This window comes from Tenrec ecaudatus, chromosome 1, assembly GCF_050624435.1.
Source record: "Tenrec ecaudatus isolate mTenEca1 chromosome 1, mTenEca1.hap1, whole genome shotgun sequence".
Classification (NCBI taxonomy): Eukaryota; Metazoa; Chordata; class Mammalia; order Afrosoricida; family Tenrecidae; genus Tenrec; species Tenrec ecaudatus.
Window position 1 is genome coordinate 158,225,344 of NC_134530.1, and position 71,508 is coordinate 158,296,851.

At 47.3% G+C, this 71,508-nt stretch overlaps 1 protein-coding gene and 7 non-coding genes across 8 annotated transcripts; 4 read left to right on the forward strand and 4 right to left on the reverse strand.

The window, feature by feature from the left end:
* Nucleotides 1–11,583: 11,583 nt before the first annotated feature.
* On the reverse strand, nt 11,584–11,747 carry LOC142438044 (U1 spliceosomal RNA). The gene has a single exon (XR_012782511.1). It is a non-coding gene; the product is annotated as a U1 spliceosomal RNA (small nuclear RNA).
* Nucleotides 11,748–15,052: 3,305 nt separating this feature from the next.
* Nucleotides 15,053–15,216, forward strand: LOC142438056 (U1 spliceosomal RNA). Its single transcript, XR_012782522.1, has one exon. It is a non-coding gene; the product is annotated as a U1 spliceosomal RNA (small nuclear RNA).
* Nucleotides 15,217–25,753: 10,537 nt separating this feature from the next.
* Nucleotides 25,754–25,825, forward strand: TRNAQ-CUG (transfer RNA glutamine (anticodon CUG)). Its single transcript has one exon. It is a non-coding gene; the product is annotated as a tRNA-Gln (tRNA).
* An 18,152-nt stretch (nt 25,826–43,977) lies between these two features.
* Nucleotides 43,978–44,141, reverse strand: LOC142438068 (U1 spliceosomal RNA). Its single transcript, XR_012782533.1, has one exon. It is a non-coding gene; the product is annotated as a U1 spliceosomal RNA (small nuclear RNA).
* Nucleotides 44,142–55,909: 11,768 nt separating this feature from the next.
* On the forward strand, nt 55,910–55,983 carry TRNAN-GUU (transfer RNA asparagine (anticodon GUU)). The gene has a single exon. It is a non-coding gene; the product is annotated as a tRNA-Asn (tRNA).
* A 6,048-nt stretch (nt 55,984–62,031) lies between these two features.
* TRNAN-GUU (transfer RNA asparagine (anticodon GUU)) lies at nt 62,032–62,105 on the forward strand. The gene has a single exon. It is a non-coding gene; the product is annotated as a tRNA-Asn (tRNA).
* A 405-nt stretch (nt 62,106–62,510) lies between these two features.
* Nucleotides 62,511–62,861, reverse strand: LOC142437381 (biogenesis of lysosome-related organelles complex 1 subunit 1-like). Its single transcript, XM_075540575.1, has one exon. It carries the CDS (start codon nt 62,859–62,861, stop codon nt 62,511–62,513), a length of 351 nt encoding a protein of 116 aa, XP_075396690.1.
* Nucleotides 62,862–67,750: 4,889 nt separating this feature from the next.
* TRNAW-CCA (transfer RNA tryptophan (anticodon CCA)) lies at nt 67,751–67,821 on the reverse strand. The gene has a single exon. It is a non-coding gene; the product is annotated as a tRNA-Trp (tRNA).
* Between the last annotated feature and the right edge of the window lie 3,687 nt (nt 67,822–71,508).

A 71,508-nucleotide genomic window follows, 5' to 3' on the forward strand; every position in this document is an offset into this window, starting at 1 on the left:
ATTCCTATCTGTACCAGTGTACATCCTCTGGTCTAGCCAGATTTATAAGGTAGAATTGGGATTATAATAAATGGTGGATGTGGGGAAAGCATTTAGGAACTAGAGGATAGTTGTATGTTTCATCGTTGGTACACTGCACCCTGACTGGCTTGTCTCCTCCCCGAGACCCTTCTGTAAGGGGATGTCCAGAGTTGCCTATAGATGGACTTTGGGTCCCCAATCTGCACTCCCCCTCATTTCCAATGATGATTTTTTTGTTCTTTGATGTCTGATACCTGATCCCTTCAACACCTTGTGATCATACAGGCTGGTGTGTTTCTTCCATGTGGACTTTGTTGCTTCTGAGCTAATGGCCGCTGTTTACCTTCAAGCCTTTAAGACCCCAGACGCTATATCTTTTGATAGCCAGGCACCATCAGCTTTCTTCACCACATTTGCTTATGCACCCATTTGTCTTCAGCTATTGTGTCGGGAAGGTGAGCGTCATGGAATGCCAGTTTAACAGAACAAAGTGTTCTTGCATTGAGGGAGTAATTGAGTGGAGGCCCAATGTCCATCTGCTTACTTTAATACTAAACCTTTAAATATATGCACATAGATCTATTTCCCAATCCTCATACATAAATATATTTACATATGTACACGCCTGTATTTATACCTCTATAAATATATGCACATAGTCTATTTCCCCATCCTCTAGGAGGAATTCTTAAACTCATTATAGTTTTATCAGAAATTTGATGAAGTTCAAGAAGACGTAGCTGATCCCACCAGATCATAAAAGTTCTTTCCCAACTTAGGTTTTGGGGTGAATATTATATCTCCATATTATAATTCACTTTTTGGATCATAGAAGTATTTTAGAACTCATACTTAATTTGCTCATTACACATTAATGCATTGCCAAGGACAAGAAGCCTAGTAAGGGATCTGTTGATCTCAGGAATAATTGTCCAAAGCTTGGATCTCGCCCAAAGAGATTCCAGGACCGTCCTTTCCAAGGAGGCTGGGCCTGTCGGTGTTGGGTCAGCAGTGTTTCCTGCAATGGGCCCGAGGGTAGATACTTTCTGAAGGCCTGCCGCTGGGGCCAAACAAGGGTGCTCCGTAGGTGCTCAGCCCTGCAGGAAAGCGACTTCCATGACGTTTTGGTGAGAGAACTAGAACTGACGGCTAATGAGTGAGCCCTTTGGGTGGCGATGTCATCTACGGGAGCCTGGCAGCAGCTCTACTTGCCTGTGCTGCTGGAGACCATCCCCAGAGACCACCAGCCCCTGGTTTCAGAAGTCAAGGAGCTGCTCTGGGAAAGGCCCGCAGCTCCTCCTGACAGTGGGAGCCTGCCAGGCCTGGCAGCCCCACAGGTCTCCCAGTGAATCTCAGATCTCACCTGCAGATAGACCTGATCCTGCTGAGCTGGCCAGGGCAGCGGAAGGGTCACCTTTGATGAGAAGAGGAGGCAGCGTGTGGAGCACCCTCTAACTTCAACCTCAAAAAGGACTCGCAGGGACCCTGAATAGAACACCGGGTCTTCTACCTAAAGCTGGTTGCCCCTGCAGCTTACCCATCTGTGGCAGTTACATGATCTCACGTCCACTGGAGGACGGCAAGAGTGAAGGGCTGGAGTCTAGCCTGTCAATCACGTCACGGCCTGCTCGATCCCTCCTTGTGAGCGTGGGCTTCTCATGAGGATTCTGGGAACATCTCTCCTGTTTCTGCCAGTAGAATAGTGGGCTCCTCTCTCTGCTTCACCCTCCTGTGAGGACCCACATGGAGACTGCGCCAGAGCCCTGAGATGCTTCCACTGCCACTGGATCCACAAGACTTCTCAACCACCAGCCCACTGTGATCTTCCTGCATTTGCGATCATTGTATGTGCAGCATGAGTCTGAAGAGGGACTTACAGGCTAGCATCGGACATAGGGGCTATATCGGGCATATGGACTCGATCCAGGCTGGGATGCTTTCTTGATATAAAATTACTCTTTGATCTAAAGGTCTTATCTATCTATCATCTAACTATCTATCATCTATCTTCAATGAATTTGTTTCTCTAGTCAACCCAGTCTCACACACCATCTAGTTCTGTCAACTTCATCCTCCTATACTCCAAAATAAGCCACACCTGTGGCCTTGGAGTCAATTCCAAACTCATGGCTACTAGTCACCCCAGCACAGGTCTTTCCCTCTCATCCCTCAGCCTGTCAGTCAAAACCCACGTGTCCCCTGAAAGCCAGGCAGGCATTTTCCTCTGCACACCCTCCATGATGATCTCAGCACTTGAGTAACGGACACTTCTGATCAAAGTACAGGGACTACTCGGTGCACGATCGGAGATTCGTTCAGACATTCAATGCTGAGATCCTTTATGGCAAGATCACAGGGGCGGGTCACAGCCGCACATTTGTTTTTCCTTAAAAAACAAAACAAAACCCTCTGTTCCTACAACCAGTCCTTCTAGGCCTGTCCTCCAGGGCCGAGGCCAGGGCTGGAGCCGCCAGCAAGGCTACTCCTGCTCCTTAGGTTTTCGGCAGAGTTTCTAAAGTAGCAGGGCTCCAATTTCCCTTTTCTGCAGAAACGGATCAATAAGTGTCTCCCAGCATTTGTCCGTGTCAGATCTCAGAGTATCAATCCCTGGCTCAGAGATGGTCTGGTTACAGCCTCCCTGCAGTCAGGTCCCACGTCCAGCACCTCCTGCGACCTGTCATCGTCCTGTTTCCATCGCTTACCAGCTGCGACACAATTCTCTTTCTGTAGGGACATGTTTTCCAGTGTCATTTCCAGGAGTTTTGGTGAAAGTATCCACAGCACGTTTGCTTCCCTGTGGACACTCCCCACACGTTTTCAGGGGCATGAGTTCCCACATCACAAGGTGCCAACCTTCCCTTCAGCTGTGCTCCGGCTGTTCCCCTCCCACGACTCCAGCTTTCCCGCCACCCGTCTTCTCATCTGCCAGATCGTTGTGCGTGGCTTCTTGCAGATCGTCCCTGTGCAGTGCAGCGATTTGGTGGGCAGGAGCCTGTCCTTAGTGTGACAGTGCTCCCTCGCTAAAGGGAGGCAATCTTGGGGGCTAGACCTGGTCTGTATTTGAAACCTGTCCCCGGGAAATCCTCGCTGAGAATCTTGTTCCCTCCTGTGGCAGTTTGGCTGGCTTTTTCTTTAAGCTAGAATTTAGTTCTGCTCCATATTTTCTCCCATTCCATCCAAGGCCAACCACTGTGACCCCAATCAGAGCCACCGGTTCTTGTGGGGGATGAGGATGTGGTCCAGGCAGACTGCTTTCTTCTCGGAGGTAGGAGCGTTAAGTCAAAGAATATGGCTTCAAAATCACAGAAACTCCTTCAAAATGCGAAACTACTGTTTCGCAACATATCCTCTACCTCAGTGGTTCTCAATCTTCCTGATGGCGTGACCCTTTCAGACAGTTCCTCATGTGGTGGGGACCCCCAACCATAAAATTATTTTTGTTGCTACTCCATCACTGTCATTTTGCTACTGTGATGAATCAGCAACCCCTGGGAAAGGGTCGTTCAACCTCCAATGGGTCTTTTGGAGAACCGCTGCTCTGGCTAGATCTGTGTACTTTCTTGCCTTCCTCCCCACTGGGGTCCATGTGCTGTGTCCACTGGGTCTGGGAAGGGACCACTCACTTCACGCTGTTTCCACAGCTGAGCGTTGGGACAAGTGTAGCCATGCACCCAGGCACACGGATTGCTCTGTCGCTCTGATTTCTGGGCTCTCAACCATCAATCTCTGTGCCACTTACCTAGTCTACTGTCAACTGAAGAAGGGGTGGGGTCTAGCCTGTCAATCATGTCTTAGACAAAGAGACCTCTGTGTGGGCATGGCTTTCTCCTGAGGATTCTGGGAACTCCTGTCTTCCTCCCTGGAGGCGGGACACACTCTCTCCCTGTAAGACCGGCTAGCCCTGCCCAGTTCCCACAGGGGTTGGCTTGGGGTTTCCCCACGGATGCCCCCAACTGTTTACAAACAAGCAGCTTGGTCCTGTGTGGTGTCTGCTTCAGCTCCCTGCTCTTGTGCTGTCTTGGTTCTCCTCCTGGCTGGTTTTCCTTGGCCCACGCCTTGGCAAAAGGCATTTGAAAGCCAGGCCACGGAGCAACTGCTAACCCTGCTGGTGTGAAGGCTTTTCAGCACAGCTGCCTCTGGCCCCTGTTCCTGGGACAGACCCCCCTCCCCCGCCACTGCTGTGACAGTATGCGTCCAGCCAAAGAGCTGAATTTCCCTAGAATGGCTGAATGTACCCTGAGCCCATTGACAGGTCTCTAGTCCCCTTCAAAGGTTGCGGAACAGGCCACTCACAAGCCAGCGGTTGCCATTGAAGGCTATTGTAAGGCCACTCCAAGCAGGGGTCCCACCTTCGGAAGCTCACATGAATTCCCTCTGTCCACCCTGTAAGGTCCCTGAGCTGGTGGCCCACTGCTCCCTGGCTTGCTGTCTAGAAAACAGCCAGGGCCCAGTTTGCTGGCAGAGACGGGTCCCCGACTCCTCTCTGGAGCAGGGGCACCTGCTCAAGGCTCGAGGCTCACAGAGCCCAGATGTGGCTCAGGGTTTACCCCAGCACCAGGCTCTCTAGCGTCTCTGTCATTCTGTTTTCTAGAGGGTAATGTTGCCCCCAGGGATCGTGCCACACTGCACCCTGTCTAATTGGCAAGGATCTGACCCGCAGATGCTAGAGAAATGTAAACTACTCTCCTTCTGCACCACGTCCGGCCTCAGTACATTCTAGGTGATGGGGAATCCTGGCACTTTCCCTTCCCACCCTATTCCGCCGGAACGTGTCTGTAAAGAGATGGGGAAGTGGGAGAAGTTCCCTTCTATCAAAGCAGTTTCCTCTTGACAAGCAGTAAAGATGTGTTCCGAGTGTACCAAGGACCCTCTAAGGCAGCGGTTCTCAACCTGTGGGTCACGACCCCTTTGAGGTCAAACAACCCTTTCACAGGGGTCGCCCAGTTCATAACAGTAGCAAAATTATAGTTATGAAGTAACCATGAAAATAATGTTATGATTGGGGGTCTCCACACACGAGGAACTGTATCAAAGGGTCACGGCATGAGGAAGGTGGAGATCCACTGCTCTAAGGGGCCCTGAAGCTGAAGGCCACTGTACCCAGTCACACCACCCTCGGTCCCTGAACCTGTAGGACAGGCGTCCTCAAACTACTGCCCACAGGCCACATGCGGCCCGCCTAGGACATTGATCCGGCCCGCCGGGTGTTTTTGCCCCGTTTGGTTTTTTATTTCAAATTAAGATATGTGCAGTGTGCATAGGAATTTGTTCATAGTTTTTTTAAAATTATAGTCAGGCCCTCCAACGGGTCTGAGGGACAGTGAACTGGCCCCTGTTTAAAAGTTTGAGGACCCTGCTGTAGAAGCTGGGGGGATAGTTGGCCCCGGTAAAGTCCTGCCCTTAACGGGCAGCTGGGCGTTTGGTCCCCAGGACATTCACAAGCCTTTCACGCTAATGGAACTCGGGCAGATGAAGACGAGGCAGGCCCTTACTCGACAGTCCCGCACAGAACATGGAGGCCTTCCAGCTCCTCCGCCTGGCCTATGACTGGGCTTGGAGGTTGTGAAGATCATACTGGAGAGACCATGGCAGGCTTGGAGAACGAGCAAGTGCTGGAGGGGCTGGGAGGCTTTCAGAAGCTTTACACAGGGTGAATGGTACGGATCCAACTGACCCCGCCTGGGGCTATAAGGACCCCAGTGCCGGGGGCTGGGGACGTTTTCTGGTGCGCATCACAAATGGACTAAGTCAGGGCGGCAAAGGCCACCAACTCTACCAGAGTGACAGCCATTAACCAAGAGCCTGAAGAAAGCCCGTGGGTTTCTTGGAGCGGCGGAGAAGCCCCGAGGAAGTGCAGCGCAGTAGACGCGTGCTCTCATGAAGGGCAAGTCTGGCTCGGAGAAATGTCTCACACAGGCTGCACCGGACATTCAGAAAATGCTCCAGAAGTGAGCGCAGAGGCCTGCAGGAGTTGCCCTAGAAGAGATGGTCACTAGTGCCAATGTGGCCTTTTACAATAGGGACAAGGATTGGGAAATCCAGGAGAAGGAGGAGGAGAGGAGGACGGCCAATAGGCATGCACAGGTACCCACTGCCCTTGCTATCCAACACCCACTGACTGCCGCCCGGTTTCCCAGACCCCTGAGCAAGCCACCAGGTGTCATGTGTGCCGTCTTCTGGAACAGTGGGCAAGGAATTGCTCTAACCGGAATAGCCTCTCCCAGGGTCATGCTACCACTGTAACAAACTGGCCATTGGGCAGCACTCTGTCCTCTGGGAGACACCCAGGAGAGGGGCTGCCCTCGGGCTAGTGTGCAGCTGCTAACTGAAGATTGAAACAGCCCAGCCTGGACGACCCAGCCGCAGGGGATAGCTGTTACTGGTCTGGAGCCTCGGGTGAGAACAGATGTGGCAAGTAGGTCAGTAAATTTACTCCTAGATACTGGAGCCACCTGCTCTGCTCCTATCTGCTTCCCCAGACCCCTGGCACCATACACAATCTTCAGCCTGGCCGGAAAGAGGATATCTAACCACCCAGGGAAGCCCCATAAAGTACAGAGGCCAAATCAGGGAACTCTTTACAAGCTGTCCGAAAACCTGCTGAAGCGGCTGTAGTGCACTGCCGAGGGCACCAGAAGGGACACGCAGAAGTCACGGTGGGCAACCAAGCAACTGACTGGGCAGCCAACCAGGAGCCCTGGGCAAGACCCCTGCCCAGCCTCCATAAATGCCGTATTCCCCCAAACCAGCTTCCTCTTCCAGATTACTCTATAGAGAAAGTGGAACAGGCTAAACCCCAGGAATTCTGCCTTCGACCTGATGGATGGTGGGAGAAAAACAACAAGCTCCTCTTGCCACAAAGGCTACAGTGGAAAGTTGTAAAGGCCTTCCACGACGCCACTCATCTTACCATGAACCCTCCTTGACCTGCTCACTCAGCAGTGCTGTGAGGCCAGCTTAACCTCGCGCATCAGCTCAGTCACCTCTCACTGCCCCACTTGCCGGACCAGCAGTGCCCAAGGGGCGCTCAGACGCCACCTTGCTGAACCTGTCCAGTGCAAGGGATCCCACCCTGGGGAAGACTGGCAGATAGATTTTACCCAGGTTCCAGCCTTCGAAGGATTTAAGCATCTTCTAGTGTTCACGGACGCCTTTAGCAGGTGGAGTGGAGCATATCCCACCTGAACCGAGAAGGCTCACTTCAGGAAGTCATTCCACAACTTGGGCTTCTAAAATCACTGCAGAGTGATAACGGGCTGCTCTCATCCCCCAAATCACTCAGGTACTCTCTCAACACTTAGGAATAACCTATCCTTTCCAATGTGCCTGAAGGCCACAGACCGGGGCAGGTACAGAGAATTAACCAACATCTAAAACAAACCCTCAGGAAACGAGCCCAAGAAACTCAGATGAACTGGAAAGATGCACTGCCAATAGCTCTGTTGCGTCTCAGAATTGCCCCATGACAACCTACCTGTTTAAAGCCCCTATGAAGTGTTTTATACGGGCGACCTTTCCTTGTAGCAGACTAGCTCTAGACTCTACGTGGCCTGAATACAGCAGTATGCCAGGAGCCATGCCGCCAGCATGGGCTCATCCAGGCCCAAGATGCGGAAAAACACCACCCTCGTGTCTGCCAAAAGACCTAGTTCTTAAAATACCTGGACGGACAGGTCCCCTGATTCCTTGTTGAAGTTCCAGGGCAAAGTGCTTGGATCCTGTGAGCCATTGGACGGTCTTCAGATGGTGTTTCACCATCACCCTGAGACAGATAAATGCTCCACCGAACACCCTACCTCAGACCCGCAACAGTCTTTAAGCTAGTCAATGATTTCACACATTTCTTGTGTTTAAAGTAAACTGGCCCCCATGCCTGTCAGTCTTAAGATTTCTTTTCAAACCTTCCAGTGTGACCCACAGTTCCTTCCAAGGTCACTGCTGCCTCACAGCTTTGCCCCTGCTGTACCTCAACTGTTCACATTATTGCTTCCAGAAGTCCTCAGGCCACTAATGACACACAGCCAAGTGTTCCAACCCCAGGACCCCCAGCTCCTGGGTCACCCCAACCTTATCTACCTTGGGCCCCTACGTGGACAACCCCTCCCAACAGAGTAGGAGAGTGTGGACCCAAAAGTCCTATGTCATGTCCCTTTTGTCAGCAGGAAGCAGCAGTGATGCTGTCGCCCAGTACCCCAATAGTTTGTGTTCATACTCCTTCAGCGGGGAATGTTAGGCAGCTAGATATAGGGGCAGGGGGCTGTCCCTTCCATACCTGCACAGGCTCCCTAGAGGAGGTTGGACAGAACTCAGGTGACCATTAGATACCTATGAAGATGCCCCTTCACTGAGCATACTCAAATACAAGCCCTCAGCCAGGTGGAAGGTTCACCTGGGTGGCCCAAACTAGGCCCAGGCTCATGACCCCACTCAGGTCAGCTTAACACAGCCAATGGGGTCAGCCAGTACCTTTAACCACGCCTCCTCCACCAGGTGGAGTGGAGGGGTGCAGGATAAAGGCAAGAAGCAAACTCTGGGACTTGCTCTTTTTTATGCTGTTCTGGTCAGCAACAGGTAGGTACCAGGACAGGGTCTCCCTCCCCACTAGCTGGTGCACAGGTGTCTGTTCTGGTCAGCAACAGGTACCAGGACAGGGTCTCCCTCCCCACTAGCTGGTGCACAGGTGTCTGTTCTGGACCTGCTTGGGATCCACAACCTCTCTAGTGCTCTGGCCCCAGTCCTCTTGCCCTTTCTCCCTAGACCCCTTGGTCCCTGGGATCCCTCCCCCAGTTCTGCATGTGTGGGTGCACTGTCAATGAGGTTGCCCATGAAAAGTCATGAGCTTCAGTAAGGCTTCCCAGGGGCTTGGCCGCCTCCCTGAAATAGCATGTACTCTCCGCACTTGATCTGCACTTGACCTTAGCCCAAAGGCCAAGAAGTGATACTGTGCATTCTTTCCAGACTGTAAAACCTGAAACTGCTCCTGTCTTTCATAAAAACCTACTTGGATTACAAAACAGGCTTCAGCATGAATTCTTTCTCACGTGAAGCCAAGAACTGAGGTATTATCTGTCAGGGTAGACCAGCCCCTAACACATCATCACAGGTCCGGTAGGTGCAATTGTACGGCGATAATAAGTAAAGATTATAGTAAAGTCATAGAGAGTCTGAGAGAGAGAAGAGAGATTGAAGTAATGGAGTCAGACACATCTCATGGTAGCATGCTCACCTCAGCCCCTATTGGTGGTCCACGTGGAGAGAGAGAGATCTTTATTTCTAGCCAAGGTTTTTATATTCTCTGGGGACGTGCAAGCCCCCTAATTACAGGTGAAGACATACGTCATTGGAAAGGGTTGTGGTATAGGTAATACAGTAATGGGAGGGGGGTGATCTAGGGGTATCCATGTAATAGGAAGGGGAGGTAATAAAGGGACACGTGTGACAAAATGGGTGGATCCTAGATTCAGGGAGGCAGCTTAATTTTGGATATTACTGAGCTGTTTTGACCAGTTCTCTGGCCCCCTATAATAACCATTATCAGTAGGGTGTAAACCTCATCTACAGGAACCAAACCAATGACTGCAAGCCTTTAGGGAGAAGTAGCCCTTTGTGCGTAACAGCAGGTGGTGGGCCCTACCTGTGGTGGGTTCAGACAGTTGTCTGTCAGCTGACTGCCTTCAGGGAGGTAACTTGACAGTCATTTACCATCAGCTGCAAGCAGTGTCCTATATTTGGGGGAGAGGACTTGAGAGAAATCTTTCTGTTTCCCACAATTATCCACTGCAGAAACCTTACAGTTCTACATGTTCAAAATGTAAACACTCTGCAATGATGTCAAGTTATTTCTAGGATATGTGAAGAAAAAATATATTTAAAAAAAGAAAAAAATTAAAAAATAAGAAATAAGTGTATACAGTATTCTACCTTTAAGAAAGTAGTGTTACATCTCTCTGGAGCTAGAGGTACACCTCGGTCCTTGGCTCTGCACAAGAAAGAATTCACGCCGAAGCCTGGCTCGTGGTCCAAGTGAGTTTAATGAGAGAAGAAGCTTCAGGTTTTACGCGTCTCCCATAGGACTCCTCCCGACCATGTAGCCTGGCAGAGACTGCTCGGCGTCACGCAAAGATCTCTCTCCAAGTTCTCCTCCAAAGACCTGTCTCAAGTTCTGTCTCCAGTTCTCTCCCCAGTTCCCTCTCTCTCTCCCCCTGGCTCCTGCCTTTTCTAGGATTCCAGGGGGAGGCGTGGTGGACAACTCCAGATGGATCCCATTGGCTGGATTGCAATCACCTGGCCCAGGTGGGCCGATCCAGGTTTAACGCCCACCCACGCCCACCGCGGGAAAACCTAGGCCTTTGAGCGTGTGCAGTGCGCCGCCCTTTGTTCTCGTGCTTGGCTCTCTTGGGCGTGCGTCCGTGGACATCCCATCCCTGCCTCTGTGCCTAACAGTAGCAGGAATATGTTTGTACGCATTATCCTAAAACTCACGGCCTTTTATTGATGCTGACACACAGACCGTAGAACTGCTTGTATTTAGGACTGTTAATCTAAACAGGATTAAAAAGCCCCGTCTTTCTCTTTCTCTTGAGGAGCCGCTGGTGGTTTTGAACTGTAGACCTTGTTGTTACCATTATAGATCAGTGCTCCTTACTTATCAATACACAGTAATAGATGGGTGTGGTGGGGTCTGAGGGTACAGAAAGCACAGCAAGAAGTGAAAAAGAGTCCTTCCTACCTTTCAGAAAGCAGAGGGAATACAGTGCGCACTTATTAATCCATGCGTAGTTTTCAGGAAGAGAAGTGGAAATGTCTTCATCTAGGGGCATGTAGTTTAAAGCTGTAGCGATAATGCCGACACTTTGCTAAGTGTTACTTTTTTCATAGCATGACTTCCGCTTTCGGAAGCGCTCCGCAGGCTCCGAGATGGAAAACAGAAGACGAAACTGATTGTGGAACAAGTTAAATCTAACTGCGTCTCACACAGTAACCTACAGCCCCACACAACTCCCAGGCACTTGCCCACTCAGAAGACGCTGCAAGAAAACCCGTATTTTGGAGCGTATTGTTGTACGCCCTACGGATGTAATCATCGCCTGGGGCCCTTTCCTTAGACGTGTGTATGACAAGGTAGCTTTTACAATATTTGGAATCTGGGCTGGCAACACAGGGGTGGGGGACACAAACGTGGGTAAACTGCCTAGGGCAACAACAGGGCTCACAGCCCCCTGGGCGTCACATTAAAAAGGAAGGCATAAACTCCTGAACACACTGATTGTCACCTCGCGCGCTGAAGGAGTCTGGGAAACAAGAAAGCCACTGAGCACGTCACCCAGGCGGCGTCACGCGCATACACACCAGCTTAAAGCTTAGGTGGGAACTGACGCACCCCAGGCTGGCGGAGCGTGTGACATTAGCGACAGCTGTCTGCACAGACAACTACTCACTCAAGCGGTAACGGATGGAAACCGCCCAGAGCAAACCACGCGCTGCTACTCAGCGGGAACAGCAGCAAAGACTAAGCAAGCCTTTTAGAGAGAAACATGGTCTGTCTTTTGCACACAGCGTTTTCAGGGGAGAGCGCGAACGCAGTCCCCCACTACCACAAATTATGCAGTCGAGTTTCCCACATTTGGGGAAATCGCAGGGGTCAGCACATCCGGAGTGCAATGGATAAGCCTCGCCCTGGGAAAACCACCTTCGTGATCATGGTATCTCCCCTGCCAGGTAAGTATGAGTTGTTCGCCCGCTCGCCCCACGCGCGCTCACGCGCCCTGCACTTTACACACACGGCGCGTTCGCATCGCCTCGTTCCAGAGACCTGCTTCACCCTCTCCGGCCAGGGGACGCACAATGCCACCAAAACACTGTGCGCTCAATCCCCACAGGATGGAACATCACGACGTGTTTAAGCACAACTTGCTGGTCCAGCAGCCACTGCGCCTGCTCATCTACATAAGACACGCCTGCTGCGACGTCACCGGAAGCTGGCTCCACCGTCGCCCGGCGGCGAGCCGGCCGCCAGAGCGGGGCGTGGGCTTGGCGGCGACCCCCCTCCGCGCCCCTCTGCCGGCCGCCCCCCTGCGGAGAGCCTCGTGTCCCCCACCGAGCGTGGCCGCCTCACTGGAGAGGCGCGCGGACGCTGGACAGGTCACGCCCTTTGTTTGAGGGCACAAGCTCTGAAACCGACGCACTTGGTCCCGGCTCTGCGGAGACAGCCACAAAGTGGTGTTGGCACGTGTGGACCGGCGCACCGTTCCTTCCTGCGCCCCTTAATCTAAACAGACGGGCTTTGGGCGCCGACCCCACACGCCGCACAGTCAGTCACTGCTGACCAGGAACAGCTTCCTCCTTCCTTCCTCAGGGGAAGAACAGGCAGAAAGGGAGGGAGGCAGCAGAGCAGGAGGGAAGCGGGGGCGGGGCGGAGAAAGGGGGGGGCGGCTGAAAGGCTTAAACACCACCTCCTTGGGGAGACAGCCCGATGGACTCATTCGCTCAGCAGGTTAGGCTAGTGATATTTTTTAATTAACATTTTATTAGGAGCTCTTACATAATTCATAATTCAATTAGCCCAAACAATTGTGCAATTGATGCCACCATCAGCTTGAACACTATTTTCTACTTGAGCCCTTGGTATCAGCTCCCCTGCATCCCCTCCCTCTGTCCGTTACATGTCTACAGAGAAGCAGCAAAGCCCACATTTGAGAAGCATACCAGCTAATATCTACACACGTGTTAGCTGTATCGTACACCATTGAATATATCTGTTCACCTACAATTCTGTATTCATTCCCTGGAGTAGGGTTATAGTTAGTGTTGCTATCAGCTCCCCCACCCTCCCTCCTCTTCAGATAGCCTCAGGGAATTATCACTTCCTTTATTGTTTCTGAAGAGTTATCTATCTTGGCTTTCATACATTGAATGTTCTTAATTATACAGATGAACATACGCAGGTCTACAAGATTAATGAGGTCACACAAAGACCACTCTAGTAAAGGGAGGACATATTAAAGAATTATAAGATAGGTATGGGTTTCATCAGTGCTATACTATACCCTGGATATGTCATCCCTTCCGTGTGTCCCTACCCTGAGGGACTAACTGTCTTGAACATGGGTTTTCACTCTCCAGTTTGTCCATTCTCCTGCATGTCAATTTGATCGCTTATTTTTGAACTTCTGATACCTGATCCCATCAATACCTCATGATCACACGGGCTGTGGTGCTTCTTCCATGTGGGCCTTGTCACTTCCCTGCTTGATGTAGGCCAGTGATTTAAATCAATATTAAATTTTTTTTCTTTTAATCTACATCGACAACTGATGTCTCATTCATAGTTAGGTTTCTGGAGTCGGTAATACCTCGGCTCTTGGCTTTGCAGGATGAAAAGATTCACACCAAAGCCTGTTTTGTAATCCAAATGGGTTTTTAAGAAGGCCGGGAAATGTTTCAGGTTTTATAATCTCAAAGGGGTTCACAACTGGGCCCGAACAACCACGTGGAAAAGAGCACACACAGGGAGGCCGGGAGGACAGAATCCCACGAACCCTAGAGGCTGAGGCATGTGGGCCCAGAGACTGTGTGTGGGAGTGGGCCTGAAGCAGGCGTGAGTGCCAGAGCAGGGTAAGGAGACCTACCTGCCTCTGACTAGGAGCGGAGAGTGTCCCAGAGTCTGCTCCCTGCCGTTATTCTAGCCCTCCCCCTGGCTGGAAGAAGGTAGGGTCGATGGCATTGCTTGACTTCATTGGCTGAGTTAAGCCCACCTGGGTGATTTCAGGGGCCTGGGCCTAGTTGGGGCAGCCCAGGTGTACTGCCCACCTGGCTTGGGGTCTGAATTTGAGCATGCCAGTTCAGGGGTCCTCATGGTGTCTAATGATCACCTGATTCCTCTAGGGGCCTTCGCAGGCTTGAGAGGGACAAACACCCCCCTCTCCCCATTGTTCCTGATCTAGCTACCTAACAAATCACCCATAGCGGCTCTAACCATTGTCTAATTCTTCCATCACAGCTAGGAAAACAGCATGCAGTTCAGACAATTGAGTGGACCTGTTGTTGCTTTCTTCATTTAAACTTTAAATTCCAAAGTCTTTTCATCTGCTGGTCTTACGGCGGCAGCTTTCTGTTAGAAGGGCAAGAGAGGAAAGCAGACCCAGATAGCGGGGCTTTAATTGACAGGCTGTATCAGAGTTAGGACGTGCCCGGTTTAGCACAGAATGAGAGTGAAGGAGAGTAAAGGGAGGGGACGGAAGACAGAATGGGAGAGGCAGACGGAGGGAGACAGGGCCACCGACGAACAGCCACACAGGTGAAGTCAGAGCGTGAACAGAGGAAGCCCGCGTTGATAAACGTTGGGGACAGAAATAAATTATGTCTGAAAGGAGCCCGCTCCCCGGCTTCCTGTGGCTCCAGCGGGAGGGTGGAGAAGGGAGTCTCTGGCAAGGTGTCAGGTTACCCTCCCAGGGCCTGCGAAGGGGTTCCAGCTGTGGGCATGGCTGAGCAGCAGTGTAACCCCTGGACCCTTTACTTCCAACAGGATTCACCTGTGACAGAGGAACTTTCCTTGAACCCATCGCCCTCGGGTACTCAAACAGCAATGAATTAGTGCCCTCAAACAAAGGGCGTGACCTGTCCAGCGTCCGCGCGCCTCTCCAGTGAGGCGGCCACGCTCGCTGGGGGACACGAGGCTCTCCGCAGGGGGGCGGCCGGCAGAGGGGCGCGGAGGGGGGTCGCCGCCAAGCCCACGCCCCGCTCTGGCGGCCGGCTCGCCGCCGGGCGACGGTGGAGCCAGCTTCCGGTGACGTCGCAGCAGGCGTGTCTTATGTAGATGAGCAGGCGCAGTGGCTGCTGGACCAGCAAGTTGTGCTTAAACACGTCGTGATGTTCCATCCTGTGGGGATTGAGCGCACAGTGTTTTGGTGGCATTGTGCGTCCCCTGGCCGGAGAGGGTGAAGCAGGTCTCTGGAACGAGGCGATGCGAACGCGCCGTGTGTGTAAAGTGCAGGGCGCGTGAGCGCGCGTGGGGCGAGCGGGCGAACAACTCATACTTACCTGGCAGGGGAGATACCATGATCACGAAGGTGGTTTTCCCAGGGCGAGGCTTATCCATTGCACTCCGGATGTGCTGACCCCTGCGATTTCCCCAAATGTGGGAAACTCGACTGCATAATTTGTGGTAGTGGGGGACTGCGTTCGCGCTCTCCCCTGAAAACGCTGTGTGCAAAAGACAGACCATGTTTCTCTCTAAAAGGCTTGCTTAGTCTTTGCTGCTGTTCCCGCTGAGTAGCAGCGCGTGGTTTGCTCTGGGCGGTTTCCATCCGTTACCGCTTGAGTGAGTAGTTGTCTGTGCAGACAGCTGTCGCTAATGTCACACGCTCCGCCAGCCTGGGGTGCGTCAGTTCCCACCTAAGCTTTAAGCTGGTGTGTATGCGCGTGACGCCGCCTGGGTGACGTGCTCAGTGGCTTTCTTGTTTCCCAGACTCCTTCAGCGCGCGAGGTGACAATCAGTGTGTTCAGGAGTTTATGCCTTCCTTTTTAATGTGACGCCCAGGGGGCTGTGAGCCCTGTTGTTGCCCTAGGCAGTTTACCCACGTTTGTGTCCCCCGGGGACCCCTGTGTTGCCAGCCCAGATTCCAAACCTATTGTAAAAGCTACCTTGTCATACACACGTCTAAGGAAAGGGGCCCAGGCGATGATTACATCCGTAGGGCGTACAACAATACGCTCCAAAATACGGGTTTTCTTGCAGCGTCTTCTGAGTGGGCAAGTGCCTGGGAGTTGTGTGGGGCTGTAGGTTACTGTGTGAGACGCAGTTAGATTTAACTTGTTCCACAATCAATCAGTTTCGTCTTCTGTTTTCCATCTCGGAGCCTGCGGAGCGCTTCCGAAAGCGGAAGTCATGCTATGAAAAAAGTAACACTTAGCAAAGTGTCGGCATTATCGCTACAGCTTTAAACTACATGCCCCTAGATGAAGACATTTTCACTTCTCTTCCTGAAAACTACGCATGTAATTTTTAATAAGTGCGCACTGTATTCCCTCTGCTTTCTGAAAGGTAGGAAGGACTCTTTTTCACTTCTTGCTGTGCTTTCTGTACCCCCAACCCCCTACTAAACCATTTGACTGTCTTAAATTAACACCAATCCCCAGTCCCTCATATTGAGTATGTAGAACTCAGTTGTGTATACGCATGATCAGCCTGGTGGACCTCGCACCATTGTAAGAGGTAGCATATGATCAACAAGCAATGGTCCTGAACATAGAAGTCCAAACGGCGCTGAAGGCATTATTCATAAAAGGCATTGAGAGTATACCACTTCATGTGTTTCACTAAACTGATGACGCAGATTGTACTCTATTCTGTTGGAATGATATTTGGATGACAACTCCCTGGCCAAACAGACTGGAAGAGACCCACATTTGTGCCTATTTCAAATAAAGGTAGTCCCACAGAATGCAGAAATTATTGAACAATATCACAGCCAACTGGAGATCATACAACAAATTTTAGCAATACATTGACATGGAGTTTGCACAATTCAAGTCAGGTTCAGCGAAAAATATGGAACAAGGGATATAATTTCTGCCATCAAATTAAATTTTGGCTCAAAGCAATTGCTGTTACTAGGTGCTATCGAGTCCATTCCCAATCATCGCAACCCTCTGTACAAAAGACCTATAGTCTGCCTGCTCCTGTCCCATCCTCACATATTTGTTAAACCCCATTGATGTAGCCATCGTAACAATCCACCTCGTGGAAGGTCTTACTCTTTTTCATTGCCCCCCAACTTTACTTAGCATGATGTCTTCCTCCAGGGAATTGGTCACTCCTGACATGTCCAAGGTACCTGAGACCGTCTCACCATCCTTGTCCATAGGAAACAATCTGGTTATACTTCTTTCAAGACAGATGTTTGTCCTTCTGGCAGCCCATGGTACATTCAATATTCTTCCCCAGCACCACAGTTCAAATGCATTGAATCTTCTTCAGTCTTCCCTAGTCAGTGTTCAACTTTGAACTTTCACATGAAAAATATTCTAGGGTGGGCCAAGCACACCTTAGTCTTTAAAGTACCATCCTTGCGTTACAACACTTTCAAGAGGTCTTGTGCAGCAGATTTACCCAATGCAATGTGTCCTTTGACCTCTTGACTACTGCTTCCAGGACCTCTTGACCACTGCTACTGGACCCAAGCAAAATGAGTTCCTTGAAATCTTCAATCTTTTCCTCACTCGTCCAGTTGTGAGGATTTTTCTTTTCTTTATATTGAGTTGTAATCCATACTGAAGGCTGCAATTTTTAATTTTCATATGTATATATAACACATGTAATATACATAATACTTTTATTTTCATAAATATATTTTTTGGGGCTCTTACATCTCTTGTCACAATCCATACATTTATCCAGTGTGTTAAGCACATCTGCACATATGCCGCCAACATCATTTTCAAAGCATTCTCTTTCCACTTGAGACCCTCCCTCCCCTGTCCATCCTTCCTCACAGACCCTTGATAAGATATAGATTATTGTTTTCATATCTTACATAGTCCTCCGTCGCCCCTCACCCACTTTTCCACTATTAGTCCCCCTTGGGAGGGGGTTCTAGGTTGATCCTTGTGATTGATTTCCCCCTACTTCCCCCCACTCTCCCCTAATCCTCCTGGTATCTCTACACTCCTTGTTGGCCCTGAGGGGTTTATCTATCCTGGATTCCCTGTGTTTCGGGCTCTTATCTGTAGCAGTGTGTATGCTCTGGTCTAACCCGATTTGTAAGGTAAAATTGAGGTCATGATAATGGGGGTGAAGGCAGCACCAAAGAACTAGAGGGAATTGTGTGTTTCATTGGTGCTATTCTGCACCCTGACTGGCTCATCTCTTCCCTGTGACCCCTCTGTAAGGGGATGTCCAATTGTCTACAGAGGGGCCTTGGGTCTTCACTCCAGGACCCACACACAACCCCATTCACATTGGGTATGATTTTGTTCTGCGTCTTAGATGCCTGATACCTGATCCCATCAACACCTCGTGATCACACAGGCTGATGTGCTTCTTCCATGTGGGCTTTGTTGCTTCTGAGCTAGATGGCTGCTTGTTTATCTTCAAGCCTTTAAGACCCCAGTCACTATCTCTTTCAATAGCCGGCACCATCAGCTTTCTTCGCCACATTTACTTGCGCACCCATTTGTTTTCAGCGATCGTATGAGAAGGTGAGCAGCAACACAGAATGCTGGATTATTAGAACAAAGGGTTCTTGTGTTGAGGGGGTACTTGAGTTGAGGCCCCAATGTCCATCTGCAACCTTAATTCTTAGCATATAGATAGGAGTACATATTTTTATTCTCTCAATATATATATTAAGGTGACCGATTTGGGGGAACATATGGTTTTTGGCTGCCATGTGGCTATTTCACCATAATATTAATTTTATAATGTTAAATTTTAATAATAAATAATTGTTGAGAACTGATTATCGAGAACTGATTATCAAAGTTTGCATTGTTGATCAGTTGTTAGAATTTGACCACCATTGTTTGGACTTAATGAACAATGGTATTTTGGGGCATTGGCAAGGATGAAAGCATTTTGTAACTGTCTCTCAGACGATACACATTGTACTGTGTGCTAGTGCTAGTTAAATAAGTGATGTCAACAAATCAGCTATTCAGATCATTTATGTAAGTTATTTATTTTATAAGTACATAAATTTTCTGGAATTTAGCAGACAGTACTCATATTATTTATATTTTATAGTGGCAGCAAAAAGTTTAACGCTGGCCTTGAAAGTGACACGACTTACATTACGGCAAATTCAGAGAAAAAACTAATACAAGTTAGTATTGTTATTATTTAGAAAGAAATTTAGGATTAAAATTAAAATAATTAAAAACATATAGTTACTTTATAACAATCAAATTAATTTAATTTATAAACTAACAATAAAATATGTTCATGTAATTATGTATCTACTTGCTATGTTTTTAAGCAATATGTATATAATAATTTATAATATAATTTAAAATTTTTTTAGATTTTTAACATAATGAGTAAGAAATGAGCATGCAAATTCAATGATGATCTAAGAAGTGAATTTCCTTTTATTAAAAAAACCAAAAGCACATGGTAAAATGTGAGAAATGTAATGGTGAATTTTCTATTTCGCACAGCAGGAAGAATGATGTTTCAAAGCACTCGGAGACACAGAACATAAAAGATATTTAAATACTGCCGCATCTTCCTCCAAAATACAGGATTTTTTTCAGAAAACAATTCATGGAGATGAAGAAAAATTTTAGCATTAGCAGAAGGACTTACGTCTTTTCATGCTATTAATCACAATCATCCTTCAGATCTATCGACTGTACAGCACAAGTTGTCAAAAAGTTAATCAACAAAAAATTTGCCTGTGCTAGAACAAAGTCCGAGGCAATTGGGTGTAATGTGCTTTCCTCATATGCATTTTCAGAATTAAACAAAAATCTAGAAAAATTAATTTATATCCATATATTCTGATGCATCTAATCATAAGGATATGAAGTTATTTCCAACCATTACTAGATTTCTTGATTCGGAGACTGGAATAAAAATTAGAATTTTAGATTTTGTTTCTGTGCCTGGAGAAACTTCTGAAATAATTTTCAGTTGCATTATTAATATTTTTGAAAAAACAATTTAAAACAAAAAATGATTGCATATTGCGCAGACAACACGAACGCAACTTTTGGAGGAAAAGCAAGAAGAGGTACAAATAATAGTTTTTATAAATTAAACAAAAACCTTAATCAAAACATTATTAGTGTTGGTTGTGCAGCGCACATAACACATAACGCCATTCAAATAGCTGCTGATTTGTTGCCTGTAGATATGGAAGATATTGCTATTAAAATATATTTTTAGTTCTATATATACACTGTGCGCATTGAAATGCTTAAAGAATTTTGTGAAACTGCGGAAGTTGAATATCAGAAAATACTTTGATACAGTAAAACGTGCTGGTTAGCTCTTTGGGCAGCTGTCAAAAGAATTTTGAAAATATACGATCCTTTGAAATCCTACTTTTTATCACAGGTTAAATGTCCTGGAATTTTAGAAGAGTTTTCTGAAAAAGAATCTTCAAACATTTGACTCGAGTTTGTACACAATCAAGCAGCTCTTTTTCAAAATGTTATAAAACTTATTGAAGGTGACAAAATTTTGGTAATAAATTTCAGTTTCAAGAGCGGTTAGAAAATAATTTTCTTCAATTAACTATCCATAATAGTATAAGCCAGCTAGAAGAACAAGTTGCAATAAATTGTGCAGATATCATGAATCACGTTAAAAAGTTCTGTAGTAACTGCATAGATTATTTAGAAGAGTGAACGGTACATTACAATGATATTGAACATTTTCATTGGGCTACATCAAAACAAGAACTTAATTGGAATGATGTGCAAAAATCATTTGATCATATTACTCAAAATTTCCCATATAGTAATATTTCAAAAAATGATCTTTTTTAATGAGGTATCATTATTTTAAAATATATATTGATAAGGAAAAGGTTAAATCTTGGACATCAGCAAAAATCACAATAGAGAACAAATGGTTAGAAATATTTCAGCATTTTGAAACAAACCATGTTCCATACAATAATACACTAAAAACTGTGGAATACGCGCTGTCCTGACCAGGAACTAATGCTGCAACTGAACGTGTTTTTTTCTACGGTAAATAAACTGTGGACATCAGAAAAATCACAATTAAGTGTTGAGACTTTGAAAGCCATTTTATGTGTGAAATATAATTTCACAAATTCTTGTGAAAATTTCATGACCTTTTAAATGAAAGCAATCTACTAAAAAAATTCACTCAAATGAGAAATATAGCAAAGAATAAAATAATACTGTACATAATTTTAATGTCTTATATTTGTAAATTGTACTTACATTGAAATAAAAATATTACAATACTTATAAGGTTTATTTGGACGCCAAAACAGAATCAAAAGCTCAATTAATGAAGTTTTAGAAGCAGGCTTTATTGAGAAGCTTACAGCGGGTTCAGCAACTCGGTATTGAGCTATTGAAGCCACGGGGGTGGGGTGGGGGGAATCCTGGCTGCGTTTTTATGCCCACTGCTGGCAGGCAGAGCTGGGGAGGATCAAAGCTGAGGAGGATCTGCACACACAGGTGCTTCAGAAGGGAGAAGGTGGTTAATGTTACCTATATGTCAAGGACGGGTGGAGTGACTATATCTTCAAAGAACATCCTGGCTTTGGGGATGTTTGGTTCTCAGAACTTGCGACTTTCAGCGAGGGGAGGGGAGGCCAGTGAGGGGTGAGTTCTGAGAGCTAAGGTGGAGGCACCGAACTCAAAATGGAGTCCCTTGTGCCAAGACCAGGTAATACTATTTTTGCGTTCTATGAAAATATTTGTTGCTCCATATAGACCAAAATTTTAATCAAGAACCTACCCCCGAAACCTCCCTACCCCCACCCCCACCCCCTGTCAACGGTGTCCCTCTTTACCAATGTTAAAATCTGGTCACATTAATATATATATGTTTGAATTTTGGCCTTTGTAAATGTCCTTTGCCTCCTGGTTCTTTCCTCTATTTCCTTTTACTTTCCTCTTGCCATCTGCATGTAATAAACTTTCCCTCAATCCTGATGTCGCTCTTTATATAAGCCAGCTTCTGATCACTTGCACAGCATACAGATTGAATAAGTGAGAGCACACCGCCCTGATTCACACCTTCTCTGATTTTAAACTGTGCCGTGTGCCTTTGTTCTGGCTGCACACTGTCTCTTGATCCGTGATCAGGGTCTTCGTGAGTACAGTGCACTGTTCTGAGATTCCCATTCCTCTCGAGGCCATCCAGTCTGTTATTGTCCACAAAGTTGAATGCATTGGCATCGCCGATAAAATACAAGCTACGCCGATAAAATACAAGCTAACAACTTTCTGGTGTTGTCTGCTTTGAGCCAGTATCCATCTGGCATCAGCAGTGGTATCCCTTGTTCCATGTCCTCTTCTGCATCTGCCCTGTGCTCTCGACACCTCCCTGTCCAAGCAGTGCTGCGACCGTTGTTGATCTTCAGCAAGTTTTCCTGCATGTGATATTATAGATATTGCTTTATCATTTGAGATGGATATCTTCCAGTGAGCTGTACAAGCAGAGGTCTTCCGCACTTCCTGGCATAGAAGAGGAAGCGCTCCCAGTGCTTCCTCCGTTTGTTGAAGCCTTTCCTTTGGGATGCTGCCGATTCCTGAAGCCTAAGGCTTGCAGTGGAGCTACAACTTCATCACCCTGCTGTTGCTCATAGACTGCCTTTGAAATAGCAACTCATTGTTACTGTGCATTCTTTCCATCTCCTTTTTCCACCGTTCAATATTTTACCTACGGATTCTTTCAATATGCAACTCTAGGCTTGATTTTTTTCTCGAGTTCTTTCAGTTTCAGATATGCTGAACATGTTCTTCCTTTTTGTTTTTCTAATTCTAGGTCTTTGGCGTTTGATTATATATTTTGCTCCGTCTTGTAGAGCTACCCTTTGAAGTGGTCTGTTTAGCTCCTTGGCTTCATCGTTTCTTCCATTTGCTTTAGCTGCTCTATAATTAGGAGCAAGTTTCAGGGCATTCAGGGAATACTAGAAAACATTTACTTGTGTTGTATTGATTGTGCAAGGGCATTAGGGGCAAAAATCAGTCCTTATGGAAGAGAACTAGCACTTCTTTGGGTGCATGGTCTGCACAACATTCTTGAAAGTGTTGGGCAGCAGGTCTGCCACTGTGAACACTAGGGTGGCCTGACCCCAGTCTCCTGTCTTCAATCTTCTCATCTGCATGCGAATGCCCAAACATCGAACAATCAGTGCGTTTGAAATATGATGCTGGTGAAGAGTATTGAAAATACAGTGGGCTGACAAAAGAACCGACACATCTGTGTCCGAAGAAGTATAGCCAGAATGCGCCTTAGAAAAGAAGATGAGCAGGCGTGGTGATCATGGGTATGTTATCAGGAGAGGAATGAACTTGCTTTCACTCCCGTGTCACCGTGGCTCCTTTAAACTAGCATTAGGAAGGAGAAAGGTGATTTCCCCCAAAAGCCATTTTATTGGCAGCTCATACAGATATCATATCACTCTGTAGTCCAAGCACATCATGCAGTATTGTACAATTGCCACTCCATAATCAGTTTCAAAGCATTTTCTTCGTTCTTGGACTCCTGGATATCAGCTCCCCTTCCCCCCACCTCTCTCCCTGTATTCCTCAGGAACCCTTATTCCACTTGTTGTCTCTAGAGGGTCATGAATGTTGGGTTTAATGTACCAAACAACATATAACAAAAATTCATAAGGGCTACTCACAATGAAGTATACATCAGAGATAAACCCCAATATGAAACACACACACACACACACACACACAATGTGGAAAACCAGATCAGGGCCAATGGATCAGAGGGATGATCAAGTGACAAGGTTTTAATGGTTGAAGTCAGCTTTATCATTTTGATCTCCTATAATCATCTCTCTCCCATACTTTGATAACCAGTTTATTCCTATCCCTCAATTGTGGTAAATGATGGGAGGCTGATTTCCGGTGTAGATCTTGCAGATGTATTTGTGCTCCCTCTGCCATCCATAGCCTTCTGCAACGAGAATCTCACAATTTAAGCTCTGAGACGATTTCCTCCTTTGGCTTTGGATCATATAATTTATAGTCAGTGTTTCACATGTTGGTATGCGTCTCCCATGTGGACTTAGTTAACATCTCACTTAGATAGCTGCTTGGTTGGAAACAAGCCTTTAAGATCCAGGACAATATTCTATCTGATAACCAGACACCATATAATTTCTTTACCATGCTTTGCTGTAGCACCCAAATCTTCTGTGTTCCCTTCCTGAGGATGAGGATTGAGCAGGGCTGTGATGTAGGAACAAATTGTTCTCAAATTGGAGCTGGGATTTAGTGACAGCCCTAAATCCATTCCTGGATCTATGTTTTTTTTATCTGCCTCTGCTCCCCTTAGCGACCTCATTGTTAAGTTATGGTAGAGAGTCTATGGATCATCTCCCGGAGCATAATGATTTTCTGTTAATAGTGGCATTGATTAGCTACTCATACTAATTTTTAGAACATCGTTGAGAAAGGGATATTTGACCAGGGTAAGCTAAGTACCTGTCACAAAACCTGAATTAATCGCTGTGGCAGAATCAATCCCTCTGTGACGGAGGCGATTTACACAAACAACGGAGGTTGGTTGTCATGTAAAATTTATAATAATATTCACTGACAATGTCAACCCCAGGTCTGCCGGGCTGATGTATACCCCAACTCAGCAAGTAGGGCATTGATGTAGGAAGGCAATGTTGGTCTGCCTACTAATCACAGTCCAACTCTCCTGGTATAGCTGTCTTCTGCTTCTTCACACACCGTGCGTTTCTCTTCAGACCTCAGGTTACAGGTGTGTTTGAGGAGAAAGGTGATTTTGAGAGCCAAAGTAAAGCATCCTTACATCCTCTTTGTACAATATTTAAATTATGGGTATACTTTAATTGTGAAGTTTACCTGTACTAACCAGATACCTATTTACTGGGGTGATGTTTTGTGCTGGTATGCAAATGGAATCACGAAACACAGCGACACCTGCATACCTGGGGAAACACCAGTGAGTGCTCCTGGGTGCCTTGATAGAGTCGCACAGGGAGAAGTCCGAATCCATTCCCCCTCCACGACACCAAAAGTGTATCAGTCAATTCAGAGCCACCTGCTAGAACTGGATTGTGTCCCACCTCTGTTCTGACACCGAGTGAACACACAGTACTTCCTCCTCTGACCCTAATCACCTAGAGCCACTTTGACCCTCACAAGTCATGGACAGAGTCCTCGACGCCAATCTGCCCAGGACCTCAGAAGACAGCCCCCCAACTTGTGAGACCCCCATACACGTCTGCCCGGTGGCTCCAGATCCAGAGGTCCCTGAAAGCCCTTCCGGAGGCACGCGGAACCCACTCATCATTCTCAAGAATGACTCAGAGAACTCAAAATTCTGTTCTTATGACGACAGTTTAATAGGCAAAAGGGCACATTGGGCAAGGACTGGGAGGGTTTTCAGTGCGAAAAAGAAACGAAACTGTGAAGTCTGGGTTGAGCATTTGGCATGCGGTGGGCTTGGCTCAGCAGGCAGACACGTAGGCGTCAGAGCCTGTCCTGCAGCCGCAACCGCTGTGCGCGATTCTGAGTGACAGTGGCTGCGTTCAGTCTGGTTTGTCTGAGGGTGTGCATGGTGCGCAACACCGTCGTTAGCTGACATCTCCCCTTTGAACGGGAAACTGGCCAAGTGTGTGATTTACTGAGGCTTGACGTGCTCACGCTCAGTGCTTTTTACCTCGTTTGCTGAGCTGCGAGCGGAGGACAGAAGTCACCGAGAGCGCAGAGCAGGATCCACGGCGGCGCTCGGTCCGGTCTGTGCAGGGGCCTCGGTCAGCCGCGGGCCGGCGACGCTGAACGAGTGCTCTCAGGGCTCGGTGGACGGAGGCAAGGAAGCCCTGGTAGCGCTGGCGATCAGGCGTTGGGCGGCCTCCCGAAAAGATTTACAGCCTCAGAAATCCTGCATTGTGAGTCGGAATCCACTCAGTGGCAGTGGGCTTGAGTTTTAATTCCCCCCATTAAAATCATGCGATCTGATAGATGTAAACAGAAGAGAACACCAGTGGACTGGGATTTGGCTCTGGGATGCAACAGGAGGATCGCCACTGGTTCCATGGTGTAATGGTGAGCACTCTGGACTCTGAATCCAGCGATCCGAGTTCAAATCTCGGTGGGACCTGGGTCTTTGGTAGCTTTTTAAAACCTCACAGAGATTAACCCCTCTGGGTTTACTTACAGGGAGCTTAAGGGTTTAATTAAGATGACATCTCTCAAGTACCTGAAACTGATTCACATGAGAATGGAGACAACACAGTGCTTCAGTCAGTCCTGTCTGTGATCAGAAATCAACAAAATAGGATTTGCAAGAACCAGCAACCAGTCATTGTTGAGCTTCTTTCATATAAATAAAGATGAAGGCTTCTGATGGGGTGGTGCTGGTTGTCATCCAGTCAGTTCTGACCAGCAGACCTTATGCTAAGGGAGATGAAACACAGTGATAATAGTGACGAAAGCAAATTTTAATTGCGTATATGCATAAAGAAAAGAGAGAGTTGGGAAATGGGTTGACATGCCATCGCTACCTGTGTCTGATTCAGAAGAACAATATAAGCATCAACAGCGCTATCATGAAAATATTAGCAAAAATACTTTACTAGTTAATGCAATTCCAATCCAAATGCCTACACAATTCTCCAAAGAAATAGACACATTATTCACCAGCTTTATATGGAAAGGAAAGAAACTCAGGATAAATAAAACACTATTAATTTTTTTTAAAGTAGGAGTCTTAACATTCCCAGACTTAGAAACCGACTGTGAAGCCATGGTAATCAAAGCTGTCTGATACTGGTACAACTGTTGCAGGTTCAAATGAATGACAGCACGATCATGTCTCCATCACTTAAAGGACTCTTGAGAGGGATGATGGCAGCAAATGTACATATGTGTTGACACAGTGGATGTATCTATGGATTGTGAAAAGAATTGTATGTGCCCCCAATAAATGATTTTAAAAGAGTCTTTATTCTTAGGTTATTACTACACTGCTAGAATCTAAAAGTGATTCTTTGGTTGCAGTCCTGAGTCCACATTTCAATCCCTCTTTTAAAGGCGAAAAACTCATTTATCCTGTGTCTAAGACTTAAGTGAGCCGTGACAGTTGCAGAAAGCAAAACTAATGTTACTTTTCTTTAGGGCTAGGGCGCATTACAAGGTATCACATTGATTATAGAATCCCGGTAACTTCAAGAAGAGAAGAGCAAGCATTACAAGGTACATACCTTATCATAAACAAAATAATACCAACATTGACTATAACATACTGGTTACCGTAACAAGATTAACTGCACCATTCAGATTACGATCTCCAAGGGAACAATATTGAATCAGAACAACGGTATATTGAAGAATAGTCAAAAGTGATGCTGGCGTCCAGAACCTGGGAACATGGGAGTACATTCTAAAATACATCACCAGCAGAGACTTTCCCATCAGGGGAGGGAGAATGGGCAGTCACCTAGCAGTCAGCTTTCTGAGACAGGAGGGAGAATGGGCAGGTCACCTAGCAGTCAGCTTTCTGAGACAGGAGGGAGGAACGGGCAGGTTTCTTAGCAGCTTACAAAATTGGAGTTTCTTTGGCTCGTCTGCCTCACAACCACAGATATGAAGATCTATGGATTAGAAGAGAGGTGGGGCCCAGCCCACACAATCAAACAGGTCCCAGGGGCAGGTGTGTAACTGAGAGGTAAAATTAAAGGGACATCAGACAAGATAAGGCATGCAATTGCTCACCTCCTGGACAGCCATGTTCTCAGCAGCCAGGCCCACATGGAGAGAGCATTCCAACCATGGTTTGTGTACATTTTCCGGGTCATGCAAGCCCCCTAATTACATCCTAACAGGAAGGGGTTGTACCATAGGCTTACATGCAAACAGGAGGGGGACGAGCCAGGAGTACACATGTAACCAGATGGGCAGACCCTAGATACAAGATGAGGGCCGAACCTTGGTTCTACTTCAGTTGGCTTGACCTGTCTTTGGGCTCTCCTTCAGGGGAATAAGTCACTAACCTTATCAGCAGGGAGAGGGCCCTCCTTAGGGTGGGGCAGACTCTAGAGTCTGATTGCTCTAGATGCTGATAACCCTCAGGGAGAGAAGCTTGAAGCAGCTAACCTCCAAATGTGTAGACATTGACCTTGTGTTAGCAAGCAGCTTCTTAGGTTTGGCATATCATATGAGGGGACAAGCCTTCCTGTATCCCACAAATAGAGAACCGAGAAATACAACCAAGTACTTATAGAAACCTAACCTTTGATAAAGGACAAAAACCTTAAATGGGGGAAGAAGTAGTCTTCTAAAAAAAATGGTGCTGGAAATATTGAACCTTCCTCTCCAAAACAATGAAACAGGTTCCATACCTCACACTGTACAAAAAGGAATTCCAGATGGATCACATACTATAATATAAACCATCAACAAGCATGTGGGGTCAATGTTAAGACACTAATACAAGGCCTAAACACACTACTGAACATGATGAGCGATATGCAAACTAGAGAAGACAAAATATAGAACTGTCCCTGCCACAAATGTGACATTTATGCACGCCGAAAGACTTCTTCAAAAAGAGTTAACAGAGCCCACAGATTCGGGGTGTGAGGGGGCAATTCAGTAATAAGATACTGGATAAAGGGCGAACCTCTCAAATCTCCAAATAATCCAATTAACTCGGCACAGGATATGAACAGACAATGTATGACATCCAGGAGGACAATGCCCTTTGATAAGTATTTGAGTTCATTAGCGAAAAGAGAAATACAACTTAAAACTGTCAGATTGATTCGACGGTGGGGGGAAAGGAAGAAGGCAAAGATAGAAAACAGGTTTTAAAGGTTTATTTCAGAGTTCCCAGGTGAGATTCACGGGTCCCTGAATTGGGGCCTGTGAAGCCGAATGCCCGGGAGGGAGAGGAAGGGTTTTATAGTACTGGTCTGGGACAGGGGCAGGTTGGGGAATTTTCCATTTTGGTTTGTCTGGTCAGCCAGATGGAAAGTTAGAACTCAGTAACAATGTGGCAATAGTAACAATGTAGCCATGCTATCAAGGCTGGCTGTTCTGCAAGGTGGGAAGTGAGAGCTCAGTAACAATGTAGCAATAGTAACAATGTAACCATGCTATCAAGGCTGGCTGCTGTGTCAGGTGGGAAGTGAGAGCTCAGTAACAATGTAGCAATAGTAACAATGTAGCCATGCTATCAGAGCTGGCTGCTGTGTCAGGTGGGAAGTGAGAGCTTGGTAACAATGTAGCAATAGTAACAATGTAGCCATGCTATCAGAGCTGGCTGCTGTGTCAGGTGGGAAGTGAGAACTCAGTAACAATGTAACCATGCTACGGGAGCTGCCATCCTTCAGTGTCAGGGCTTGAAGGCCGTCATCAGGAGGGGTTGTGCACCACTGAGCACTGTTGTCAGGGTATTGCTTCACTTGCCGGCCCCACCAGTTCCCGTTTCTGCCTCACAAAAACAACACTGAGCTATCTCCTGAAATGAACAGTTTTAGCAAAATTAAATAAAACGGAAAATAATAAGTGATGGAGAGGATGTGGAGGGTTAGGAACACTTTACATTGTTGGTGCGACTGTGCAAGTGTACTACCACTATGGAAATCAGTGTGATACTTCCTTATGCAAATGCAAACACAAGTACCTTATGACTCAGCCATCTCTCTGCTCCCTATATGCCTTAGAGAAATAAAAACTGCAAGATGAATGGATATATTCGCATCTATGTTTATTGAAGCAATTTCCCTAACAGCAAAAGCATGGAAACAACCCTGATTATAGAGGAGTCTATAAACAAGCCCTGGTACATTCACACGTGGACTATTATGCATTAAAAATGACAACTCTCTTGAACACCATGATATGGAGAAAACTAGAGAACATTATGCTTATCATGAGCAGTACGCACCTTTATTAAAAGGAAAAAGAAACATGGCTTATACACCAAAAGACAAGATTTTGATGACCTCCAGAGGGCCAGGGACAGAGTGGGAACAGGGAGAGAAATTGTCGTAAGGTGCCATCAGGTCAGTTCCGACCCATAGCGACCCTACACACAACTAGTTCTAAGTTTCATCCTGTGCCAGCCTCACAATTGTTCTCTGCCCAAGCCCACTGAGGCAGCTACCAAGCATGAAGTCCTTCTCCAGGGACTGGACTCTCCTGGCAGCATGTCCAGAGCGTGTGAGATGAAGTCTTGTCGTCCTGGCCTTGGAGGGCCCTCTGGCCTTACTTGTGAGAGCTGCACTTGTCCTCTCAGCGGCTGTGTCCAGTACCGCCACGCAGATGCGTGGATTTGCCTTCTGTCTTCCTTTTTTGACCTCCAGTTTTCACACACATAAGAGATGACTGGAAGAAAAAAAAAGAGAGATGACTGAAAAGGCCATGACCAGGGCGCACTGTCATCCTCAGAGTAACATCCCAGATGCTGCAATACTCTGAAGAGGTCTTGCGCATCACAGTTACATGGTGCAATTTGTCCTTAGCTCTCTGGACTGCTGCTTGCATGTGTCCTGTCTGCAGAGTCAAGCAAGACAAAATCCGGGGCAACTTCCACCTTTTCTCATTTCTCATGAGGGTACAGCTGTGAGGATTTCGGTCAGGACATGAGTTGTGAACCAAAATGAAAGCTGGGATTGTTGACCTTCATCAGCAATTCCTCTCATTTTCAACAAGCAAAGTTCTGTCATCGGCACATTGCAGGTTATTAATAAGTCTTCCTCCAAGCCCGATGCCACACTCTTCTTCATATAATCCAGTGTCTCTGTTGATTTTCTCGCCAAGTAGTGTGAATTAGTAAGGTGTGTGTCACGGAGAGGGGAGGGATAGGATATTGAGGAGGGAGGCTGGGAGGATAGAAAGGGGGAGGGAGAAGCACATTTATGGAGCATTTAACAGAATATGAGTGTTGATTTCATTTGCTGAGATGGGCTGTGTCATTGTATATTTCTTTAAAAACTAAAAAGAGAAAGAAATTCCTCCAGACTCCTTACTCCTCAGATCTAAACAATGGTCGATGGACTAAAAGAGAAGACGAAGGGGAGCGTGGACGTGGAATGGACTCGGAGTCTTTGATGACAAGCAAGCTAATGTGAAACACAGCTTTTTAAAAAGTAAGAAAAATCAGTCGTGATGCCTAGATTATGTCAACAGATAAGCTGATTGCAAACAATGTTTTCCCCAAAGGTCTTTCATACTAGTTTTTTTGTTTTGTTTGATAAGGCCGGTTAGGAGAGGTTATTTGTTAATCCAATAAGCCAGAAGCCAGAATTAACACAACACCTCACTACCATGTTTCAAATTGCTGACCCTGCAGTGAGCAGCCCAGCCTGCTCTGAACCTGCTTGGGGCCCGTAGCTTCTTTCCCAGCACTCTCTCTTGCCCCACTCTTTCCTTATGACAGCCCCGAAGTCCTCAGCCCCACAAGTGGGTGCACTGCTCCACGAGGCTGCTAGAGTAACAGTCAGAATGGGGGAAGGGAGGTCAAAGCTGATAATTCCCTCCATCCCCATGTCTTGGTTCTGAAGAGGACGACCTTAGGACAAGCTTACTAATTTTTTTGGTGTGTGTCTGCTCCCAAAGGCCTTTCCTGTCTTTTCTGTCAGCAAAACCACTTCTCCCAGCCTTCCCAAATTTACCAGGGAGACGGATCAGGACTACTGGCCCTCCCTGCCTCCTTGGGGCTTCATCCAAACAACTCAGTGATCAGCGTGGGGGTGTGTGTGTAAGGTCCTCCAGATGACATGTCGGCTATGTCCAGGGTGAGAACCATAACAACCTATGGGGAGCCTTGAGGAGAAGGGGACTTCTGGAACCCTTCATTGTGCTCCTGCAGAACCTGTCCACAGATCAAGAGGCAGCTGTGAGAACAGAGCAGGGCACACTCCACGGTGTAAAATCAGGAAAGGTGTGTGTCCTACTTATTCAATCTGTATGCTGACCAAAAATTCAGAACGGCTGGACTAGTAAGGTTAGGGATCTAGAGTCAGGGACAAGGGGTTTGTCCCTCCCATGTCTTCAGAGCCCCCCCTCCTCCCATAGAGGAGATTGGGAGCAAATCAGGTGACTATTAGACACGTTTGAGGATACCCTAACTGAGCATGCTCAAATTCAGGCCCCCAATCCAGGTGGGAGGTACACCTGGGTGGTCCAAAGTAGGCCCAGGCTCAGGACATGACCCAAGTGAGCTCAACACAGCCAATGGGGTCAACCAATACCATCAACCACGCCTCCCTTGCCTTAGATTTGAAATACCCTGACAGCAGGAAGGCTGCCTGCTAGCTCTCCTTTACCCTGCTTCTGGTCAGAGGCAGGTTGAAGAATGGAGGTGCACAGGTTCTGCCCCCTGGCATCCCCCTCAGGGCCTCGAGGGCCTGCTTGGGGCCCACAGCTTATTCCACAGCCCCTCTGGCCTCTGTCCCACATGTGGGTGCTCATGACCTGTTGAGAGCTCCAGTGCGGCTTCCGCAGGCCTTGGCACGCTCCCCTGAAATAGGATGTACCCTTTAGAGACTGTAAAACCTGAAACTTGTCCCGTCTTCATAAAAGCAATTGCCTGTAGGAGGAGAGATGTACAATAAATCGTCCAAAATGAAACCCAGAGGGTTAATGAGCTAAGGAAGGAACAGAGCACAGCCTCATGATCTCTGAGGAAACACCACATGGCGCAGTATCCATGCGATGGAGGCCCAGACACAGACCAGAGGGGCAGAAAGAAGCCTTTGACTACATTGGCAAAGATAACGAGAGATCCTGGGGGCGCGTGTGTATGTGTGTGCGCGTGCCCCTGGCACGTCTTTGTGGTCTCTGTGGAGACAGCTTTATTGACCTGTGCAATCTAAGGAGCTGCTGGGTACCAAGGAGATCCTGCAAGGGGAGATCCAGGAAAACCAATTAAAATAGAAGACTTTAAAGGGAGAAGGGCGTGGCCCTGGGCAGAGCTCGGTTGAAGAGTAAAAGCTAAGAAGTCTCCACTTCGTGCACGTGGTCATTGTTAGTGTCTGCCAGTTGGTTCTGAACTCAACAGCGGCCCTGTGTGCACAACAGCGAACGCTGCTCTGGCCGGCACCATCCTCACCGTCGATGCCATGTCTGAGCCCATGGTTGCAGCCCCTGGTTGCCTGCCTCTCTCGGAGGGCCTTCCTCTTTTCCCCGACCACGTGCTTCCCCTGGCAGGAGCCCTTCTCCTGGGATGAGCCCACAGTCAGCGAGTGGAAGTCAGCAGGGAAAGGTTGCCGAGTGCAGTGTATCTCAGCCAGCCCTGAAGGCAGCCTGTTGTGCGTTGCTGGTGAGGACGCTGGGGTCTTCAAGGCTTGAGCCTTGGTTCCCTTGACCTCAGGACTGTTAGGCATTAAACCACGGTCCAGGCAGGCCTCTCACTTGTTGATGCTTCAGATCACAAGCTGCCGAATGAGTTCATGAGGTTGATTTGTCGATGGAAAGAAGGCAAAGATAGATAACAGCTTTAAAGGTTTATTTCAGAGTCCTGGGAGGGAGGGGAGAGCAGAGGAAGGCACGGGAGCATCCTGACCCCCCGGGCATGGTCCATGGGTCCCTGAGTTGTGGCCTGTAAAGTCTCACTGCCCTGCGGGGAGAGGAAGGGGTTTATAGTACTGGTCTGGGGCAGGGGAGTTTGGGGGATTTTCCATTGTGGTTTTGTGTTCTGTCATGTTGACAGTTAGAACTCAGTAACAAGGGAACAGTGGTATCAAAGCTGCCACCCATCTGCATCGTCAGGATGGCCATCATCAGGAGGTGGTACGCACCACTGAGCATGGTCCTCAGGGGATCGCTCCACTTGCCTGCCTCACCAGGTCCCCTTTCTGCCCAACAAGTTCAATCTGGGAGGATCAGGGTATACTAGCCCATCAGTTAGCTCATTAAAACAAAATAAAGATTTGATGTTTACTTCAATATTGGTCCCAATAAGTCTTTTAAAAAAATCATTTTATTGGGGTTTGTACCATTCTTATCACAATCCATACATACATACATTGTGTGAAGCACATATGTACTTTTGTTGTCATCATCATTCTCAAAACATTTGCCTTCTTCTTGAGCCCTTAATATCTGCTGCTTATTTTCTGCTTCCGTCCCCGCTCCCCACTACTTCATGAACCCTCCATAATTCATAAATTATTATTATTTTGTCATATGTTACACTGTCTGAGGTCTCCTCTCCCCCCTCTTTGCTATCCATCCCCTAGGGAGGAGGCTATATGTAGATTCTTGTAATCAGTTCCCCCTTTCTTCCCCACATTCCCTCCACCCTCCAGGTATGGCCACTCTTACCACTGGTCCTGAAGGAGTCATCTGTCCTGGATTCCCTGTGTTTCCAGTTCCTATCTGTACCAATGTACATCCTCTGGTCTAGCCAGATTTGTGAGGTAGAATTGGGATCATGAGAGTGGGGAGGAGGAAGCATTTAGGAACTAGAAGAAAGGTATATGTTTCATTGTTGCTACCCTGCACCCTGACTGGCTCATCTCCTCCCCACAACCCTTCAGTAAGGAGGTGTCCGGTTGGCTACCGATGGGCTTTGAGTCTCCACTCTGCACTCACCCACATTTACAATGATATGATTTTGTGTTCCTTGATGCTTGATAGCTGATCCCTTCGACAGCTTGTGGTCACACAGGCTGGTGTGTTTCTTCCATGTGGGATTTGTTGCTTCTGAACTAGATGGCCACTTGTTTACCTTCGAGCCTTTAAGACCCCAAATGCTATATCTTTTGATAGCCAGGCACCATCAGCTTTCTTCACTACATTTGTTTATGCATACGTTTGTCTTCATTGATCCTATCTGGAAGCTGGGCAACCACTGATATGATTTTTAGTTCTTTGATGTCTGATAACTTGTTCCTTCTATACCTCGTGGTCAGACAGGCTGGTGTGCTTCTTCCATGTGGGCTTTGGTGCTTCTGAGCTAGATGGATGCTTGTTAATCTTCAAGCTTTTAAGACCCCAAATGCTATATCTTTTGATAGCCGGGCACTGTCAGCTTCCTTCACCATGTTTGCTTATGCACCCATTTTTCTTCAGCAATCGTGTCGGGAAGGTGTGCATCCTGGAACGCCAATTCAATAGAACAACATGTTCTTGCATTGAGTAAATGCTTGAGTGGAGGCCCAATGTCCATCTGCTGCCTTAATATTAAACCTATAAATATATGCACATAGATCTGTTTCCCCACACTCTTATATAAATATATTTACATATGTACATTCCAGTCTTTAGACCCCTATAAGTACCCTTTATCAGCTAGTTCTTTCCACTATTTACTTTTGCTTTTCTCATGTCCCACTATCATGTTCAGGCTTCATTTTGGTTTCAGTAATTTCTCTTGGTTGCCTTGCCCTTGCTGAATCCCTGCCAGGCTTCTCACAGTCTCCTTGCCACTGGCTTTGGATTCCTTGTTGTTCGCCTCTCCCTGGGTTGGTCACCACCACCTCCTTACCCACTGCACCCCCTCTCCCGTGTACCCCGGAACCATTGGTACCGTTGCAATAAGACATTTTTTATGGTTCTGAAAACTGTTTTAATTGTAGGATGCACCATAAACATTTTTTTAAAACTTCATGCAATGGCTGAAAACCCCCTACTGAAACACAGAGCACTGTAGTTGGGTCAAAGGTTATCAGTACCTAGAAGGATGCGGAAAGCCAAGTGTCCGCATGAGGTTAAAGCACAGAGCCTGGCTGCCATCTGCAGGGAAATGCAAGAAAGGAGCGAGCAGGGTTGATCGCGTTCGCACCAGTCACATCACTGAGTGACGCTCCAGGGCACTACACACAGCGATTGTCTTCAAAGGCTCTCTTCTCTATTGGGCCTTACCGCCACCCCGAGGTTCCCTTGGCTCTCTGGGGTGGAAGGGATCCTGCAAGCTTCTTTGCATACACATAAAGCCCCCCAATTTCTGTTCGGATTTTTTCACCTCATCTTCCACCTTTGCCCTCTCGTCCAACTCTCTGCTATCATCTCCTCACTGCTCACATGCTTATCAGGAAGGGCTTCCTTACTCTCCTTGAACAGTGCTCGGCCAGTCCTTTATTGGTTTGGCCGTTTGCTTTTCTGGGACATCATCCTGAGCTTCGCGCTTGGCTGCAGCCCTGGTTTCACCTGCTGGCTTTTCTTTGGGCTTCCTCTCACCCTCAGCCTTTCCCTTATCCTTGGCATTTCCTCATCTGCCTGCCCCTCATATCCTAACTTTCCCTTGTCTCCAGCGAGCCAGTGGCTTCTGGCTTTTCCTCAGTCGGTGGCAGTACTTCGTTTCCCATCTTTTCTGGGTTGTCAAGCTTTCCTTCATGTTCAGTGTTGAGTTGAGTTTTCCATGTTGAGATTCTCCTGTTCCTGTCCTGCCAGGCTTCTGGACAGGCTTCTCCTCTTTATCTAGCCTCTGAGTGCTTGGGGTAACCGACACACAGACCTGGGGGAGCTGGAGCGACAGTAAGAGCCCAGGGGCCTGAACAGAAGGCTCTGGATGACCGGACTGCTGGAAGGACCGTCAGGCGCGGTGAGCAGGTGTGCACGTCGGCCCGCCGATAAGATTTTGAAAAACTTGCAGTGAGCAGACTTTTCACACAACCTAGACTATCTAAAGAGTGGTAGATAGGACCACTTGAAAGTTATATATAAATAAATATAAAGTTTAATAGAAATACAGTGGGCTTTTAAAATACTCTACATAACGAAGAACTTATGTTCCATTTAATATATATTTTTATCAAAGCAGAACATGCCCCAATCGATTCTAAAACAAAGTAGCCCCTGATCCCTTCCACACGCTGGGTTCCCCAGAGGTAACGGCTGTCACCCCATCTGGCGATGCGTTTCTTTATCTCTGCACTAGAGGCGCTGTCACATCAGGGCAGCGACAGGCAGTTTTCCGCGGCAGCCCGCAGGCTGGCCGGCCGGGCACCGGCGCCTCGGGGCGGGGTCCGCAGGAGGGAGGGCGTCTGCGGCCGGTCCGCGGCTCCCGCTCCCGCGGCCAAGCGCTCCTGCTCGGCGCGCGCAGGGCGAGAGGCAGGGACGAGAGCGGACGCCACAGCTGCCTGGACCGATGGTTCCCACAGGTGGAGGGAAAGAGCTGGGGGCGGGGGCACTGGGAATGTATGACACGTGGATAAAGTGCTAACACAACTGTGAAAGCAAACAAACAAAAGCAGATGCCAGGCACGCAGCCCGGCGCTTTGTGGGGAGCCGGGTTCTCTGCGGGTCGGGAGGGGAGGAGCGGGGTGGGAGCTACGCAACCTGGCTGTGAACCCGCAGTCCTCCACCTTCTACTCGCTTTCTCCCCCTTTCTGACCTCTTCTCCTGTGCATTCCTCTCTCTCCAACTTTCCACGTGGTTCTGGGACCGCGATTTCTGAGAAAACCAGAGAAACGGGTGCAAAATGCCGCAAAGGAAGTGGCGCTGGAGTAACTCTCTGTAGGAGGTTTTTAAAATGTCTTAATAGCTTAGGTCTCACCGAGACTTGAACTCGGATCGCTTGATTCAGAGCCAGAGTGCTCACCACTGCACCATGGCACCAGTGGTGATCCACCTGCTCCATGTTAGGTACAAATCGCACTCCATTAGCATTGATTCGCTTCTGTCTAGTACATATGTATCGTGCTAAAAAAAAATCAGTCAAGGAGCTGATGTCAAGGGCAAATGTTTTGAGAATGACGAGGGCAATGAATGCACAAATGTGTTTTACACAATTGATGTATGTATGGATTGTGATAAGAGTTGTATGAGCACCTAATAAAACAATAAAAAAAATCAATCAAACCCACTGCCATTGAGTGGATTCTGACTTACATTGTAGGATTTCTGAGGCTGTAATTCTTTACGGGAGGCCGCCCAACGCCTGATCCCCAGCGCCACCAGGGCTTCCTTGAGTCCGTCCACCGAGCCGTGTTGGATCCTCGTTCAGCGTCGCCGGCCCGGGGCTGACTGAGGCCCCTGCACCGACGGGACCCGGAGGTATCCTGCTCTGCCCTCATGCCCGTCTCTGCTCCGTGACTTCTGTCCGCCCTCGCAGCCCCTGCACGGACAGGACCCGAGCGCCACCGTGGATCCTGCTCTGCGCTCTCGGTGACTTCTGTCCTCCGCTCGCAGCTCAGGAAATGAGGTAAAAAGCACGCGGGCGTGAGCACGTCAAGCCTCTGTAAATCACCCACTTTGCCTCTTTGGCCAGTTTCAAAGGTGAGATGTCTGCGAACAATGGAGTTATTCCCATATTCTGTGCCGTCACCTCCTTCCCATGGCTGGGAATGCAACTGACCGATGGGCAGGGCAGGGCTTCGGTCGTCCTGGGTTTCTTGCCCAAACAGCTTCCATCTCACTTCAAAGTCACCGCAGCCAACCACGTGTAAAGACCGGGTGTCACCAGACTCTTGGGAAATGGAATGAGAAGGGCCATGCGAAGCCCCTCACAGCCAGGTGCACCAGCAGTGGGAGGGGAGAAGGCTTTCATTTCCCTCCTTTGACCTTTCTTTTCCTGGAAGGTGTTTCTTACAATGTGTATATATTTGTTGGATTTATAACAAGAAGCAATCAGCAACACTGTGTATACACTCAAACAAACCAGACTAATGGAATCTGCCATGACTCAAATCAACCAATTGCTGTTGAAGTCCCAGGACAGGGCTCTGACACAGCTGCAGACAAGGAAGCAAGCGAGCATTGCATTGGGTGAATCTTCACAAGACCTCCTTACCTGCTGCTTGAATGAGCATTGCCTTTGGATCCAAGCAAGAATGCCTTTGGACAATGAATAAAAGATACGTTAACTTTTCAGGTATTTCCTGCTTTGAGCTAAGATTCATCTGATGTCAGCAATAAGGTCCCTTGCTCCATGTCCTTTTTCGAACCTGGCTTGGATTTCTGACAGCTCTTTGTCAATGTACTCCTGTACCCGGTGTTGAACCATCTTCAGCAAACTTGTACTGAAGTGTGATACTGTTTGATAAGGTGTACATTCTATGGGGTCCTTTTTCTTTGGAATGGGCACAATATGGATCTCTTCCAGTCAGTTGGCCAGGTCTTCCAAATTTGTTGGCATTGATGAGTGTGTGTCCCAGCTTCATCAGTTTGCTAAAGCATTCCAATTGGCATTCTCTCACTGGCGGGAGCCTGTGTTTTCGCTCATGTCTTCAGTGCAACTTGGACCTTTTCCTTCAGTGGAGGGAATAATACAAAGGTGTACTTATTATTGATACATGCTTATATTTCAGGAAGGATGGGCAGAAGACAGTGAAAAATGTTTTCATTTAGGGAATGTGACAAGCTATAGAAATATTGCTGATACTTTGCTAAGATTTTTATTGGAGACTCTTAAACCTCATAATAATCCATAGATCAATTGTATCAGGCATATTTAAACATATATTGCTATCATTCTTTTATAAACATTTGCATTCTATTTAAGCCCTTGGTGTCAGCTTGTCTTTCTACCCTCCTCCCCCTCTCAACCTTGTGACCCCTTGATAAATTATAAATTATTATTATTTTCATATTTACACCTAATGCTGTCTCCCTTCCCCCAGTGGTTTGCTCTCCCCTTGCCCTACCTTCCTGCTACCTCCTTGGTATAGCTACTCCAGGTTAGGTTTCTGAAGTGGGTATTATTTCAATTCTTGGCTATGCACGAGAGAAAGCATTCACACCGAAACAATCCAAGTGGCTTTTCAATGAAGGACTGGAGAAGTTTCAGGTTCTACAGTCCAAAAGGATACACGCTATTTCAGGGAAGTGCTCCAAGAAGCAGGAAGCAGCACTGGGCTTCACCCTGAACAGGAGTAACCTCTTGGGGCAGCGCACTCACAGGTGTGGGACTGGGGAGAGCAAGGCAGGAGGGGGGCAGGAGAGAGCAACAGGGAAGAGAAAGGCTGAAGCCCCAACTAGGCCCTGGGGGCGCATGTGCACTTGCTAGAGGAGGGGGCTCCCCTGCCAAGTGCCACTGACCAGGAGCAGAGTAACAGTGGGACAGCCTTCTGGCTGCCAAGGTATTTCAAACCTCTGGCTAGGGAGACGCAGTCAATGCTATTCTTGGCCCCACTGGCTGCTTAAGCCACCTACCTGGGTGATGTGATGGGCCTGGGCCTACTTTGGACTGCCCAGATATACCTCCCAGCTAGCAGGGGGCTTGAATTCAAGCGTGCTCATTTAAAGGGTCCTCACTGGTGTTTAATGCTCTTTTGATTTCCTTCTTAACCCCCTCTAGGGGGCTTTCCCAGGACAACCTATTGTCCCTGTCTCTAGCTACCTAACACTCCCCTTTCTGTTCCTGAGGGTTTATCTGACCTGGATTCTGTGTGTCCTGAGCTCTTTCTTACCTGTACCACTGTACATGCTCCAGTCTAGCCAGAACTGAAAGGCAGGCCTGAGGTCATGGTAGTGGGGGGGTGAGGAAGCCTCAAGGAACCAGAGGAATATTGTGTGTTAAATCATCATCAGTGCTATACTTCACGCTTGTTGACTCATCTCTTCATTGTGACTCTTCTGGGAGAGAATGTCCCATTGTCTACAGATGGGTTTGGGGTCTCTGCTCCCACCCTCCCCCACCCCAACTAGTTCTCAACAATGTTTGTTTGTTTGTGGTCTTCTAATGCCTGTTACCTGATCCCTTCAACACTTTGGTGTCCTGTCCCATGGGAAATCAAGAACGTGGACACCTGAAAGAGGGACTGGGAATGAAGATGGGCAAGGGCGCGAGAAATGGAGGCAAGACAGGAATCTGATCAAGCCTCATTTATTGAGTTGAGAGCTGAGGCTTAAATAGCCAGCGAGGGGCTGGCACCATTATGTCACATGTAAAATAGGGTACAGCGAGGTAGCCAATAGTCATGCATCTTCAAACAAGGAAGGAATGGCATGGACAACTGATCAAACAGGTAAGTATGCTAATGAAGCATTCCTGGTGAGCCTGGGGGGAGATGCAATCGGACATGTATTGACCAATGAGCATAACAGCTGCTAGTGAAAGATCACCAATCCCAGCAAGTGTCAGGGAAGCCACCCTATGGCGGGAAAGGAACAAAGGGCAGAAAAACCTCTGGGCAGTTTGTATGGCGAGAGTAAATTCATGGCTAAAATCCAGGGTGGGGATACTCGCAGCTCCCTACACCTTGGGATCACACAAGTTGGTGTACTTCTTCCATGTGGGCTTGTTGCTTCTGAGCTAGATGGCTGCTTGTTAAACTTCAAGCTTTTGAAGACCCCCAGACGATATATCTTAGCCGGGCACCATCAGCTTTCTTCACTACATTTGCCTGTGCACCCATTTTGTCTTCAGCAGTGATGCCCAGAGGGTGAACATCACAGAATGCCATAAATATATATATATATATGCGCCAATACTTCTATTTTCATGAATTAATATATTTTCATAAGTGCACACCTATGTTTATACTTGTATTCAAGATGTGCTTCCTAGATCTTTCCTCTGTTTCCTTTTTCCCCACCATGACTCTCACCCACCTTCTGCATCTTAGTAATTCTTATAGGAGTATAACTTCTGGCCACCCACCCGCCAGGTTCCACAGACCCTCCACACCGGACCCATGTGGACGTTGCTTCCCGCCAAGGGCCCATCCCCAGGAGAACCATAAAGACTTTTAACTGCTGTTGAATATGTTGTTGGAAGGAAAAACTGTGACATTCTAATTTACAATGATCAATCAATCAGTAGAAATCATGCTGTGCTAACTGCTGACTTTTCTGGAATTACCCTGAGTCAGTCAGATGAGTGTAGAGATCGCCCTTCTCAACTGCAACAGACCAACTCCATCAAAAACTACTTCCAGCCATCCACCCCGGAAAGGAACAAGCACAAGCAGCTGCACTCACAACCTGGAAAAGTACAGAGCAGCATCCGTCTCAGAAGGAGTGTGGATAGACAAAATCAGATCATCTGTTTCACATAGAGATTTAAAACCTAATGCGAAAAATTTCACCAATAAATGCATGTTTGGCTACTTACTGCCTGTTTGGCCCAGAGTGATGAAGTGCCAGTGGGCGTCTTTTCTTCCGCGGAGCTCTCGTCCTGCAGCCGCCCGTCACAGATTAGGTAAAATGATGGGTGAGTGTGCTGCTTGCCTCCACTTGGTCACGTTTACATGGATCCAATGGTTTTGTTTGGGTTTTTCTGTTTTTTAATGGCTGTCAGCTGGTGTTCGTGAGAGAGCAATGAGTACCTAGAGCTGTGTCACCAGTGACAAGAACTCCCCTCTAAGGAGGTGCATTTAGGTCCCAGAGCTGTGTCACACCATCTTTTGGGCCCTCTGCTGGAAAAGTAGAATCACGTCGCAAATAAGGCCTTTTTAATTGTGTCCTCTAGTCTTACAGATGCAGGACCCTGCTGTATCATGCCTCTGTGGATGTAAAACATCTTGTACCTGTTTTATGATGTAATCGTGACTGTGCTATATCAGAGCTGTTTTTTAGTGATGTTATCCCAGAATACTTTCTTTCCAGTGATGACTGAGAAACTCATTTTTAAAAACTGGTGCCAGGTACCACAACAGTTGAGAACTTTGCTGTTTTCTGAGGTTTTGTTTTGTATTTTTTCCTTTTGTGTTTTTAATGGGTGTGCTGGATGTCTCTATAATTTTGTTCAGATGACTGCAGAACCTGGAAAAGCTGTTGCTGTTTTTGATGCATAACCGTGTGATGGGTCTTTTTATATAAATATATATACATATATATAATTTGAGTTTTTAGAGACTTCAGCTGTGCTGTCAATTTTGGAAAAGTATCCCAGTTGTACTGTGTTGAGTTGGCATTGTACAGAAATTAATAGCCATATTGGTCTAGAAATGTTAAAGTTAATTTTTTCCCATTTGTAAAGGGGTAACACTGTATGAACTATGTAAGGTCTTATCTACATGGGTTTGATTAATAAAGTATTCTCTAAGTAATAATACTTATAAAGTCAGAAAATACAGAGAGATGTTGAACTTTACTGGAGAGTTATTGTCAGTAGTAATTCATTTGGAAACAATTGTGTGTACTATACGAAGGAGAACATATTTGAACATACTGCAACAGTTTGGGATCAGGGTGATCAACATGTGAGAGACAACATAAACTGTAGCATAGGAAAAAACTCCGGTCTCCCAGTGTTATGCTTGAAATGCAAAATATTAGTATAAACTGTTACCAAACACACAAAGCATATGTCGTTTTGTGTCACGAGAGAGCCTAGAAACACTGTTACCTAGTGCCTACACCTTTGTAGGTAATACCTTCTATACACAATGATGCAGATTTCCTGAGAAAAAAAATGGCAGCCTTTGTAATAAAAATTTGGAATCACTTGTGCTAGGAAGTCAGACATGATCCTTGACTGATGTTTCAAACGTGTTATAATATAAAAGGTTGCATGGTGAAGAACTCTGACGGTGCCCGGCTATCAAAAGATATAGCTTCTGGGGTCTTAAAGGCTTGAAGATAAACAAGCAGCCATCTAGCTCATAAGTAACAAAGCCCACGTGGAAGAAGCATGCCAGCCTGTGTGATCACAAGGTATATGAAAGGGATCCAGTATCACAGGGGTGTATAGAGTGGGGACCCAAAGCCCATCTGCAGGCAACTGGACATGCCCCTTACAGAAGCAACACAGGGAGGAGACGAGCCAGTCAGGGTGCAGTGTAGTTAGCAAGGATGAAACCAACAACTTCCTTCTTAGTTCCCCCATCCCACATCATCATGATCTCAATTCTTCTTCTACCTTACAAATCCTGCTAGATAGACCAGAGGTACATGTACACTGACTGGTACAGAGAAACAGAATCCAGGACTGAGGAACCCCTCAGCACCAGTGGTGCGAGTGGAAGACTCTAGAAAAGGGGAACCAGTCACAGGGGATCTGCAGATAACCCCCTCCCTGGGGATGGGACCAACAGAAAAGTGCGTGAAATGAAACATAGGACAGTGTAAAAGACAGGGCAAAATAATTATCAAGGGGTCAAGAGGCAGGGAGAAAAAAGAGTTGTTAGAAAGCAAGGGCTCAAGTAGAAAGCAACTGTTCTCAGAAAGATGGTGGCAAGAAACATGATTAGCACAGTGAATAAGGAACTATTGTTAGCGATCAATTGTAACTTCAGAAACACCAGCAACCTAAGAAGTGTATGACAATCCAATGAAATAATAACTAAACAAAGAGTAAAGCTGAAGTGAGCAAACTCTTGGAGCTATCTTGAAGCTTAAGTGAAACAAAATATAGAAATGCTACATTGTAATTGGGAACATTCAAAACTGACAGTTCTGTTTTTTTAAAACCATTATCAGGGGAGAGCGCGAACGCAGTCCCCCACTACCACAAATTATGCAGTCGAGTTTCCCACATTTGGGGAAATCGCAGGGGTCAGCACATCCGGAGTGCAATGGATAAGCCTCGCCCTGGGAAAACCACCTTCGTGATCATGGTATCTCCCCTGCCAGGTAAGTATGAGTTGCTCGCCTGCTCGCCCCACGCGCGCTCACAACCCATACACTTTACACACAGGGACACTTAGCTACCCTCGTTACAGATCGCTCCTACACCCTAAAGCACAAAACTCATTCAATATCAGACACTCCTTCTCCACAAAAGTACAGGAAATCATAACGTATTTAAGCACCACATGTGCTCATCCAGCAGCCACTGCGCTGCCTCATCTACATAAGGCTCGACGTCACCGGTAGGTGGCTGTCCTCCAGTGCAATCCGGGAACCCGCTCCTTTGCTCTTTTCTGCTCTCCTCCCACCCAGCCGCGCTGTGAGCGCTCCACCAGCCAGAGCGGGTGGAGAGGTTTGCATCACCCCTCTCTGCCTGTCTCTACCCTGTCTCTACCCCCCAGAGAAGCTGAGGTTTCCCAACGAAATCGTGGGTTCCTCAGCTGAAAAGCACTCTGGGTTTATGAATAAAGAACTAAGGGGAAAATTGAGAGTCCTTTGTTTAAGTTTATAAACCCTCGAGTGCCTGAGTCGAATTCACCTGGGGATGGAGACAGCACAGAACTTTAGTCAGTCAGGGAAATTAACAAAATAGTATTTGCATAGCAAACTCATTCGGCAGCTTATGATCTGAAGCATCAACAAGTGAGAGGCCTGCCTGGACCATGGTTTAATGCCTAACGGCCCTGAGGTCAAGGAAACCAAGGCTCAAGCCTTGAAGACCCCAGCGTCCTCACCAGCAACGCACCACAGGCTGCCTTCAGGGCTGGCTGAGATACACTGCACTTGGCAACCTTTCCCTGTTGACTTCCACTCGCTGACTGTGGGCTCATCCCAGGAGAAGGGCTCTTGCCAGGGGAAGCCCGTGGTCCTGGGAAAAGAGGAAGGCCCTCCGAGAGAGGCAGGCACCCAGGGGCTGCAACCATGGGCTCAGACATGGCATGGACGGTGAGGATGGTGCCGGCCAGAGCAGCGTTCGCTGTTGTGCACACAGGGCCGCTGTTGAGCTCAGAACCAACTGGCAGACACTAACAATGACCACGTGCACGAAGTGGAGATGTTCTTAGCTTTTACTCTTCAACCGAGCTCTGCCCAGGGCCACGCCCTTCTCCCTTTAAAGTCTTCTATTTTAATTGGTTTTCCTGGATCTACCCTTGCAGGATCTCCTTGGTACCCAGCAGCTCCTTGAATGGCAGATTCCTATCAACTGTCTCCACCTAGATGCCAAGGAGCGTTAGCCCCCCCTCTCCCCCCTCCCTCCCTCCCCTGGATTCCTGAGATCTATCCAAATGAATTCAAAGGGTTTATTCTGCCTCTCTCCTTCTCTGTTCCTGGGACTGCAACTGCATGGACAGCAGGCCACTTGCTGAAGAGACTTAGTGGCCTAGAGGTGAGCCACTGGGCTGTGGTCGGAAAGGTGTGCAGTTTGAAAGCACCAGCACCTCTGCAGGAGAGCCAGGCCTTTCTGCTCCCACAAAGAGCTACAGTGTTGCAAACTCAGCTGGCAACTCACTATGAGTTGGCATCACCTCAATGGTAATGAGCTTTTTAAGTTGAGGCCATTTGGTGGTTTCTCACAGATCAGTGATGCCGTGTTATTCTTAGTTATTTTTTTCAGCCGTACATCATTTATTGTTAAACTTGATTAGGAAGCAAAAAACCAAGGAATAAACCAGATTATTTGCCAATAGAAGTTCAAGTCATCAGATGGGGACAAAATTTGAGCCTGGGAAAATGCGGCCATGCGTGCCACCCTCTACGGAGCTCCTTACAGCCCCAGCTTGGTTCATCTCCAATGTCTTCTCTTGGAGTTGTACCTGATTTTATTACCGGTTTTCATTCGAATCCATTGGGGAATGGGCCGATTCTGCTTCAGTTTCTTGGCCAGGAATCTCTTGATCCTGAAAGTCTTATGAGACGACATGGTGAAGTCGGAGCACCACCGCACTCAGGGTGGCAGAGAAACGGAGAGAGGGAGGGGTTATTAGTTATTTTTATCTCTGAGTTTCATTTTGGACAATTTATATTGCTATGTTTACTGCAATATCCAATCTATTGTTAACATCGTCCAGAGATTTTTCACCTCTACAGTCCCCACTCCTATTTAATATCGTGCTGGAGGTTTTAGCTAACAGCATAAAGCAAGGAAGTGACATCAAAGGTATTCGTCTAGGGAAGGAAGAGGTGAAACTATCGTTATTTGCAGATGATATGATTTTATATATGGAAAATCCCAAAAGTTCCACAAGGGGAGTACTGGAAGCAATAGAGGAGTTTGGCAGAGTGGCAGGATACAAGATCAACAAACAGAAGTCCATCGGACTGTTATACACATCAGATAAGACCACAGAAGAAGAAATCAAAAAGGTGGTACCCTTCACAATAGCCAAACACAAATTGAAATATCTAGGGATACACCTGACTGAAAAAACAAAAGATCTATATAGGGAAAACTATAGAACACTATTACAAGAAACCAAGAGCGACCTCAACAAATGGAAGAATATTCCATGCTCTCTGATTGGGAGACTTAATATAGTTAAGATGTCAGTTCTGCCAAAGGCACTGTATAAGTTTAATGCTATCCCGATACAATTACCATCATCTTTCTTCAAAGAAATGGAAAAACTGATTACCAACTTCATATGGAGAGGGAAGAAGCCCAGAATTAGCAGAGAACTCCTCAAGAAGAAGGACACCGTGGGAGGGCTTGCTTTACCTGACTTTGGCACATACTATGCAGCCACAGTTCTCAAAACTGCATGGTATTGGTACAATGACAGATACTCAGACCAATGGAAAAGAACTGAAAACCCAAAAATAAAAGCATCAGCATGCACACACCTGATCTTTGATAAGGACCCCAAATATATCAAATGGGAAGCCGATGCCCTCTTTAACAAGTGGTGCTGGAAAAAATGGATATCAACATGCAGATAAATGAAGCAAGACCCTCATCTCACCCCATGCACAAGAATAAACTCAAGGTGGATCACAGACCTTGAAGTTAAACCCCAAACATTAGGGCCATCAATGAGGGAATTGGGACCAACTTGAGAACTTTGGAACAGGGAATACACAGGCTATCAGAAATAGGTAAGGACACAAACACAGAGGAGGCACAAATTGACAAATGGGATATACTGAAGATAAAACACCTGTGTACATTGAAGAATTCACCAAGAGAGTAATAAGAGAGTCCACAGACTGGGAAAACATCTTTAGCAATGACACATCAGACAAAGGCCTTATTACTAAAATCTACAATACTCTGCTAGATTCCAAAAAGAAAAAAACCAATAGCCCACTGGAAGGGTGGGCAAAGGACTTGAACAGAAATTTTACAGGGACAGAAATCTGAATGGCCAACAAACATATGAGAAAATGTTCCTGATCTTTAGCCATAAGACAAATGCAAATTAAAACAACAATGAGGTACCACCTGACACCCTCAAAGGTAGCCCAATTCAAAAAATCAGAAAGCAACAAGTGTTGGAGGGGCTGTGGGGAGACAGGAACTCTCATCCACTGCTGGTGGGACTGTAAGTATGTACAGCCACTATGGAACTCAATCTGGCGATACCTAAAACAGATGGAAATAGAGATACCGTATGACCCAGCAACCCCCCTACTGGGCATATACCCAGAAGAGGCAAGAAACAAACCAAGACCAGACATCTGTGCTCCAATGTTCATTGCGGCACAGTTCACAATTGCAAGGAGTTGGAAACAACCCAAATTCCATCAACTGACGAGTGGATTAAAAAACTGTGGTATATATATACAATAGAGTACTATGCATCACTAAATAGCAGTGATGAACGTATGAGGCACATAGCGGCATGGGAAGAACTGGAGGAAATCATGCTAAGCGAGGTAAGTCAGGCACAAAAGGACAAGTACAACATGAGCCCGCTGAGGTAAGAATTTAAAAATTTTTTAAAAGCAAAAGTAGCATAGGGGAAAAAGCTACTGTATACAAACATTTGTGGGGTGAAGACTGTGTAGTATGGCAGAGACCAGACCAAAACCAGGGATGCACACGGTAGACAATGGTGGAGGAGGCGGGGAAAGGAAAACAAAAGGATGAATACAAGGAAGAAAAGGGGAGTGGGGGCATGGGGCACTTTTTAGAATTAAAAGAAAGAAAAAAAGAAAAAAATTCATTTCTCTCCTCATCAAGCTGATACGTCCCTTCACCGCCTAAACACGTGGGACATGTTTATTACAGCTCTTCTCACATTGTGCTCATTGCATCATTCATGTCAAGTCTGTGTTTCTGTGGGCTGATTCCCAGTCCCCGAAGATTTGTGTGCTATTTTTATCTTTCTTTACATACGTTATTCTTTACTAGACCTTATGAATCTTTGGTAAATACTAGGCATCTCTACCCTTCTTGGTGTGTGCGTTGTGCTTTAAGTGGGAAGTTTACAGAGTAAATGAGCTCCCCATTGCAGTCTGTACAGATGTTCGTGACTTTGCCCGCACCCCCCCAGCCCCGCCATTGATTAGCATCCTCCTCATTTTGAAACTGGGTTCTCCTTGTCATTTGTCTGGATTTCATACCTCTCATCTTTGCTTTTGGGTAAATGTCCTTTTGCTTTTATATTATTTACTGCTGTTGGGGACCCCCTGAGCCCAACAGTCCACAACACTTCTGAGGGGGAAACACTTGCATTCTTTCTGGGCTGGCTTTTAAGAGCTCAGATCGGTGGGTTCGGAGGTCTAATTTGGACGCAGCCTTGGGGTCTCACCCTTCTAAGAACTCTCCTGGATGGCACCTGTGTTAGACGCTTTCTGTTCAGGCTGCTGGGACGCACACGACGACTAGCTCAGTCTGAGCAGTGTCCGACGCTCCTGCAGCCAGTGTCTGCAAAGAGTTGTTTCATATCGCATAGCCATTTTCTTTTGGGAGGATTAGTATAAGACTGGGCCCTATGTGGTGAAGGTTAAAGATGTCACAGATGTACACCTTGTCTAAATACCTGCACCACTCCGTCATACGAGTCCTAATCAACTCTGGGGCAAACACCTTCCCTGAAGTCAATATTTAGATCTAGCCCCACTAAAAGCCCAATTTATATTTACACCTGAAGCCATCAGCCAACGTTTGCACACTTGCATTTATGACATGAAGTATACAGATCCAGGCAGAGTCTCACTGGTTTAATTTCTGTACAGACAGGGGCCACCACAGCTGCCAGTGTGTCTGCTCAACTTTGCTTTTCTGGGCGAAGGCCCAGCTCTCTGGCATCCACGGTGCTGCGCAGGCAGCTGAGCACCCACAGCAGCAAGTGTAGTTGAAGATCACACATTCGTGGCCATTCGGGCTCGTGTTTTCACCCAAGTGGGAAGTTTGAGGGTTCTCCTGGCAGCTTCCTCTCAGCCCTATGCTGGTCATTACCCATAAGCCGTACCCTGATTCTAAGGTCATGGTCTCTAATATCTTCACTACCCCTGTGTATCTGTACAGTGCTGGAGCTACTCTCTTTCCTGAAGGCTCAATCGCTCGATCCCCACTGTGGTTAGCACAGAACTTCGTCCAAGGTCCAGCATGCAAATCACAGACAAACCGACTGTAACTTCATGATTCCTTCCCTGATCAATCAGGGGAATAGTCACTATGACAAGACTATTTCTTCTAAACATTATGCATAACTGAAACACACGAGAATTTGTTTTCCATCTTGTAAGAAGACATGGTGAGAGGACGGTTGTCGCATTTCAGGCTAAGTATTAATGCGCACAGCAGTGGTTCTCAGCCTCCCCAATGCCATGACCCTTTAATACAGTTCCCCATGTTGTGGGGACCCCCACCCATAAATTTATGTATATAGTTGCATAAAATTATTTTCATTGCTACTTCATAACTGTAATTTTGCTACTGTTATGAATCAGGCCACCCCTGTGAAAGGGTCCTTCAACCCTAAAGGGGTCACGACCCACAGGTTGAGAACCACTGGGCTAGAGGATCACACTCTGGCCTACAAAGCTATGAAGTTACTCTTAGTGGTAGGCACATTTGATATCTTTTATTCCGGTATCACTCCCCAGTTCTCTACAATTTCTTCATTGACAGAAGTATTTGCTCCTGGCTGCTGAACCAATGTCTGCCTGTACCAGACTTGCCTATGGAATAAAGAGTCCAGATATGTATAAATTGGGCTACTTTTATATGCACGTGCTCCCAGATGCAGTAAATTAACCATAGAGGACAGAACAGGAACCACATGGATTAGCCAGGTATAAATACTGAGTTCCTCACATGAAAGCTCATTGTACCTGTGAACAGGAGCCAGACAAGTATGCCCTTTATCACTACTCAATTCAATATTGTCCTGTAAATCTTAGCCAGAATGATAAGATAACAAAAAGAAAATGAAGGCATCCAAATTGGAAAAAAGTAACATTCTATTTTCAGATGATATGACTCTCTATGTAGAAACTCAAAGACTATTTGGAAGATTCAGCAATGTGTTTACAAGATTAACATGCAAAAAGTAAATCAGCTTCCTGTGTACAAATGAAGAGAACTCTGAAAAGGATATCCAGAAAACAATATCATTTACAATAGCAACCCCAGAGATGAAATATTCAAGAATAAACCTAACCAAAGGGGGGGGGGGAACGCATAATAAGACTACACAACACTAATACAAGAAGCCAAAAAAGATTTATGTAGGTGGAAGAATATACTATGTTCATGGATAGGAAGACTTAACATTGTGACAATGTCTTTATTGCCCAAATCAATTTTTGGATATAGTGCAATTCCAGTCCAGATCCCTGCATCATTCTACAAAAAGATGGAGAAACTAATCACAAACTTTATCTGGAAAGGAAAGAGATAGAGGATCAGCAAAGCACAACTAAAGATGAACAAAGCAGGAACGCTTCTTTCCTGACCTCAAAACATACTAGAGTCGCTGTAGTGAGAATAGCGGGGTGCTGGCACAATGAGCGACACATGGACCAATGGAACAGAACAGAAAACCTAGAAATAAATCCATTCCCTATAAGGCATCATGCAAAAAAAAAGAATATGTGTACATATATGTGTGTGAGTGTATATATATATATATGTATACATATATATATATACATGCCATAGTGAATGAAGGGGGAAGTGCAGAGTGGAGACCCAAGGCCCATTTGTCGGCCAATGGAGATCCCCTCACAGAGGGGTTTAGGAGAGGAGATGGGTTAATTAGGGTGCGAGGTAGCACCGATGAAGAACATAGCTTTCCCCCAGATCCTGGATGCTTCCTCCCCCCAACTACCATGATCCGAATTCTACCTTGCAGGACTGGATAGGGCAGAGGTTGTACACTGGTGCATATGGGAGCTGGAGGCACAGGGAATCCAGGGTGGATGATACCTTCAGGACCACGGGGGTGAGGGGCGATACTGGGAGAGTAGAGGGTGAGTGGGTTGGAAAGGGGGAACTGATTACAGGGATCCACATGTGACCTCCTCCCTGGGAGAGGGACGGCAGGGAAGTGGGGGAAGGAAGACTCCGGATAGGGCAAGATATGACAAAATAACAATCTATAAATTATCAAGGGCTCGTGAGAAGGAGGGGAGCGGGGAGGGAGGGGAAAAAAAAAAGGACCTGATGCAAAGGGCTTAAGTGGAGAGCAAATGCTTTGAAAAATGATTAGGGCAAAGAATGTACGGATGTGCTTTATACAATGGATGTATGTATATGTATGGATTGTGATAAGAGTTGTATGAGCCCCTAATAAAATGTAAAAATAAATAAATAAAAATCCACTCCCTTACAAATGATTTTGACGGACGGTCCAAACCCAATTAAATGGGGAAGACGTATCTCTTCAAAAAATGTTTGGTTAAAAAAAAATGTTTGGCAAAATTGGATTCCCACTTGCAGAAGAATGAATCAGGATCCATATCTCAACTCAAGCTGGATTAGAGACCTAGATGTAAATTTTAGAGTTATAAACATCATCAATTAAAAAACCAACCAGGAACAGACATGAAGGCCCTGGTGGTGCAGTGGTTCAGTGTCAGCTGGGAAGCGAAAGGTCAGCCCTTGGATCCCACTAGCTGTTCCTCAGGAGACGGTTAGCGGACCAGGCAGGAATAGGGCAAGCCATGGCCTGATGCAGGTTGGTACATTCTTCAAGCTGTTTAATGCACACAGCATCTGATATTTAACCCCTCCACCTACTTCACAGTAAAATGCTTTAGAAGTGTCTAACCTGTGCTGGTGAGTCAAAGGCAGGGGAGCAGCTGTGAGGAACGAAGCACCTGCCCATTCTTCAAGGGTAGCTTGTCCTAACAGAGCATGTCACTGGGACACCTCCAATTTATCATTCCTGATCTAACAGAATCTGCTTCAAAGTAACCACTACCAATTCATTCAAGTTCTCGAGGATCACACTTCAAGGTTCGGTTCCATTTTGACAACTTTCTATCTTTCCTCCTAAGGGATAGGAGGGGGTCAAGGGAGCAGGCTGAGGGATAGGAGGAGGCTAAGGGTTAGGAGGGGGTAAAGGGAGCAGGCTGAGGGCAGGGCCCTCTGAGGCCCCGTGCTCAGGTCCCTCTCCTGCAAGTCAGAGTGCCTCATCTCTCCCAGGTGTGATGCAAACATGCCTGCGTGCCCCAGTGCCCCAGGGGTCCCGCTCTGTCTCTCTGCCTCTGGGTCCAGGCTCCTCTGGGGGATCTGTGGACTCTACTTTCTGGGCATTTTCCAAAGGGTTTTTGTGCTCCCCGGAAGGGCCATTTTCAGTCTTAAACTTCTCCAGGGTCCCCCGCATGAGGCCTGGCATGCTTCCAAGGATAGTGTGTACCTGAGACAGTAATAGGGGAACTTCCTTTTCCCTCATGAAAGTTACTTGGATTTACAAGGGTCCCAGGTGGATTCTTTCAGAGTTGAGAAGCAAGAAACAAGGTAAACCATCACAGAAACCTGACATATATACTTTGTAACCAGTAATGCATCTGCCCTTCCTCTCCCACTCCAAAAAACCCTCAAAGAATCTTCCTTCCTTCCTTCCTTCCTTCCTTCCTTCCTTCCTTCCTTCCTTCCTTCCTTCCTCTGTTTCTTTTTCTTTTATTGCAGCTTCATAGATGGGTTTGGCCAAACCTTTTATAAAGTGTTTGACCTTGTTTCTACACTCCCAACCTCGGGCCCAGAAAACTAGCCCTATTTTGAGAAAGATCTTCCATTGTTCTGAGACAGAAACGTTTTCAAATACACCTTCTCCACACTGAATAATGTGCCCCACAAGAGCTTTCCCTTAAGGACTGCCACCCTGGATAGGTCATTCCTGAGTCTGGTTGCTTCACTATGCTCAAAGGTTGTCTCTAGACGAGAGCAATCAGGTTCTATAGCCAACCCACCGTAAATGCAGCAAGTGGTATCTTGACATCTCCTGCTGATACTGATCCGTGATTCCAACCCCTGGGGAGTGCTTGGGGGTGTTATGGGTCAGCAAACACTAGGTCAAGACAGTGACTCACCTCATTGCTTATTTATTGCATAACCCACTTATGATATTACCTACAAGGTGGTACCCAAAGATAACCGGGATTATGTTTTTCAAAGATATGTGGTTTTTTTAACACAACAATCTTATCACCTTCAAGGTACTCTCCATTGCCCTTAATACATTTGTTAAAACTTTGATTCCATTCTTGGAATAGTTTTTCAAACTCATCTGTTTGGATAGCTGACAGCATTTCATGCTTTTTTTTCCTTCTTCACCTCTTCTACATCATCAAATCGCTGTCCTTCCCTCTGCATTTATGGAAGCAAAAAAGTGTCAGGGAGCTAGGTCAGGTACATGGGGCAAGAGGGGCATGCTGGTTTTTGCCACAAACTGGTGCACTGAGATGGCTGCATGAGCAGGTGCATTTTCATGGTGGCAAAACCAGTCCCTTGTCTGCTGCAAATCCTGCCTTTTTGTTTTTTTGGTCACACGCTGTTACACTTTCTTTTCAGAACCCTAAGTAGAAAGCTTGATTACGAGTCTGACCTGATGGAACACACTCCAAATGCACGACGGAAATTGACAGACATCCAGAACGAGATTTATCATCAATCGACATTTCACCTCTAAAAAATGATTTTATTGAGAGCTCATACAACTCTTATCAAAATCCAAAATACATCCATGGTGTCAAGCACGTTTGTACATTTGTTTTCCTCATCATTCTGAAAACATTTGTTTTCCACTTGAGCCCTTGGTATCAGCTCATTTTCCCCCTCTCTCCCCAATTCCCCCTTCCACATAAGCCCTTGATAATCATAAATTATTATTGTTTTGTCATATTCTACACTGTCCAAGCTCTCTCTTCACCCCCTTCACTGCTGTCCATCCCCCGGGAGGGGGTTATATGTAGATCCCTGTAATTGGTTGCCCCTTTTCACTCCACCCTACCTCCACTCTCACCACTGGTCCTGAAGGGATCATCTGTCCTGGGTTCCCTGTGTTTCCAGTTCCTATCTGTACCAGTGCACATCCTCTGGTCTAGCCGGATTTGTAAAGTAAAATTGGGATCAATAAAGTTAGGGGGGGGGCTTTTACCCTTCTTGAGACAAGAGAACTGCTTGTACACTTGAGTTTTCCTCAGAGAGCTGTCACTGTAAGCTGTGTTCAACATCACAACAGTTCCTGTGGCGTTTTTCCTGAGCAGGAAACAAAATTTCACAGCTGAATGCTGTTCTCTTAAAGCGGTCATCACAAAAAAAATGAAGTGGGAGCAAAACTGCTTTTACTAAAAATTCCACTGTGACCAGAGAGCATTTTCCCCAGCCATGCCACCGAGTGAACTAACTCAGAGTTTCTGGCCTTTTGGGGAAATGGGAACTATGGAAGCTCCGCTCACCCAGAGCACTTCCTGTTTTTTTGCATGCCCCTCTTATGGCTCATATGTTGGCTCCAATGTGTATGCTTCAGGAAGGCTATGTAATCCCCGTTATGCATACCCATTGGGAAATGCATTCACACTCAGTCCTGACACGGGATAGGGAGCCCCTGTGCCTCACTGTCTGTTTGTCTGTCTTTAATATTGTCCACAATCGCAAAGTCTCTCCTGGGGACTAGTTAGAATGTTGGGGACCCCTCACTCCGACAAATGACAGAAAGGCAATGCATTGGCCAGCATTATCCTCGTTTTGGGTTTACTGGGGAACATCACATTCTTGATGCAAGCATCTGATCTCAGTGTGTAACCAGAGAATATAAAGATTTCAATTTGAAGACACCTGGCATCTGCAGGAGCAGAAGCAAAACCAACCACACAGGCGGAGTAACTCACACCTGCAGTTTCGAGAGATGCTGTGGGAGACCGTAGAGGATCGCCTGCCTCGTGTACGGGAAGACTCAAACGAGGGAATGAGAAAGGCCTGTGCCTCGGCCGCACAGCTCTCTGGACAGAGACCAAGCCCGCACCTGTGCTTCCCAGCTCCCATTGCTTCCCTTCCCGGTTCCCGCGCCCCTCACTCCCGGCCCCTCCCGCCCAACCAGCCGCCTGCCCGTCCACTGGGGCCGGGCGCCGCGGGCTGCGGGACTCAGGCGACCCGGTGTCTCCGGGGCCCCGAGGCTTCCGAGGCAGGTGAGGAGCAAGAGCGACGAAGGCCACCCGCTGCCCTTCTACCTTGGGGATCACCCACGTACAGATTCCAAATGTGACAATGGCGCCATTCGTGGCCCCAACCTGCCGGTTTTCTGAAGTTTTGGGGCAGCGCAAGTGTTCTCCAAAGCGCGGAGTCTTGATGAATGAATGCCCTGTGTCCGCGGCGGCAAGAGACGCAGTCTCTGTGGCGCAATCGGTTAGCGCGTTCGGCTGTTAACCGAAAGGTTGGTGGTTCGAGCCCACCCAGGGACGGGCGAGCCCACCCAGGGACGGGCGAGCCCACCCAGGGACGGGCGAGCCCACCCAGGGACGGGCGAGCCCACCCAGGGACGGGCGAGCCCACCCAGGGACGGGCGAGCCCACCCAGGGACGGGCGAGCCCACCCAGGGACGGGCGAGCCCACCCAGGGACGGGCGAGCCCACCCAGGGACGGGCGAGCCCACCCAGGGACGGGCGAGCCCACCCAGGGACGGGCGAGCCCACCCAGGGACGGGCGAGCCCACCCAGGGACGGGCGAGCCCACCCAGGGACGGGCGAGCCCACCCAGGGACGGGCGAGCCCACCCAGGGACGGGCGGGCTCACTTTTAAAATGTGAGCTGTTGGATTTGTGTTTGCATGGCAGACCCACACCCTCTCCTTGGAAGACAAAGAGGAGACCTTGTCTGACCCCTCCTTATCTGTCCCGGACCCTCCACTGCTGTCTAGAAGATTCAGATATGTACGCGCCCGCATTCCAAATACCCCTTACCAGAAAACCCACCATTGAGACGATTCCAACCCATAATGACCCCTTACAGGCAGAGCAGAACCGACAGCCTCCTGTCAGCACAAACGGAAACCAAACTCACTGCCTTCCAGTCAGTGTGGGCTTCTGAGCGCACAGGAGGGGAAAGCCCAGTCTTTCTCCAGGGGACGAGCCGTTGTTTAGACCCGCCAGCGGCGGAGATCACAGGCCAACTCGCAGCCAGCAAACCTCTGAGAACAAAACACCTGTGTGGTGAGACGGCAGGGTTACTTGAGAGGGTCAAAGCGTCCTCACTACGGTTTACTTTACAACGGACACGAATGTCAACAATTGTTTGTCCTGGTGTTTCTGTCCCTCTTTCCTCATGCCAAACATACTGTCCTGCTGTTGATCCCGACGCATAGCGCCCTCTTATGCCATTTCGGAGGTTGTAAATCTTTCCCGGAGCAGAGAGCTTCATCCTTGATGGGTCACGCAGCCAAGTGTGTCAACCACGGAGGCACCAGGTCTCCTGCCTTCAGAATGAGCGGAAAATCGGCTCCTTTGTAACAGACGCTGCGAAATCCTTTTAGAGAGACCGTGTAACAGCTCTTGTTGCCCAAAATACCTAATGCTCATTGCTTCTCCTGGCTGCCAAAATCACCAGAAGGCTGGATGTGCCTTTGCAATAGATAGTCTCTCATAGTAGAGAGGAAGTCTGAAAGTCCTGGGTAAAATTTAAAATGTGGTTGCAAAGTGCGATGGCCAAGAATTGAACCAGAGTCATAAAGCAGAGTTATCCACATGGCAGGCGAGATCTCACCACTGACCTACCAGTTCCTGCGCAGTACATTCTGGCAATAAAAACCTTCCTATTGCACACTGGCAGGGAAGGTGACAGGCACTACGACCACTGAAAACAAACTTTTAAAACAAGCCTCCTATATGAAAAACCAAAAACAATAGTTTAATTGAAAGGCGACATACATCGGGCAATGCCATTGTTAGATGCCGTCTCCTTGGTCGCACCCCATAGAGCCCTGTGTGCAACAGCGTGAAACACTGCCCAGTCCACTTCTCACGTAGGAGGCCATGTGGCAGCCACTGCGTCCGTCCATCTGGTCCCGGGCCTTCCTCTTTTTCACTACCTGGCACATTACTGAAAATGACGTCCTTTCCCAGGGACTGGTCTCTCTTGATAGCATGATTAACGTACACGAGCCCAAGTCTCTCCATCCTTGCTTCTAAGGATCATTCCGGTTGTATTTCTTCCAATGCAGATTTGTTGGTCTTTCAGCAGTCAGTCCATGGTAACTTCAATATTCTCTCCAGCACCATCATTGAAATGCATTAATTCTTTCTCTGTCTTCCTTGTTCAATGTCCAACTCTCACACTGAAAATACCATGGCTTGGGTCAGATTCACATTACTTTTCAAAGTAGCATCCTTGATTTTTGACACCTTAATTTACCCAATGCAATGTGTAGTTTGATCTCTCGGTTGCTGCTCCCATGAGCACTGGCGGTGATCCAAGCAAGACAAAATCCTCGACAACTGCAATCTTGACCCCCTTTAGCACACTGTTACCGAGTGGTTTGGCTGTGAGGATTTTTCTTCTCCTTACACTGAGCTGTAACCCGCGTGGAAGGCTGCAGTCCTTGATCGTCATCAGCAAGTGCTTCAAGTCCTCCTCACTGTCAGCAAGATGTCACCACATTATTCTGTTTTGAAACCCTTAAGGATAGGATGGAAACAATACAACGTGGTGAGTTTTAAATAAAAATACCAGAATATCAAAGTGAGCTGTTCTGTTAACTCATACTACACCCCAAAAAGAGTCTCTTCAGGTGCACCATGTATATCCTAATGAAGAGCAGCAGACATCCGTGCAGTTCCCTTGTCTTGTCCCCACACCTGCCATTGTTCATGTCAGACTGCTACCTTATGTTTTGAACACGTGAAAATTATATATATATATTTATTTATATACACACACACACATGAAAACCAGCATTAGAAATAAAGAATTAAGAAGGAAAGAGGAAGGGTAGACATGGAATCTAACCAATATCCCTTATGAAGATATATATGCTAAATTTTTATATATTTTATTTTTTAATCATTTTATTAGGGGCTCATACAACTCTTATCACAATGCATACATACAACAATTGTGTAAAGCACATTTGTACATTTGTTAACTTCATCATTCTCAAAACATTTGCTCTCCACTTAAGCCCCTGCCATCAGCTCCTCATTTTCCCCTCCTCCCCAGGTTCCCCCTCCCTCGTGAAACCTTGATAATTTATAAATTATTATTTTGTCATATCTTGTCCTGTTCGACATCTCCCTTCACCCACTTTTCTCTTTTCCATCCCCCAGGGAGGAGGTTATATGTAGATCCTAGTAATCAGTTCCCCCTTTCCACCCCACCCTACCTCGACCCTCACCTCTGGTCCGGTGGGGATCATCCGCCCTGGATTCCCTGTGTTTGCAGTTCCTATCTGTACCAGTGTACATCCTCTGGTCTAGCCAGATTTGTGAGGTAGACTTGGGGTCATGATAGTGGGGGAGGAAGCCTTTAAGAAGGAGAGGAAAGTTGTATGTTTCATCGTTGCTACACTGCACCCTGATTAGCTCTTCTCCTCCCTGACACCCTTCTGTAAGAGGGTGTCCAGTGACCTACAAATGGGCTTTGGGTCTCCACTCAGCACTCTCCCTCATTCACGATGATATGATATTTTTGTTCTGATGATGCTTGATACCTGATCCCTTAAACACCTCGTGATCACACAGGCTGGTGTGCTTCTTCCATGTGGCCTTTGTTACTTCTGAGCTAGATGGCCGCTTGTTTAACTTTAAGCCTTTAAGACCCCAGTCGCTATATCTTTTCATAGCTGGCACCATCAGCTTTCTTAACCACACTTGCTAATGCACCCATTTTAACTTCAGCAATGGTATCAGGAAAGTGAGAGTCACAGAATGCCAGCGTGTTAAAAGAAAGTGCTCTTGTGTTGAGGGAGTAGTGACGGAGAGACCCAATGTCCATCTGCTTACTTACCATATAAATATATGTACATGAAGCTATATCCCAATCGTTATATATTAACATATTTACATATGAACATGCCTTTATTTAGACCTCATAAATGCCCTTTGCCTCCTGGTTCTCGCCTCTATTTCCTTTTATCTCACTATCTTGTCCCACTAACATGCTCAGCCTTCATTTGGGTTTCAGTAATTCCTCTTGGTTACATTGCCATTGATCAAGCCCTAACAGGCCTCTTACACGCGCTTTGTCACCGATTTTGTATCACTTGTTTTTCCCTAGTCAGGGATATTGTCCTCAGGCTTGGTGGGCCAGGGCGTGCTCCACTCTCTCTTCCTCCCCCTTCATTTGTTCCCATGTGCTCTGACCAGACACATCCCTCTGCCTGAGCTGTAGCTTCAGTGGTGTCCTCTGAAGTACAATTTTCTGAGTGGAGAGGCATAGTTGGGATTGGGGCCGAGGGCCATGTCTTAAGGCTTAATTGTTCTTATATCAGGGTTGCAATCAAGTGATAACTCAAAATCCATTCTTATAGCCGTTGTTATCTACAAGTCTCTACTTCAATTTTTGGACAGCAAGAAGAATGGTAATACATTCGTCATCAAGAAGAATAGTTCCAGATCTCTCTTGAAGTCCAATGCAGCCTGAGACAGGACGCAATCATTAATGCCCACAAGGAAGCCCACTTTATACAACTATTCTTCAAATTAAAGCTAGTGATGAAGAAATGGAAGAATCCTACCAATTTCTGCAGACTGAAATGGACCAAACAGGCAATTGAGACACATTCTCACTGGGGGTTAGAATGGGAAAACTGGACACAGCGGGGAAGGACCCACAGTTCTACGAGATGATCTTGATGCTGGAAACAAAGCTGGCCATCTCCTGAATAATTTTGGAAGAACCAATGACTTCTTCATTGCAAATCTCTTTTTCAATAGCAAAAATGACACGGACCTTACCAAAAGTTAGGATATGGATGCACATGTTCACTAAAAAAGAGACACAAGAATTTTCTTACAGTTCTTTGCATAATTTCCCCAAATATCCATCAACTGTGCTGTATTAGAACAATGAACTACAAAATTAGGCAGTGTTATTTGCAACAATGTAGGTATTATTGTTAGGTGCCAACCCACAGGGACCCCGTGGACAACAGAGGGTCCCGTGCCAGCCTCACAATTGTTCCCGTGCCGGCGCCCATGGCTGCAGCCACCAATGTAGTATGCCTCAAAAACGAACGGGAGAGAGAAAGGGGGGAAAGCCAGATCCCAAGAACGCGTATTCATGCAGGTGAATCTCAAGAACAGCAAAAATAGCCTTAGGCGGGGGATCTCAAACTAGCGATTAACTAGAGATAGAGATGATTGATCTTTTCTGCCCATTGACCTGTCGGATGTGTTAAAATTCAACAGTTGCTGCATGGATTTTGTGGGAATTGTGTACTAACTTGTCGGGTACCACGAAATCAGTGCCACTCGCAGCGGCCCGACGAGGCGGAGGAACGAGTCCATTGGGTTTTGTTGACTCAGATGACAGGTCTGTCTCCGGCTGAGTCTCTGCCTGGTTCCTCAGCGGGTACGCAGAAGTCTGGCTCCATTCCAAAGCCATCCCCAGCCTCGTGGGCAGCTGCGTGAGGGTTTGCCCGGCCCCACGGTGCAGCGTAATCAAACTCCCTTCTGTTTTCCTGTAGGAAAGCTAAAAAGAAAGGAAGGAGGGAAAGAAAAGAAAAGAAAGAAGGGAGGAAAAAATGACGGGAAGAAAACGAACTCAACCTTAACTGCCATCAAGCGAATTCCGTCTCCCAGAGGGCCCGTCTCCCGGGCAGGGCTGAGCTCTCTGCCAGAGGAGCGAGCCTGGTCTCCCTTGGCAGAGCAAAGGGTGGTGCAAAGTGCTGACAAGCGCTCCCCGCAGCCAGCTTTGACACTCGATTCTTTCCTGTCCGGCCGGCAGACGAAGACGCAGTCCGGCGCGTCTGCAAGTCCCCTCCATGCAAACAAGCCACTGTCTCGCAGATCGCTTCCAGGTCAAGTTTTGGGTCTCTGTCCCTACTTCCAGGGAGTTTCGCGCTCTTTGGGGCTTGGATGCAAAGGCATCCGCAGGATCCCGCCGGTCGCAGCCCGCCTCCCTTCGTCCTCGCAGCTCCGTCCACACTGAGCGCCAGCCGGTGCAGCGGGCCGCGGAGCGCGGCGAGCGGAGCCGGGACGCAGAGCGAGAGCCGCCCGGCGCCGCGGGCTCCGAGCCTCGGGCCCCACTCGGCACAGGCGACCCGGAGCAGCGCAGACGCGGAGGCTCTGGGGCCCGGTGACTTCCGAGGCAGGTGAGGAGCAAGGAGGGACGACGGCCATCTGCTGCCCTTCTGCCTAGGGAATCACCTGGCGTGCAGGTTGCAAATCGAGAAAGGCGTCATTCATTTGCCCAACCCACCTGTTTCTTTTGAGACTCTGGGAGACAGCACACAGTATGCCCACGACATGAGGACATGGTGTATACGTATGCCCTGTACGGGAATGTGAGGGTATCGGGGTCTCTGTGGCGCAATCGGTTAGCGCGTTCGGCTGTTAACTGAAAGGTTGGTGGTTCGAGCCCACCCAGGGACGGGGTGTACGTTTTAGTCTGTAAATCCGTTTGGTTTGGGTCTGCACTACACACCCTGTGGAGTAAAGGCAATGAAGAGACGTCATCTGTCTCACCTACTTTAACTTTGTACACAACACCCCGCACTGCGAGCCAGCAAATTGTTTCCTAACTATAACCGTTTCTATGTAAGACAGAGAAGTGCTGTTTTTTTATTTTTAAAATTCTTTTATTTTTTAAGAGAAGTGATTTTGATGTTTTGGTTTGTTTGGGTTTTTTGCTTTTGATTTTTTTTTTTTGAGGCTGTAGATCTTTAATTTTATCTTTCTTTTGGAATGGAGCTTTGTGTTTTATTCATGGGCCTTCCCCCATTCCTCCTGCCCCCCTTGGTGTGGTAGGGAGGGCAAGGTAGAGGAAGGGAAGATGAACTAGGCGGGGTCGGTATGCAGCTGCCCTTGGTGGGCATATTCCAGGGCAGTGGCAATGGTGCGCATGTCCAGCTCGATGCTCTGAGGCCAGTTCTCCCCGTCCCGGATTTCCTTGAGGGCGGGATTGAATTGCTCCATCATCCCCATCCACGGGCCAGTCTTCTTAGCAAAACTAATGTCCTGACGCGCAGGGCCTTCTCCTGGTTCAGCTTCCTCTGGTTCACGTAGGCTTGGTCCAAGCACATCCAGGTGGTCCACCAAAGTGTGGGCAGGTGGCTGCCTGTCGCCCCATCTTTTCCTCGCACTCACTTGCTTGGCCTGGTGCTCCTTCAGCAGGCTGTACAACAGCATGGTCGCGTGGGCTGGGAGCTGGGCATGGAGCACACTGGATCCCTTTTGCGAGACAAGTGCAAACTTAGCCCCTGGTCTCCAGCGGGGGTGGGAGCTGGAGCTGCCCTCTTTTTGGAGCGTGGCTTGGTAGTGAAATATCTTGGCTGAAGGGAATGCATATCAATCTTTTAAAAAAAATCATTTTATTAGGGGCTCATACAACTCTTTTCACAATCCGTACACACATCATTTGTGTCCAGCACATTTGTACATGTTGCCATTATCATTCTCAAAACACCTGCTTTCTACTTGAGCCCTTGGTACCAGCTCCTCACTTTACCCCCCCACCTTTCCGCTTCCGCCTCCCCTGAACCCTTGATAATTTATAAATAATTATTATTTTATCATATCTTACACCATCCGACATCTCCCTCTCCCAGTGCTCCGCTGTACGTTCTTCAGGGAGGAGGTTACATGTAGACCTTGTCATCTGTTTCACCTTTCTCCCTCTACCTCCCTCCACCTTCCCAATATCGCCACTCTCACCACTGTTCCTGAGGGACTCATCTGTCCTGGATTCCCCGGTATTTCCACTTCCTATCCGTGCCAGTGTACATCTCCCTGTCGAGCCGGTTATGTAAGGTAGAATTGGGATCATGATAGTCGGAGGAGGAGGCATTCAAGAAATAGAGGGAAATTGTATGTTTCATAGTTGCTACACTAAACTCTGACTGGCTCGTCACCTCCCCACAACCCTTCTGCAAGGGGATACCCAATTTCCCCCAGATGGGTCCTGGGTCCCCACTCGGCACTCCCCCTCATTCACAACGCTATGATGTTTTTTGTCTTTGATGCCTGATTCCTTCGATGCCGTGTCATCACACAGGCTGGTGTGCTTCTTCCATGTGGGCTTTGTTGTTTCTTAGTTAGATGGCCACCTGATTGTCTTCAAGCCTTTAAGACCCCCAATGCTATATCATTTGATAGCAGGGCACCATCTGCTTTGCTAGCAACTTTTGCTTATGCACCCACTTTGTCCTCAGCGATCAAGTCGGGACAGGCTGGTGTGCTTCTTCCATGTGGATTCTGTTGGCTCTCAGCTGGCTGGCTGCTTGTTTATCTTCAGGTCTTTAAGACTTCAGGTGCTGTATCTTTTGGTAGTTGGGCACGATCAGCTTTCGTCACCACATTTGCCTGTACACCCATTGTCATCAATGATTGTGTTAGGCAGGTGAGCATCTCTGACTGCCGACTTGTTAGAACAAAGTGTTCTTGTGTTGAGAGAGTACTTGAGCAGGGGCCCACTGTCCATCTGTTTCCTTAATACTAAACCTATATTAAACATCTCCATTGCATTTCTGGTTGTGGAATCACAAGTGCAAAGACTGTCTAGATTATATTTATCAGAATATTTCTACAGATGGAGGGCTTTGGAGGGGGAAGGAAACTTTGCCTGGCTTAGATCTTGAGCATCCCCGTGTGTCTTTGAGGCAGTGACGTAACAACTATAGCAGGGTTTTGGCCTTTCCTTTCCTTTCTACAACATGCTCAGCAAACTGCACCCAATAACTACAGTTTGGTAAATTGCTAGGTTAACAATTATGACATATGCAATGTTTTATACAGCAACTAATTTAATAAAATCACTATTGTGAGGGAAAAAATACTACACCTATAAATATATGTACATAGATCTATTCCCCTCTCGTCGTATATAAATATATTTACATCTTTACATGCCTGTATTTATATCTCTATGACTACCCTTTGCCTCCTAGTTCTTTCCTCTGTTTCTTTGTACTTTCCTCTTGTCCCACTATCATGTTCTGCCTTCATTTGGGTTTTAGGAATTCCTCCCATTTACATTGCCCTTGATCCAGCCCTGCCAGACCTCTCACACCCTCCTGGAGACTGATTTTGGATCACTTGTTATTCCCTTGTCTCTGGGCTTGTTAACACCCTCTTCCTTTCCTCCGCCACCCCTACCACATGTCAATCTTTTATTTTTTAAATATTGGGTATTAGTGAGGGGTTTACATTGCAGATAATATTTAATCCAACAATTTAAGTAACTTATCAAAGGGGGCTTGCACTGCCCTCCTTCTTCTCCTCTCCATCTCTGAGAATGTTATCTTTCCACCTCCATTAACACCGATCTCCCCTCCAGCCTACTGTTTCCCCTTTCTTCTCCTTCTACCCCTGGAAACCATCAGAGTCCATTTCTTTTGATATAAACAATTTTCATCTTCTTTTCTTTTATGATGTGATCTCATATAATATTTTCCTTTGTTGATGGGCTCACTTTACTCGGCCTAATGTCCTCCAAATCCATCCATGTCATGACTTGTTTCACAGGTGAACTCTTCCTTAGCAATGTGCAGTATTCCATTGTGAGTGTGCACCAGAGTTCATCTGTCCATTCTCCCATGGATGGGTATGTAGACTGCTTCCCTCTTCCTGTTATTGTGAGTATTGGTATAATGATGAGATGGGTATGTATGCTCATGTTATGGTTTTTATTTCTGTGGGACATATGAGGAGTAGCCTCCCAAACCCAGAATTTTTCTTCAAAGCTATGTATTTAATTTTTTAAAAACAAAACAACCTTATCACCTTCAAAGCACTCTCCATTACACTTACTACTTTTGTCAAATCTGCAAGTCCATTCTTGGAAACATTTTTCAAACTTGTTTGTTTGGGTGGCTGAAAGCACCTCCTTAGCGTATTTTGTTCCCGCCCGCCCCATCTCTTCTACGTGTCCAATCGCTGTCCTTTCATGACGCTCTTCTTGCGTAGAAACACAAAAGTAGTCACATGGAGTGAGGTCAGGCGACTCAGGTGCATGGGGCAAGAGAGGCATGCTGGGTTTTTGGCCCAAAACTGGTGTACTGAGATGGCTGTGGGAACAGGTGCATTTTTGTGGTGGCAAAATCAGTCCCTGGTCTGCCTTTTTTGTTACACACAGTTGCACTATCTTTTCAGAACCTCAAACTAGAAAGCTTGATTATCAGTCAAATTGCAAACAGAAAACTCCAAATGCACTACAAGTGGACACTTTTGTCTGTTCAGGAAGTTGACGGACGTCCAGAACGAGGCTTTTTTGAAAAAATCACTGTGAGCAGAGAGAACCTTCCCAGGCGAGGTCACTGGGTGCACCATCTCAGAGTGAGGTGCTCAATGCTCACCTAGTGGGGAAAATGCAAACTATGACAGCTGCTGGGCAGAGCTTGTTTCCAGTGTTGTTTTTGTTGGTTTGTTTGTTGTTGCGATACCCCCTTATGTACCTAGTGAAAGGATTGCTTGGTTACATGAAGTGCCAACCACTTTTCACAGTGGTTGTGTAGCTTGACACTCTCATGAACAGTGTACGAAGGTTCCAATAGCTCTCCACCTTTCATTGTCTGATTTCGAAACCCCCGACCTCTTGCTGTCAGTGTGTTGTGCAGTAGTAGCTCACGGGTTGATGTGCCTCTCTCGATTGGCCAGTCACTGTGAGCCTTCCTGCATGTGTTTGTGGCAGCCCAGATGTCATCTTCGGGGCAGTGCTCGCTCCACCATCTGGGCCACCTTAAAATTGGATTATTCATAGTTTCATTGCTGAAGTGTTGTTATCGTTTTACATAGATTTCAGTCTCTTGTCCAATAGGTCATTACCAAAAATTTTTAAACACGTGGTGGGTTTACGTTTTTGCTACACATAAGTGTCTTAATTTTATAAGGCCTTAGTCCCCTATTGTGTGTATGTGTTTACATAATGTTGGTAGTGTGTTTATGCCCTGGCTTAGGGAACTGAGGTTTGTCCCTTCTTTTTCATCCATTAGGTTTTTTATCTTCAAGACATTTTGGGATATGGCGTGAGGTATGGAACAGATTGGTTCTTCTGTAAATAGATCGCCAGCACTATTTGTTGAAGAGCCTGTCTCTTCCTTCCTGTATAAAGTTGGCGACTAGTTTTTCCATTTCTTTGAAGAACGATGCTGGGACAGGATCAGGATTGTGTTATAGTTGTAGTATTGGCAGTTTCACAGTGTTAACCAAAACGTAACTCGTGGCCATCGAGTTCTTTTTAACTCATAGCCACCCCGTTGGACAAGGTCAAATGCCCCTTGGGTTTTGGAGACTGATTTTCTGGAGTATGAAGCCTTATCTTTTCCCACAGAGGCGGATGGGGGGTGGGGGCGATGATGTCCATCTGCTGACCTTACAGCCCAAATTGTTACCCATAGTTGTTGGTTTGTTGTTTTTTTTTGGGGGGGGGGCAGTGAATTCTAGATGCTACTATAGTCACTTAAAATGTTATTTGTGGGTACCTCTTCGGCTCTAAAAAGAACACATGCACTTGGACTCGATTCTGACCCCTGGCGACCTCCCCCGCAGAGTGAGAGGTTTCGGGGCTGTGCGCTCCACGTGGAGCCGCTGGCGGAGGCTGCGGGCTCGCATCTGCTGAGTGCGTGAGGGCACCGTACCCAAGGGCCCGTGCGCAGGGGAAGGATGAGCGCGTTCTCCCGCGTCAGCTCGTCCTTCGTCCGCGCCGTCCCTGCCGCGGCGGGGTTGGAGCGCGTCCTGCAGCCTCCTGTCCATCCATCTCTCCAGGTTTCCCCTTTCCCCTCGGCTTCTTTACCGCGCAGGCCCGTTTACATGGGCTGGTCTCTCCGGATACGATGTCCGAAGTCGCGAGTGGAAGTCTCACCATCTTCGCAACCCAGGAACATTCTGTGAACTTCTTCCAAGACGGATTTGTGTGTCAGCCTCTCCAAAGTCCATGTTTCTTGCTACGGAAATATCCAATGATCTTCTCGGCTCAGGTCGTCTCCCTGAATCACCTTACGTTCGGGCTTATTCTTGCAATAGATAATCCTGCACAGAAGGGAGACACTCTAAGAACCTCGTGTTGAAGAATAAAACAAAGTTGCACTGGCCGGGAATCGAACCCGAGTCACCCGCCTTGGAGGCGAGAATTCTACCACTGAACCACCAGTGCCCCTGTGCGGCTTGTAGCATAATCATACCTAGAAGTAGGACAGCCACTGAGTAACAACCTTCCCAAATAGGTCTTCTATATGTAGAAACCAAAAAACATGGTTTCATTAAAAGGAGACTTCCATCAGGCAACAGTCTAATGTGAAGACATTCAAATGGAAGTACTACACTATCAAAGTGAGATTTGTTGTGCTTGGTAGTTCAAACCACACACTGAAAAGGCTCTTTCCAACTACATAACAGACCCAGAGGCACAACATGTCAGGAATTTATTCAGGCCACTTGTTTATGCCCTTTCTCTGAATTGCCAATCTCCATCTGCTACCTTATATTTTTATCGCAATTTTTAAACTGCGCCGCGGGCACGCACGCACACACACAAAACAACAACCATCCCAAAGGCAGGAGACTGGCAAATCCCCAGCCTTGGAAATAAGTAAGAACTGGAGAGGAGCTGGCGGGCTGACATGGACTTCTGCTCCCGTGGAGAATCGCTTTACAGTGCAGAGCCCTCTTTGGCCCTCCCCTCGCACCGCCCGTTGAGCGCGTGGGGACTGGATTCAAAGGCGGTTGTGGTAGTTCCAGAGTTGTCCATTCCAGAGGCTTACGGGTGAAGGGGTGGAGTCTAGTCTGTCGATCAGATCGTAGCCAATGAGCCTTCTGTGTGGGCATGGCCTTCTCCTGAGAATTCTGAGAAATCCGGGACTTGCTCCTTGGAGGCAGGAGACACTTTTCTCTCTGCCACTCCCCGGGAGACATAGCAGCTGACAAGACGCATGGACCCACCCTGATGCCGCCCTGGGTGCAGAGAGCCATGCAGAGAACACTGCCAGCGCTGAGAAGTTTCCCCCGCCACTGGATCCAAAGACTTTCAACCCACTGGCCTGTGATCTTCTACATTCGGCGTCATTGCATGTGTTTCCTGACTCTGAAGAGGACTTTATAGACTGGTATCAGACATCTGGGCTAATATCAGCCTTATGGACTTCATCTGGACTGGGTTGAGATGTTTTCTCAATATTCAATTGCTCTTGTATATAAATCTCTTTCTTATACACATATGTGCATCCATGGATTTGTTGCTCTAGTCTACCTAACTAACACAGCGGTGCAGGTTCTTGGTCAAGTTTAGCTGTCAGATGGACGTGGTAGGAAGTGATAGCATTGTATATGCATTTCTACTCTTCAGATCTTAGCTCATCCCACAAGGTCCAGGGATGGTGGTGCCTTCTGCTATACTGCCAGAACGCTGAACTTCAGAGACAGGTCTGTGCGAAATAATGTTTAATACTTTCAGGGGTGTAGTGTAGAAAAAAAATTGTGCAGTGTAATGGTCACTTACTCACCCTTGCATATGTCTCTGTAAAGCATGAGTTTCCAAGCAGGTCTAGAAAATTGAGGTTCAGTTTCTGTGTCTTGCAATGATGCTAGGGGCCCCAGGATGGGGATCCTGGCCTCCAAGGGGAGAGTTGTACTTGACATTGAAAGCCCTGGGCCCTAGAGAGCCTGGCTGGTAGGGGGTAGGCCATAGTACTGGCCGGAGCTTGAGTTCCACACGACTGGGTGGGGAGGTATCCCTTTGGTGATGTGCGGATCTAGAGTTCAGCTTTGTGGATGGGGGTCACCTTGCCTCGTGAGGTGGGATGCAATGGGGACTGCATCTTAGAATTCACCTCTCATCCACCTCCCTCTAACCTACCTCCCCGTCCCCTGGTCAAGGCCAAATCCCTGGAGCCAGCTCATCCAGGAGCCAGAATGTTTTCTGAAGATAAGCACACTCCCCTCTACCTGTCCTCAGACTGATGAATAGATAAGATTAATGACCTTTTCCCTGCTGAAGCCCCCTTGTGCCCAGATCCTCCCCAGCTTTCATCCTTCCCAGCTGTGCCTGCCAGAAAGGGGTATAAAAATGCTGCCTGAATTCCCCAAGGCATGGTTTCAATAGCTGAATACCCTGATTGCGGAACCCGCCAGCAAGCTTCTCAATAAAGCCTGCTTCTAAAACTTTGCCAATTGGATCTTCAGTTCTGTTTCGCGCCCCATTAAACCTTACACTTCTAACAGCAATTCCTGAAGCTCTTTGGTAAAGTATCTCAACGAGGAAGACCGCAACAGAAATGGAAAGATATGACTAGAGGTACGTAATGCCTTTGGGAGCAGTAACAGCACATGGTCACTGTACAGCTGTGTACTCGCCTTCATCTCTCCCATTGCCGTGAAGAGATAGGCAGATGTTGACTCTCTTGGTCCTTGATAAATTTTACCTTCTTACAGTCATTGAGCATGACCAAAAAAGCTGCCATGACCACTGCTGAACAAAAGCAAACACATAAATTACATTAAAATGAAAAGTGGCTTCCAATGTGGAGGAGAACTGGCAGCGAGCAGAGGGCAGCGCAGTCTGACCTGGGGGAAGTCTGTTGCCCTGCACCGTCAGGGAATCGGGAAAGCTTAGATGAAAAATGCCAAGGTCCAGGGAGGCGACCCAATGCAGGTACAAGGCCAAGTGCTAGCAAACAGGGAGACTTATTCCAAATCTGGATGTAGACCTGTTGAGGCAGAAGAGAGCTGTCTCAGCCGGGCTGAGGCACAGCACCCATCAGCGCTGAGCTCAAGGACTGGCGCCCCTATAAACTGCAGCGAAATGAGGAACACGGCTCCTCTGGGGTGGAGAATGCACGCGGAAGTTTTCCTGACCCATCGGCGTCATCAACGCTCCAGTTGCGGAAAGGCAGGGACTGTGTAGACCCACGTCCACATTTGAAGGACAACAAGACAGGACCGTCTAAGGAATCCGACGTGGTGTCTGCGGGAAAGCCTGGTCCCCAGGAGAAGGGGCTGAGCCCGTGGAAGGAGGGCGCTGCCACCAGCCAAGACTCGGGCAGCGCAGGGGCAGCGGGTTTTCCAGCGCAGGCCTGGAGGTCAGGAGTCCAGTGCCAGGGCCCTGTTTGCAAGTGTCTTCTAGCCACAGGGCCTTCCCTTGGGCGCCTGCCTGTCTGAGACTGGAGATCGCGGAGGGTCGTGCTCCATGGTCACCCAGGGCTCCACCTTGTTAGAAAGTCGCCCCCACCCGGGTCCCGGTCCCTGTGCGTCCCCTCGCGGTCTGCGCGTCTCTGAGTGGGGTCCAAAGTGGGGCGGGGAGGAAAGAGCCTGGCGGGCCTGTGAGCGCCCACTGGGCTTATGGAGCGGGGTGAGGTCCACTGGTCGCCTCCTTGGAGAAGGAGGGCAGGCAGTGAAATTCGGGCTGATCTCCAGAGGAGAGGGAGGCCCCCAGGAGGGTAGAGGTCTGGCCTCCAAGTTTGTGCTAAGCGACAAAGTGTCTGTTGGAGGCAAATCAGATAGCTGCTTGTGATTCCCTGGTGGTCTAGTGGCTAGGATACTGTGCAGAATTGATTCCTGGTCAGGGAAAGTCTTTTAACTAGTCATGGCTTATAGACAACTTTCAAGCTTGGAAAGATGAAAAGTTATGGGTGGCATCCCCTGGGCACCCCAAGCAGTTACCTCCTGCTCAGAGGGTAATAGGCTACCACAGCTCTAGGGTTCCAATCATATTTTTCAAACATACAACGTTGAACAGATAGGAACATCATTTATTACTTCTGTACCTTCAACTATGAAGATTTCCCATAGTTGCTTTTCCTGTGTATCTCCCTATATATCTACTTGCTACACCTTGAGAGTAACTTGC

What these genes read in the sequence shown, in the direction of transcription:
- LOC142437381 (XM_075540575.1), bottom strand. Translation starts at nt 62,861, where the DNA reads ATGCTGTTGTACAGCCTGCTGAAGGAGCACCAGGCCAAGCAAGTGAGT.